Source organism: Mercenaria mercenaria, chromosome 1 (genome assembly GCF_021730395.1).
Source record: "Mercenaria mercenaria strain notata chromosome 1, MADL_Memer_1, whole genome shotgun sequence".
Lineage (NCBI taxonomy): Eukaryota > Metazoa > Mollusca > Bivalvia > Venerida > Veneridae > Mercenaria > Mercenaria mercenaria.
In genome coordinates this window covers 87655724-87727812 of record NC_069361.1, presented here as the reverse complement: position 1 = coordinate 87727812, position 72089 = coordinate 87655724, and the positions used below count along the sequence as shown (strand labels likewise).

At 34.8% G+C, this 72089-nt stretch overlaps 3 protein-coding genes across 4 annotated transcripts; 2 read left to right on the top strand and 1 right to left on the bottom strand.

Moving 5' to 3' along the window:
- The first annotated feature begins 3006 nt into the window (after nt 1–3006).
- Nucleotides 3007–11442, top strand: LOC123531482 (uncharacterized). Of its 2 annotated transcripts, XM_045312489.2 has the most exons (7): nt 3060–3137; nt 4757–4789; nt 6016–6042; nt 7327–7510; nt 8815–8934; nt 9258–9613; nt 9975–11442. In XM_045312489.2, the coding sequence occupies exons 4-7, from the start codon at nt 7342–7344 to the stop codon at nt 10995–10997; spliced, it is 1668 nt and encodes a 555-aa protein (XP_045168424.1). In that variant the 5' UTR covers nt 3060–3137; nt 4757–4789; nt 6016–6042; nt 7327–7341; the 3' UTR covers nt 10998–11442. The 2 variants fall into 2 exon arrangements, with proteins under 2 accessions (XP_045168433.1, XP_045168424.1); XM_045312498.2 differs by lacking the exons at nt 4757–4789; nt 6016–6042 and having other exon boundaries at nt 3007–3137.
- Nucleotides 11443–22736: 11294 nt separating this feature from the next.
- Nucleotides 22737–49508, top strand: LOC123531492 (cyclin-dependent kinase inhibitor 3-like). Its single transcript, XM_045312511.2, has 8 exons — nt 22737–22846; nt 32420–32514; nt 36371–36426; nt 37564–37608; nt 38695–38917; nt 40564–40595; nt 40811–40914; nt 47647–49508. The coding sequence occupies exons 1-8, from the start codon at nt 22826–22828 to the stop codon at nt 47731–47733; spliced, it is 663 nt and encodes a 220-aa protein (XP_045168446.1). The 5' UTR covers nt 22737–22825; the 3' UTR covers nt 47734–49508.
- Nucleotides 49509–56745: 7237 nt separating this feature from the next.
- LOC123531495 (uncharacterized) lies at nt 56746–61572 on the bottom strand. Its single transcript, XM_045312526.2, has 2 exons — nt 61359–61572; nt 56746–58383 (listed from the first exon to the last, which is right to left on the bottom strand). Exons 1-2 carry the CDS (start codon nt 61475–61477, stop codon nt 58209–58211), a joined length of 294 nt encoding a protein of 97 aa, XP_045168461.2. The 5' UTR covers nt 61478–61572; the 3' UTR covers nt 56746–58208.
- Nucleotides 61573–72089: the final 10517 nt, after the last annotated feature.

The window sequence follows — 72089 nt, the reverse complement described above, 5'->3', positions numbered from 1 at the left end:
ACTCTATCCAATAGAAAAAGTTGAATACCACAGATCGCCCAACACGACATAAATGAAACTGTTGCAGGCTTGTTTTTTTTTAATTTTATTATCACAACAGCGTTGTTTGTGCCGTGTGGCGGCCGTAAAAAGTCTCCCCGTACATTCTATCAGAGCTGTTGTATTTTCGATTTTTTCAGATCGTTCAGCACGACTTTCATGTTGTGTTATCGGTACTGTTTAATTTTTCAGCTTGAGCCTTTCGGCTTGGGTGGTTCCAATACTCCCGCTTTCATAGCTCTGTATGTTGTATAATCACCCCTTGGATATAGTGCCTGCTTTTTAATATTGCCCTTTTTGGCAGTTTCTGTGCTATTCAGGCTCCAGAACCTAAGATCCCATTTCTAAGTTGAGGTGTGTTTAGTTCTGCACATTGTTTTCTCGTTTAGGGAAAGCCCACTATTTTAACTGGGGACTATACGCCGCTTTTCATGGAATTACACACTAGTGTATCATTGAAGGTTCCATGCCGCCGTATGAACACATCTGCAAATATTTCTACTTGTAACATGAGTAAATGTCGAGTTCTGCTCAACTCGAGGCTAGAGGGCGTGGGCGTGGGCGGTAGCATGCATTTCTACTACCGTCCATGAACAGGCTCAATCAAACGAGCCTGCAACATTTTCATTTATGTAAATACTATTTCATAAAATAGAGAAAAGTGGAAACTTCACAGGTCGCTCAACACGACAAAAACGAAACTGTTGCAGGCTCGGTTTGATTGAGCCTGTTCATGGACAGTAGTGGAAATGCATGCTACCGTCCACGCCCTCTAGCCCCGGGTTGAGCAGAACTCAACATTTACACATGCTAAAAGTACAAAAAGTAATTTAGAGACATCCGCAGATGTATTCAAACGGCGGTGAACATGGAACCTTCAATGATACACGTGTTGAGGCGTGTAATTCCATGAAGAGCGGCGTTTGGTCCACAGATAAAATAATGGGTTTGCCCCAAACGAGAAAACAATGCTAAGCCATAATGCTTCAGCTTGTCGAGCTTGGTTGAAAGCCTTGAGCCTTTGAGAAGTCAGATACTCAAATGTCTAACGTTAATGAAAATACCGAAAACAGTCAGTCAAGTGGTTTTTTACAAACTTCCAATCATTTTTTTTAACTTTTCACTTTTCATATGAAAGGAATGTGTAGAAAGGATTCTTACATCACAGTTTTGCTTTTTAACTTAGTTTTATTTATTTTATTTTATTACTTTTTTTGTTATGTTTAATGTTATACTAAGTTATACTAAGTTACATGTCTGCTTATTTAATGATAAATAAATCACTTTAATTCTTATAAAACAATTGTGTAAATTTATACTCTTAAAATGAAATTAGGCAAGACCAAAGAGATGCAGAGCTGTCTTGTTACGAACTCTAGTTGGTGCTAAAATATGATAATGAATAAGGATACAATGCGAAAATCGTTAAGCACAGTGCACGTTTGATGATTGACCCCTTAACGGTGAGTTGCTACGCAGACGAATAAAGTGTAAGACTCTGTGATGCTTTCCTCCTCAGTCCTACAAAAACAGACGGCATGAATGGAATTTTGTCTTGCAGCTTGCTTAGTCGTGCCCTTAAAAGTAAAGCTCTTGGTGCTTTGACTTCGGACAAGTTGTTGAGATCTTTGTAGTAGACTCTATTTATATGTTTTACTTTATACAATCTGGTTATTTGTCACTAATGTTAGTGCCTTTCTCAGCCGGGATTCGTTCCATTTCATACCGCTGAAAATAGGGTAAGCGCGAAGTTGGCATGCACTAAACGTGTTTAAACCCCTAGTTTCCTTTATGTAGGTTAGTGACTGTTCGTACTTTACATGCTGAATAACATTCCTATAAAGTTTCATGACCACTTTATGTCAAATACCTTTGAGTTATTCACGACACAAACACTGTCGGACTGACGGATGGACGGATAGACGGACAGAGACAAATCTTAATACACCCCTCCCCAAGTTTTTGAGGATCAAAACTAAGTATAAATAATTATGTGCACTTAAATTAGTAACTGAACATCGTAGTTCATCCGATGTTATGATAAACCACTTTCAAACAATTAATTAGATTTAAGACAAACAACAAGCAAGTTCTGCACCAAAACAGAGGTAAGTATGTCACCTCATTGATAATGAACAATAGTCTTTTATAAGATATCATTGACGAAACAATAAAGTTTAAAGTCAAAATATATCTCACCGGTTTTATTATCAGGGAAATACAATGGGTCATACAATAAGTATTAATAAGAAACATCTTCACATATTATGCAAAACTGCAAAATTAACTAATTGTTTCAATTAATGAAAGGAGGTTATTCTGTCCATATATAAAAGGCCCAACAATGGCAACATACATGCATCAAGGACATATATTGATAATTCGGCATTTTTATAAGTATCCTGTAGCTTTGTGAAAGTCAGGTCGTTTTGCGTTTTTTTTTTTTCTGGGGGTAAGACTAGAGTATCAATTGACCAATTTTACCTATAAAAATTTACTAGTACTTAATAAATGTTTTAAACCTGAACAAGAGGGTTAATTGAGCAGGAATATAGTATTTTACTGTAACGACTGAGAATTAACCTATACTAATTACTTGAAATGAGCAGGAAATATGAATTAATGTCGTGTCAGTTTTACAGTGTGTGGCATTGATTCCCATTGCTTTAGTCCTTAGGTATACATTTTTATCATTGATACTATGTGACAGCCTTCGGAAATACATACACAATTCACAGTGTATTCACCATATCATATATTTCAGGAATATACAGTTTACTTGTTGCCTGGGTTCCTGTCATATGTCTGGATAACATTTCAGTTATATTCTTTTGGATGATTTATTTTCACATCTCCTCTTAAATTCTTTTAGTGAAGCACTATAGTGGAACAAGATCAAATGCAAATCAGCACGGGCAGGCTATACGATCTTTTTTTATTGAATTATATATTTAATTTGTTTGGTATGTTTTTTTGAGAAAACCCCTCATGATACATTTGAACTCTTCCGACCAATATAAAAAGTCATTTCAGTTAAAACGAGGTTATATCTCCTTTGCAGTGCAGTGTGAGCTTATCGGTAGGAAAAAGGGTATAAGGTAAACATTTGTTTTCATTCTTGAACTATATTACCTTAGCTTCTGTGTACTTTCTCATAGAATTATGTATTTTAATACTAACTATAACACAGACAAAACCTCAGTATAACGACATTATGTATTTGGTAATAAGGCACAATAACATTTCGGTCTTCAGTCGCTTAGTTGGAGTAAAATTATTTTGATCTGCATACATTTTACAGCGGCGTAAGACCATATTACATACGTTTTGATTGAAACGACAACCGTAAAGTGTATGCATTGATGGGGTAAATTCACTGTTCCCATATTTTGAATTAGAACTACTCAATCTAATTAAGTATGGCGGCCGAAAAATGCCGCCCCATTTTTAAAAAGAAGTTGATCTTCTTGTCCTTTGGGATCATGAATACCATTTCGTCCCCTTAATGCAAAAAGGTGCCAAGTGCCTTCTTCATTCATATGCTCATGGTACCTTTTTGCATTAAGGGGACGATTTGGTCTCAGCCGGTGCTAGTGGCCGGGGTTAGGGTTAGTTTATTACCTCTCATAATATGGTTAAAGAAAGAAGACAATTCAAGTTTGCAACGCGTTTCGTATTAAAATACTTCTTCAGGCAAACATACAATGTATACAATGTATACAAACATATGCATGACGTCATGAGGTCAGTTATCAATACATCATAACGTAAGTTTGACGTTATTTTTGCCGCACTATTTGAATTATATAGAACTATATAGTCCAGAAAAACAGCAACAGAACCTATAGTTGTAAGAACAATATTAAAGTAATAAGTACCATATATTTATGTATTATTACTATCATAATGTCCAATATATGTTTTATATGTAAAAAAATGTCACATAAACCATATATAACGTTTCTTTTTGTGGTTATTTACATATCAGTTCTTGAATTTCATTTAAAAAAACATTTAAAAGAAATTTTTCCCCTCTATCATAGCATGTGACGGATCCCTGAAGACAAATCAATAGTTAAATAGTGTGCACAAAAGTATGTCTACCTCTCATAAACATACCTATCCAAACAGAATCTGTACTCAATTTGCTTTGTTGTGTTTTAGGCATCTACACTTGATTGCAAAATCCTGATTTAACCAAGATATAATGACGAACTATTGGGAGTGTTATCAAGTTTCCCGCGATGATAAATGATGAGAGGACATTTTATAACCTCTATGTGAAATTATCGGTCGTAGCCAATTCCAACCCTTATTTAATAGAAGTATAAAATGTTTTATTGCAAGAGACTATAACTGTATTCTTGCTGCATGTCTAGTGTTTGCATATTTTCGACTACATAAGTTTCATTTTTATGGGCCATATATGTATTCGACTTTGCGATGACGGGACAAGCTTGGCACCCCAACTAGCAACTAGTCCTTAGGCTTCCCTGTAAGTGTATCAAATGGTCTATTTCCAGAATCTGTAAAATCGTTTAAAGATCTTCATATTAAACTATTCAGGAAAGCAAATATTTATCAATGTGAGAATCTTACAGTTTTAAAAACAAAGGATCTGCTTTTACACATGTCATTTAGTCACGCATAATTTTGAGATAAGCCCGCATCATATGCACTAGTTTATACACTATGTTATTGTAATTTGATACTTTAGGAGATAGAACAAGTGTTTATACTTCTATACACAGGTGGCAGTAACGTACCTAGGATACAGTATGGGTCCATGAGCCATATGCCCTTAAATTTACTACAATTATAATGTTTTCTTAGGAAAAATTGACAAAAAGCCATTTTGAAAAAAAATTTGCTCCTGTGACAATGAGCCATGAGAAAGGTGATCAAGAACAGTTTGACATGTGCATTGCTTCCAGGTCCGTATTTTTTTTTCAAAACAATATTTCCTTATCAATGGTTGGCCGCCTTTTCGGCAAAAGATTAATCTTTCAGAAAAACCTTACTTCAAAACCCAGTTCCAAACCGTTTACGCATCACGAGCGAGCAACGGCATACGAAACGATAGTGATTTCTCCACCCGAATAAATCCCACACATTTTTGGCACCGAAGTCTCCCCCGTAAAACAAATCAAGTACATCATGTCAGTTAAAAATAGCACTGCAAGCAGTCAGAATAGGCTAAATGTAAACTATCAAGACTAAAAATAAGGTTCAGTTCTACTCAATTACTTACCTGTTGTTATTTATTTGAATTTGGTAAATAATCCTCGTGAGCCATCGCTGCTTGTTTATATTCGGGTACTCTTTGGATTTTATCGCTACGTTTGAAATACGTAAACTGTCTCCGCCAATGAAAACGTTCATTACAACCACCGTCTTGTCAACGGTAAGCATGGTAGGCGAAGGTAATTTCCGAAAGCGAAAATGTTAAATAGCGAATTTGTAAGTAACAAAGTAGGATTGAACCTAGTTTTCGGTCTTGTTAGTTTGTGTTTAGTCTGTTATGAACGGTTATAACGTTATTTTAAACTCGCACTGTGAGCTTGATGTGTTTTAGGGGGGAGACTTCGATGCCAAAAATGTGTGGGATTTATTCGGGTGGAGAAATCACTATCGTTTCGTATGCCGTTGCTCGCTCGTGATGCGTAAACGGTTTGGAACTGGGTTTTGAAGTAAGGTTTTTCTGAAAGATTAATCTTTTGCCGAAAAGGCGGCCAACCATTGATAAGGAAATATTGTTTTGAAAAAAAATACGGACCTGGAAGCAATGCACATGTCAAACTATTCTTGATCACCTTTCTCATGGCTCATTGTCACAGGAGCAAAATTTTTTTCAAAATGGCTTTTTGTCAATTTTTCCTAAGAAAACATTATAATTGTAGTAAATTTAAGGGCATATGGCTCATGGACCCATGCTGTATCCTAGGTACGTTACTGCCACCTGTGCTTCTATACACAAAGGGAGTGAGGGAGAGAGACTGAAACGTGAGTTATTATTATATTATATTCATCCTCTGTTCAAATAGTTAAACATAAATTTGTATAATTTTACAGTAATGGAAGATAAATCATAAAGGTTTAAATGTTCATGTTGCATGCAATAATTATGTTAATTGATAATCGCTGTAGTAAGTTTGCTTTTTATATTTTAATTTCCGGAAATGAAAATTAAACGAAAATGAAATTAAATCTTGATCTCGCAGATTTGATCGTATATAGAGCATAGTATATATGTGTCTTTTCATACATTGAAGTTATTAAACTCTTACCACGTTTGCTTTTCCTACTGAAATACCAAACTTTCTTCGTTCTTTACCTATTATAGACCAAGTCAATTCGACCAACGTCCCCTATACTTAAAACGATATTTTTAAAAATATATGTTTATAAAATGTTGGATCGACATTAATACATATTGGATCAACATATTGGATCAAAATTTCAATGTGCAACAAACATTAGAAAATCAATGCTTATTGGTTGTGTAACAGTTAGATTATGGTCAGAAATACAGTACCGGTGTTCAAATGTTGGTTATGGTTGGATTGTGGTTAGGTTAAGGTTGAATTATACCTGGATATTGGTTGTTTTTCAACGTTATACCGACGTCGGATTATGACGTCTAAAAACTTTCATTTACAACCTGAATCCAACGGTCACCCAACGTCATAGTTCAACGTTGTTACACTGTCTATGCAATGACAATGTCATGTCTTAATGCCGAGTGTTGTATGGGCGGCTGTGTTCTTTTAATGTGGATTTCCTTGTCCTTTGCCATTGTCTTTCTAGTTTTTGCTTCTGTTTTGTTTTTAAGTGTTGTTTGGTTTAAGCAATATTTATTTAACATAATTGCATTTGTTACAATGTTACATATATCAACTTATAGGATTGAGTAGGAAGCTAGCTTACAGCTTTTTTAGAAACTCTCTCCCTATAAATAATGAAACAAACAGGTAACAAAATGAATCATCTATATTACATGTTTTACTTGCAGTTTCTTCGTTGATCAAAATGGTATGAGGCATAAATTTGTCAAACTGTAAAACAAAATTTGGCTTGGAAAAGAATGCGTTTTCAGATGTATAGTTTAAATTGTTGATTTAGACTTAAATCTAAACTTTGATATACAATGTATATATAAGTGTTGTTTCTGTTATGACACTAGTCTGGGGAAACAAGATGCAACTGCAGCACCAAGTTTGTGTTAAATTCCGTGTGATGTTTGCAATTTTACAAACTAGTCAGTAATACCATCGTCTTTTGTTGCAGGCACAAGTAGACATAATGCCAAGAAGTTATGTTAACAACTCGATGAATAGAAGCCTTGGTCGGGTAGGGATGTCAGTTGGTAGTATGCCCGTATCCAGAGGAAGTGGAGGTGGTGGTGGCGGCTTCAGCGGAAGTGGTTTTGGTGGCTCTGGTAGCAGTAGTAGCAGCGGGACAAGCACAAGAGGTACGTCTGACTGCAACGTGTCTCTCACGTTTGACAGAACGTCACAAAACTTTGGTGTCAACGCATTGTTTTCTCTTTTCCTCAAAGATTTGGAAATATTTTCGCAAGACGGTTCTACATCTAGTCATAAATGAGAAAATTTAAGTGGCGTGGTAATAATACAATTCTTTGAAAAACTCGACCCATGCACAGAAAGCAACGAATCCATAACAATATCTAATGAGTGATTCACCTTTTAAACAAGAATCACAATACATACATCTCTCATATGGCCCAGCGTAATTAAATTTCACTTATTTTTAAATGTACAGTGATGTGTAACAAATGTCACGAATGAGTCATGCAGCTTCTGGTATCAAATTATAATCAACAATGTGCAACATTTTGTTATACAAATGTACCAGTATTTGTGGTACATCGCTGATATCCTCAAAACTTCCAGGGTTTCTACTTTGATTCGTTAGAAATAGAAACAATGCCACAAAAACTTTAATGCAAACTCATTGTTCTTTATTAAGACCGTTTTTCAAAGTGTGAAGTTATTTCATAATTTTCTGCTTTTGTTAAAGTTAAACTACCTGTAAACAAACGACTAGCTAAGTACATATCACGTTGGCCTTTCTGTCCAAATTGATGAGATCGCTGACTTTAAATCACATGTCCCCCACCTCTCTATATTTGAATACTAGTATTTGTTTTTGATGAGCAGTTAATCTAAGACGATCTTTTGGAAGCATAGGACACAATCAAACAATGAACAATGAAATAGCAGACTAGGTAGGCTTTGACTAGGTAGACTTTGATCGTCAGACGTTTTATTAAAAAGTAATATAACTTACTAATCAAAACGTAGTACAAAATTAGTTATATAGCTATAAAATATTGACATAAAGTAGGACAAAGCAAAGACTATTCAACAAACATAAAAAAACTTTATGACTAGATATCAAATATAAGAAGGGAAAACATAAATATAATATGACATAGTGACTAGAAACGTTGCTTAGCTACAAATTCAAACAAAATATAACCGCAGAACAAGGTGGGAGGTGGGGCGGCAAGTGGAAAATACAGAATAAAATGAGAAAAACTTCTCTGTAATTCTGTCCGATGTTTTCCGCTCAAAACGAGGCTGAAGTTTATGAAATGAAAGGGGATTCCGAAAAGACAAGTAACAACATTTGTGTTAAGATCCATATGCCCTGCTAATATGAGCACATGTAAATAATAATAGCTAAAAGGCAAATATAAACTACTTTATATCATTTCATTATTGATTTTATTGTAATCCTGATTATTTACAGCATATGTGGATAACGCTTACAACAGAAGTCACGGAAGAGTAGGGGAACCTGTAGGATCCCATGTAATATCAAAGACGACAGGAAGTGGCTCAAAGCAGCCGGCTGCGACAACGGAAAAAGGTACCGGTAGAACACTTGCAGAAAATTATGCCTTAACTATAAAACTTTGATTATATTTCATTTACGATATGCTTTTTAAACACTAAACACGTCTTTTGACATTAATTAACGTTATTTTCTTTTAAAAACGTAGCGATTATGAAATTTATTGGAATATTTTAGTGAGTTATAATAGCTTAAAATGTACACTAAATCTACAAGTGTAATATAATTTGCAAATATTTACCTCAACAACGATCCCTATACCTGCTAGAACTACCTTTGCCCTCTTATAAAATTTCATTTTATATCCTAATGAAGTGTATGATGTTTACTTCTTGCAGTATACGCGGATAATGCTTATAATAGAAGTCATGGCAGAGCTGGGGAGCCTTTAGGGTCAAAAGTTATATCAAAGAAGACTCCAAGTTGTACTGAGCCAACAGCTCAAGGTCCTGAAGGGAAGGTCTATAAAGATAACAGAACGAATCAACGCCTTGGCCGTGTCGGAAAAGAAATTGGTACCGCGGTGTACTCAGCAAAGACAAAAACTACAGTGGAAAAAGTTTACAAAGATAACAAAGAAAACAGAGAACGCGGACGTGTAGGAAAACCGCGAGGAAGTATGCCGTCAAAGAATAAGAGTACAAGAACGAAGGCGATTAAAGACACCGCCAGTAAAATAGAGACAGGAGAAGAGGCAAGTTTCAAAACCGTACTCCACTATAACTTACCTTTAGCATGCTAGTATGCAAAATACAAGAGCAAGAACTTGGAATCGTTCCGATAAACCGCGGAAAACTGATACCATTTATTTTATTTTTCATAATAAATTATCAAAAGAATATTGTAATAAATTTAAATTCTGAAGTTTACATATTTGAGTCATACAAAGGACAATGTTCTGTATTTATTTTTGGAAAGTTTAGGACTTGCATATTCGCTATATGATTTTATTATTTTCTCCTTTCAATAACATATATAATTTAATGTTTACACAAAATGAATTTTGAAAATATTCCTTTAACTTTTAAACTTACCTGACTCTTTCTTTGATTCAGATTGAAACAGACGAGAGAAACCTGTCTTTGTATGATGGTTTTTATGTTGATGATTATGATGAGGCAGTAGACCAAGCAATTTTTTCTTGGAACCGTATAGAAGAAGAGGCCGAGTGGAAAATCCATACAAGGTCAAGAGAAACTCCGAAGACGCAACTGACTGCCCTACAAAACTACTTTGGGCAAAAGATTTCATTTGGCGACATTGAGCTGGGAAAGAAGATTGGAAGCGGTGGTTTCGGTGAAGTGTATTTCGCAAAGTGGAAAGGGACTATCGTTGCCGTGAAAAAGATGCACAACGAGGGAGTTTCGAATAGAAGGCTGAAGGAGTTTGAGGAAGAGGTTATTAAGTTCAACGAACTAGACCATCCTAATATTGTCAGGTTTATCGGTGCTTCTGTTGAGAGGCCCAACCTTTGTATCGTTATGGAATATATGCATATGAGTTTGTTTGAGGCCATCCACGTGAAAGAGGTGGATTTAGAAGAAAGTGAACGCCTTGATATCATGAGACAGACGAGCAACGGACTGAAGTATCTACATTCTAAACCAATGGCTCACTGCGATCTAAAGACAACAAACGTCCTGATGAGCAGTGAAATTGGTAAAATGGAAGTCAAACTCAGTGATTTCGGTCTTAGCAGTATGAAAAGCAACACAGAGACGTCCTCTTCCTGCGCTAAACTACAGGCCTTCACACTGCGCTATTCTGCCCCAGAAATACTACGTGCTGAAAGATTACCAAGCGTGGAAGATAAAATGAGGGCAGATATTTATTCTCTGTCCCTGATTTTCTTTGAAGTTGTTTTCGAAGATGAGCCATTTTACGATTTCAACATTCCACAACTGATGAAGAATGTTGGAGAAAAGGGTGTTTCGCCGGAAATACCTGAAAAGCCCACAGTTTCAATCAATGTCAAGAATATTCTAGAAAATGCTTGGTGCAACAAACCAGAAAAGAGACCAACTGTTGTGTCCATTTGCGATTCCCTACAAACCCTTGAATCTATTTATGGGAACTGAATAATTAAAAGAAAGGGCCATTGCTTGTCCTTACTCGAACATTATTGCAATAGTCCATAAATGACTTCGTGAAGTAATCAGAGCTCAAACTTGTATATAATAATAATAATCATAATAATAATAGGAAGAAGAATGAAAATAATAATGATAATTATGTGGTGTCTTGATTTTGTGCAGAAAATTCGATACAAACATTGTTACAAGTGTAATATACATGTATCTAATCTCATTTTAATATCGTCGAATGACCATCTTCGAGGAATAGCATGTTGTCACTGTATCTTTGAGTGATACTGATTTAAACTGAATTTATGTACTGTCGTACATGTCATGAGTTTTTTGTTTTCAATATTCACTAATGTAGTGTTAAATTAATCACGTGTTATAATATCAGTGTATTCCGTATATGTTTTATTTTCGATAATTAAAAAATAATAATAATGTACATTGGTGTATTTTTTCAGAACAGTAAATAATAAAGAATTAAATGCACAAAAAGTGTGATATTCAGTCCTTATATTTGCATTAGTTCAGTAGTTTGCTACAAAAATAAGTGGTTTGCTTTCCATTAATATCATGACAGAAAATCAAAATAAATGTCAGAATTTCGATCTTTCCAACATCTAAACATAACAGCAAAAAAAATCTGCACACCTTAAATTGAAAATTGCCTTCCGATAAAAATACATTTTCTGATTTTTATTTAAACTATCCGTAAATCCAGGAAAAAATTATATATTATTTCGGTTCATTTTTTACCTTGACCATCAGAGAAATAGTGTCAGATACAATATAATTTTCTTTCCGAACTTTTGGTGTCCAATTTTGAAAGTACTTTTTCGAACGACCCTTTTGTTCACGTTTTGTGAATGACGTCAGAGCGTGTATGTAAATCTTGCGGAAAGGCCCTTGATATTATTGCACCAATGTTGTTTATGCGAAAATAAACGGTCTTTTTTTTCTTTCTATACAAAACATGAAGTAATTGTAAATATTCATTTCTGATAACTTTGAGGTCAGGAAGTCCATTCATTTCTACTTTACAATAGAGTTCAGCTTAAGCCAGAATTAAGGGGAATGAGGATGCTGCATTATTTTATTATCAATCCTTAGAATATATAAGAAGTTCTGTCGGTGGCATGGAACGCAGTCAAGCAATTAGTAGCAGATTCAGTTGGACTGAGGCTGTTCATGTGAGGTTATGAAATGTTCAGCATCCCTAACAACCCTAACAGGGGCTGAAGCGGAATACCGAGTCTGCTATTATTTTGCTTGGTTGCATTTTTTACTTCCAAAATGTGGCGACATATGTCCTAATTTATTTAGAGTTTCTTTCAAAATTTATATTTCCAACGAACAAAAGCACACAAGTCATTTTCAATACCTTTAAGTTTTAATAAATAAATTTTAATATTCTCTGAATTTATATCCAAATTAACACGAAAATTACTTAAAGGCAAAGAAAATCTCCTATATAAGTGACCCCCCCCCCCCCCCCCCCCCCCGTAAAAGCCAGACACTTTAATCCCCAATAAACAGGATCCTGTCTGGTCCAGTCAAATAACGGTCCATAAAACCCCAATAGACTTGACATGATTTAATGTAAATCTTTTTCGTTTCAAAAAATGTAGAGAAAACATTTAAATGCTCACTTCCGCGATGTCTTTCTAATGACGTTTCTCCAACAATAATGATTTTTTTAAAAATTAATTTCACCAAAAAATGATATTTCGGCCTGGTTAATAATGTTAACTTAAATTTAGTAGTATAACTTTAATTTGTATAAAGAAGTCGTGTAAAATTATTATATGCATATTATTCTGATGGTAGAAAATCGAATTGACGGATGTAAAATATATTTCAGTTCATTAAAAAAATAAGCGCCAATTTCCTATTCTTCCTTCTAGTGAAGTTATCTAGAACAGACTCGCTGTTCAGTACACGGTTCCCGGTAAACGATTAACAGCCCAAGTCCCGACAGCGTGTCAGTGGTCAGAGTCGTAGCGTGATCAGTTTAGATGTTACTCAAGGGGAGAGTGTGGGAGGAGGAGTATGCTCCCCCTGCGGGGTCCGGGGAGCCTCCCCGTGGAAATTTTAGAGCAAATGTTTGGTGACTTTTCTAACCAAAACTATACTCCTTTAGCTTAGAACAAACTATTCACAAACGGCTCGGAATATAAAGAAAGGTCTATATAAGTTGATAAACGTTACGGATCGGAGTCGGGGAGAAGAGCGGGGCTGACATTTTGGAAGGACTACGACTAGGCAGGACGAAATTTTTATTCACAAATTAATAACATGAACTTATTTGTTGTATACAAAATTTGCATTCACTATACATTTTCTATGGAACGACAAATGCGTTAATTTTCATAGAAAACAACTTTAGAGTAATAATATCAATGACGACCTTTTCTGCGATATTGCACGCGTAATCTGACGTCCTTCACCAAAAAACATGAACAGAATTGTCACGTTCCAAACATCATTTCAGAATTGGACGCCAAAACTTTGAAAAAGAACATTTAATTATAGTTTTAACTATTTTTTTTCTGGTGTCAAAGATCACAAAACACGACTGTATGAATTTTCACGGGAGTTAAAATATTTCAAACAAAAACCAGGAACTGTATTTCTATCGGAAGGCGAATTATAGTTGAACGTGGGCGGGCCTTTTTGACTGTTCTGTTATAGGAAGACGGAAATATTAATATCTTGACATTTATTTTGATTTTCTGAAACTCCTGGAAAACAAATCAGTTATTTTTGTAGCAAGCTATCGTAAAATGTAAATATATTAAGAACTAAATGCTGTATTTTTGTGCGTTCATATGGGTATGAACCACACTGGAAGGCCAAGTATCGCTTGTGCGATTCATGAATTTGCAGGAAGTCCCAATGTGCTTTATACCCGTACAAACGCACAGAAATTATTATTCTATTCTTAAGTAAAGTATACATATGTTCATACGTGTTACAACAGAATTTATACAAATTACCTTGTAGTAAATACTCAAAAATGCCTATGAACTGATCAGACTGCTGAGGGCAAACTTTGACTTATGCACAATTTAAAAACAGACAAAATGATGGAGCTATTTCAACAGATTCTTATTTAATTTTTCATCTAAATTTACGATAAATTCTCTTTTAGATATTGCAGTTATAGGAACATGTTGTAAGCATGATACTGATTTCTGGACCAAATTATTGTTTGCCATCTGTTGCATGTTTTTGATATCACAATCGACTTCCTTTCAAAACTTCAAACAATTTCCGTGAAATGAATCACACATTATTGGAAACAATAAAGTAAATAATGGTACAGATACAAAAGTCTTGTGACAGGTGTTAAGACTGAAATATAAAATCTATATCACGAAACAATAATAAAGAAATTGTCCAGACGATATTAGTAATTAAATATTTACTGGTTCTGAGTATTTATTGCACAGATGGATAGATAGATAGACAGACAATTTATTCAAACAAAAGGCAATATGCACATATGTATATCCTAGGTTTCTAAATTTGTTTCTGGTTCTTATTACATGTGTAAATGTTTACTTCTGCTCAACTCGGGGCTAGAGGGCTTGCACTTCGACTACCGTCAATCAAACCGAACCTGCAACATTTTCATTTATGTCGTGTTGGGTGACCTGTGGTTTTCCACTTTTTTATTTTAAAGAAATCGAGGTATTACCATATTTCAAACGTATTAAGGTGTAGGATGTATAATTATTTCGTGCGTTACATGCCATGAATATACTACCACTTTAGATTCCCTACAGTTTGTTAACTCAGCGCCGGGTAATAGTGATTAGAACATTCTACCTATTCCTCTGACCCGTGACATTCCGTGCAAAACATAATTGTAAATACATGTACACTACTGACTAGTGCACAAATTAAATCCACTAGGGCTAAAGCAGCTTAATATATTATGTTATTATTAAGTTTTATTTATTAATAACTCCCTTACATTTTTAAACGATATTTCAGCAAATAACTTTTTATTTACACTGCAGTAAGCTCTTTGATTTTTATTCCCCCGAAGGTAGACATATTAAAATCACACCGTCCGACCGTAACTTTGTAAATTCTTGTCCGGGCGGTAACTCTGCCACCCATGAAGAGATTTTGAAATAGCTTGGCGTAAATATTTACATTAATGACGTTTCATGCGTAAGACCCAGCTAGAGCCCTAGCTCCAAGATCAAGGTCACACTTAGAAGTCAAACCTTAATAGGGTCTGTTTCGTGTCCGGTATATAGCTCTGTCATCCATGAAGGGATTTTAAAACAAGTTGGCATAAATGTTTACCATAATGAGACAACGTGTCACGCACAAGACCCAGACCCCTAGCTCCAAGATCAAGGTCAGACTTAGAAGTCAAGTCAAAGGTTAATAGGGTCTGTTTCGTGTCCGGTTTGTAACTCTGCTATTCATCAAGGGATTTCGAAATTACTTGGCATAAATATTCCCAAAAATCGAGGAAACGTGTCCTGCACAAGATCCAGACCCCTAGCTCTAAGGTCAATGTTACATTTAGAGGTTAAAGGTTAACATGGTCGGTTTCTTGTCCGTTCCATAACTCTTCCTCGATGAAGAGATTTTAAAATTACTTGGCATAAACGTTCCCTATATTAAGAAGACGTGTCAGACGCAAGACCAAGACCCTAGCTTCAAGGCCAAGGTCACACTTAGAAGTCAAATGTTAACATTATATGTTTCTTGTCCGATCAATAAATCTGCCATTCATCAAGGGATATTAAAATTTATTGTCACAATTGTTCCATATAATGAGTTGGTGTATCATGCTCAAGACCCAGCCCCTAGCTTCAAGGTCAAGGTTACCTTTAGAGAACTTCTTTTATCTGGTCACAAAATGATTCATACCTAAACTATTCTGGCATTTTTTGCGCAGATAAGTGTAGCATTCTTGAGCACACTTCGGGGGCGTTTGTCACTAATAGTGACAGCTCTTGTTTGAGGTTCAATTTTAGTGTTTTGAGAGTTATGTATACTTGTAATTTTTCCTATAAAATGTTACGGTCAGTAGTGGCTGTTTGTCAAGTTACCGTAAATACGCACCACAAAATAACTGTACTCTTTTGTATTTCTATGATGGTAATTATACATTCTTTGCATGGAGAAAATGAGAAATAACAAGTATCTAATTAAAATTGACAGTGACATATATAAGTCCATGACAATGTGTTTAATGTCTAAATATATTATTAAATGAATGCAGTAGTATGCACGGTACTTTATGTATTAGGTGAGTTTAGACCGCTTTTTCTTTCTACAGTGTAAGATAATTATTATTCTATGTATATAAAACTAACTGAGAAGAGAATGACTGATTAAGTTTGCAGATGAAGCTCTGAAAACACATTAATTCAAGGAGAGCCTAAATTGTCCCAGTACTTTTAGAATGATTTACACCAAGTTCATGTGGGAGGAATAAGTAGGTTAATAGGTCGTGGTGGGTCTTTAACAATTCAAGTAATTTCTTGAATACCGATGGTTCAAAAATACTATACCCTACTTATTAACGGTTAATGCGCATGCGATAATGTTACGCACTGATAGACTTGTCATAGTGCACTACTGCGGGAAATATAAAGTGATAGTATTGGACTGGGAAATTCATGTCATGAATAATTTTGATTGATGCATTTTTTCTGCAATAAATTTTGGGAGATGAGTGTAAGGGCATAGGAAGAAGGCGGCTTTATACTACCCCGCTCCGTCGACGGAGTGATATATGATTTCTATGTAGAAATTAATGAATTAATAGTTTATATGACTGAAATTGAATGTTATACTATGGCAATGAGGATAACAAAGTCCAAATGTTAATTTATGAACATGTTCTTTTTGCTCTCGTTGATTCTCTTTGATTATGGGATGGATGACTTATTTTTATTTAGGAAATAATGCTTGGGAATTCATAGTTGTTACAGACACGCTTGCTTATCCTTCCAAATTTTACTAGTGATGGACAATTGCCATTAAGAAGATCGTTCTTATGGTCAGTACCAGCTATAGTATATATACATCTGAAATCATATATGCATTTAGAATTTTAAATGCATTTAGATTTAAGTATGTATTTACAATAACAAGTGCAAGTGGAGCAAGAAAAAACAATAAAATTTATAAATTTTTATCGAAATTTTGATAAAAGAGCAACAGCAATCTGCCGTCACAAACATTATTAGTCAAGGACCAAGACAACAACATACTCATATGCTGTGACATTATCTCTACACCCATACCCACTCCTGGTCAGTTTTATATTGCTTCTACAGAGTTTTCAGCTGTTTTTTTTTTAAATGTTACTCGGCCGAGTAACTGAGTATGCCACGCTACGCGCATGGTGGTCATTGTGTTCAATAAGTATGTCTTTACTCCTCTCAATATATTGAACGATCGTTTAGCGGTAGCCATTGATACTGGAATACTAACACAGAGTACAATATAGATAGAGGATATAGGTCTTGCAGTGCTGCTTTAAATAATGGTATCTGGCAAGCTGAATGGAATATCTGTCTCAATGGCGCCCGCCCACCTATGGAAAATCAGGTGGCAACAGTGTTTGATTAAATATTTCAACGAGATTATTATGTTTCCAGTTAATACACTGAACCGCTTTCAAAACGCCCCACTTATATAGAATTGTATGCATTATAAGTAAGACACACACTACAAAAAATGAAAGTCACAAGATGACACAAAATTGGTAAAAGTAAGGAACTTTGCCTTAAATGCTGATCAAATCAGCGAATATTTTTCATCAAAATGGTTTTAAATGCATTTGTCATTAACTATTAAACATTAACATTGAATTTCAGGTGTAAACCAAAAGGCTCTCTTTGCGGCTATTTCTTTATAGATTTAGCATCGTATCACTTAACTTTACTTACGCTACCGGTAGCCTTTTCGCAATAACTTTAAAACTACCTAAAAGTTCTAGGGAATTTTGAACAATGTATACGATAACGTTTGATACAAAATGAACAATGAAATAAGGCTAAAATAGCAGATTTTATCACTAATCTGATGAAACCCTAGTTTTTTCAAAGTCGCAAATAGCCAATAATTATGCTACAGTAGTTACTAGCGCGAATGTTAACGGTTTTCATTAGAAATATTCTTGCAAATTTAAAATAAATTGAATCCTGATAGTACGTGACTGAAACACTGGAGATTTTTGAATACATGTATTCAAATATGCATAAGTCGAGCTTTAAACAAACTTTAAAATTGATAATTTTAATACACACACGACATCATTTCACGAGAAAGAACATCACGTGTCATGTGGTTGAAAATTTTATATTTCATAATGTCCAAAGATAATGATAACAATTTACATGTTTATTAAATGTACTGAGAACTAACTATATTGGTAGCAATCAAATGATTTTTTTTTTAAATTAGGAATGTTGACTTTCACGTCATGAGTTGTATTTATTGGAAATAATTGCAACTTTGCAAATCATCGGGGCTTCATCAAATAAAATACAAAAGGTTCAAATTACGGAAATGTTTCTTGTTAGTTAGTTTTCCTTCAAACAATGCCTGGTACCCCTTTAACTGTCCTGAAACTTTCACGGAATTATCTTTGGACGACGGTAGTTTTAACATTATAGCAAAAAGACTACTGGTAGCGTTAGAGAATTTTTGTTAAGTGTATGTCCCGAGAACGCTTTACCTAACTTCATCATTTAGGCTCAGGTTCCCATGTAAAACGTCTGGATAAGGCGGACCATCTGACTGGCATTCGGTCATATTTAAACTTGGCGGTGAAGAAACTTTTCAAGAAAGATAAATCTTCCCCTATACTTAATATGTACTTAATTACATTGAAAGCGCGACAAAGATTGCTGTTAAGAATTCTTCTGAAAGAAAGGAAATATATCGGTTTATACCCCCTCCCCCTTCAGTTTTTATTGCATTTTTAGACTTTTTTTGTTTTTAATTTTTGAGGACCATGTGTACGCAACTGCGTTTTTGCGTATAGGTAGCTACGCGCCTGAGATTATACACATGTAATATACAACATACTAGTACCTAACATTGAACATAATAATAGCATATTGAATTTGAAATAGAACATAGTTCTCAAATGTGCGACACTGTTTCCCAACAGATCAATTTGTCTTTACCTTTCTTTCTAAACATGAAAATCCTCACAAGTGCATTCACCACAGATTAAAACGTTTCAGATCTTAAGCAATTTAAAAGCCATTTACCCATTACCTCACCTTAAGTGGCCATACATAAACTTAAACTTTGGTCATGTTGACACCCTTTATTTAAAATTCAATTCAAATTGTCTCTTGTATGTCTTTCAAAATAGAAAAAGTGGAAACTCCACAGGTCGCTCAACACGGCAAAAACGAAAATGTTGCAGACTCTGTTTGATTGAGCTCGTTTATGGACGGTAGTGGAAATTTATACAACCGTCCAGGTGAAACCCTAACATACGCAATGGCAACAGAAGGCATGTTATATAAAACACAAAAATGCTCTTATATATTTATATAAAAAAGCAATCCTTAAGAACCTTAGGCACCAGCATAAGCGTAGGAGCCGGGGAAGTTGTGTTGGAGACAGGAACAGGAGCGTCCCACAACTTTCAGAGTGAAGGCAACGTATGCTTTGCATCCCACCACACATAACTTTATGTAAAAAAACACTGATTTTCACAGAAATAACAGTAACTAAATTGGGAAAAAATATTCGAGATAGCATTTAGATGTACTGGTAAGGATGTTAAAACATGTCTATTGTCAATAGTAAGAGCGTTTTAATTTTATTTGTAATCCTATTTTTGAATGTCCGGGAAACATGGGTAGATTTGGCTGGCCGCCCCTACCCACCCGTCAACCACCGTTTTGAAATCTACATCTACATCTTACGTCCACTAAATTACACTTGAGTATTAAGCGACGGATGTTTTGGTCAAGGGTTAAGATATGGGAAATATAGAAAGTTAGAAAAGTGGGATAGTTTACAGAGGGAGATAGTAAAGTGCTTCGTTTTCACCCCTTTAAACCAAGCCTCTCCGGTTACTATGGCAGTGGCTGGCATAGTCTCAGGCGGTACATGCAGCTGGGGCGATTCTACTTAGAAATTCAATGATGATAATCCCTGCTTGAAGGATACCAAGTCAGAGGCATCGGCTGTTGCAGATTGTAGGCTGTTCCATGAAATAGTGGTGCACTGGTGTACGGTGACAAGACAGAGGATCAGTACTCGAGCTGAGGCCTTATAAGTGTCATGTAAGCTGTTGATTTTAGTTTGACTGAGTGAGCTTTGATGTTGCGCCAGAGGAATCCTAGTGTTTGCTTTTTTGTGATGTTATCTATGTGTTTGTTCCATGATAAGTCATTTGACATTGTGACACAAAGATATTTGGCTGATGAGACTGTTTCCAGTGTGGTGTTTTTTTCGAGTGTATATTAATTAAGTGTCAATTTCAGTTTGTTTCTATTCGTGATATGGATGATTTGGCATTTGGATTATTTTTCATGTCCCATAATGATTCCCATTTCTGGAGCTGGTTTAGGTCATACTGAACGTATTTGGAGTGTGTGGCTACTATGAGAGAAAACTAGATTGCAGTGTCATCTGCAAAGAGACAGACTTTTTGAATTGGAAGCATATTCAGGAAGGTCATTTATATGCATAAGAAAACGTAAGGGGCCGAGTACAGAAAATTGCGACACAACAGCGGAGACGGGGATGGTATCTGACTCTGAGACACTGATGATGACAGACTGAGATCTGTTGTCAAGAAAAGACTTTATCCAATAGAGTCTGTTTGTATGTTTACAATAGAAGTGGAGTTTATCATGATTTACCATATGTGAGGCTTTGCTGAAATCACGTAGAATCAAGTCTGCTTAACTGACTTTTGAGATTGAGCAAATCACCAATGAGCGTAGAGTTGGTTATTGCAAGATCTTTTTTCCTGAAGGCATGCTGAAGTTCATAAGAAAAAGATTAAAACGTGAAAAGTGCTTTATAATGCTAGATGAGACAATATGTTCAAGTGTTTTACAGAGAGTACAAGTAAGTGAGATAGGACGATAGTTAGCATGGTCAAGGTTTGGGCCCTTCTTGTAGACTGGGGCTAGATTTGCCGTCTTCCAAGGTTGCGGAGTGGATCCAGATTAAAGAGTTGGAGGAAGGGGGAATTTCCTTGCAAACAGTTTTGAGAATGATGGGTCGGATCTGGTCAGGACAGACCGCCTTGTCCGGATCAAGATTAGAGAGAAGTTTTTCTATCCCAAATTTTTCAATGTCTGTTATCGGTCTGTGGTGGCTCTATGTTGAATGGGTTTTGTTTCCTGCAACCGCTGAATAATTTGATTTCATAGTGATGCTTTAGTGAGAGAGGAGATTTGTTTTTGAAGACAGATTGAAACTGTTCATTAAAATGTTTATGTCTTTACATATCTTCTTGATATAGTTTGTTCTGTCTTTTTAGTGTTTTATACCTGTAGCATCTCGTTTAAGTGTTTAAGTAAGTAGTAGAGCTTTCTGTTATTTGGTCTTTGTTTAGTTCGTTCTGTGTTTGAGTCTTTGCTGATGTTCAGAATATCTTCAAGATAATTAATGGTCATATGGAAATCTTGTTTGTTTTAAGTCAATGTATTGATTTTTGGTGGTGTTTGATTGTCCTGCTTTTTGTGTTATTTCTGTAACGTTTGTCTGACGTTTCTTGTATAAGCATTTTAGTTCTAACTCGATCCATGGTAATTTGTTTTTGAGTGATGCAGTTTTAGTTAGAATAAATTTGTTTGTGGCTGTATTGATGGAATCTGAAAATATGGTCCACAACTGGTCAATAGAGCAATGGTCATCTTGTTAATGTGTGTGTTCCAGGAGAAGTTCTGCATCAGGAGCGCACCTAGGTATTTTGTGCAAGTTTATGGCCCTTGAGGGTGTAGTGGGTCTCTTCCGGTGTGCTCGAAGGACACTGCACTTAACAGGGTGAAAGGACAAACCCCCATCGATTTTTCCAGTCCACAAGATTTCACGTATCAGATATCCAGAAATTAGAAAGTGTTCAAAAAAGAGCAACTACATTTTTAACTAATAACTGTACACTAACTCACCTGGAACTATCACATATATTTTTAACCAGCTGAATTGGGAATCACTTGAACGTAGAAGACAAAATGCTCGTCTAACTTTTTTCTATAAAATTCATTATGGGCTTGTAGATATAAAATCTACACACTACTTAATTAACCCCTTACACTAGACAGTCACGCCATTACCACCATATGGCATACCAAATACCACACTCACCATCAGATTACATCAATTTAAGTACTCATTTTTTCCAAGAACAACAGTTGAGTGGAACTAACTTCCGGTGTATGTAGTCAGTGCTGACAATGCCACAGCATTTAGGGCAGCGCTCAGGCTACATTGCCATATATACCGTAGTCATACACAGAGTTTTTATCTTTTAACTGCACTAACACTCTTTTTCCTTTCCTTTTTTTTTTTGCTTGCCATTATCAGAGAAGAAAAAGAATATTATGCAAATCATTGATCCGTAGTAAGTCGCACGTATGCCAGTGGTTAAGCATGCGCTCTGTGAATATTTCACGATGGTTTAACTAATTCGAGAGGTTCAAATATTTGTGTTTTCTGTCAAATTGGCGTCCCATACATTAAAAATAATTTAGTGGCATATAACCTAAAGGGGCGGAAACTTCAAAAACCAAGGGACGTTACTCCGAAAAAACAATGTTATAATAAATTTAAATGATTAACATGTTTACTGGTTTTCAGATATGGTTCTGACACCAAATATGGTAAAGATATTTGCATTTAATTCTGGTGACAACAGTTTTATAGGTCTTATACGTTATGCGGTATTCAAGCCCAGGATCAGGTTAAATTTTAGTAAAATTCGTACTCAAATATTTACGTACTCAGAAAGTTTGCTTTTTTAAAATCTAAGGTAATATGTAAATCTAAGGATTTTTATGTACCCCTCCGAAGAATATGCGGTATATATTATATATTGTTTTGCTAGGGATTTTTCTATATCAGAATAGCAGGGCGCAGTGCCCTGCCCTCTTTAGTGGCGCCTTCTGCCCCTAATCGCCGCCTTTTGCGTTTCTTCAGTGCCCTTTTGCTCTTTCAGCACCGCCGCTTGTTGAACCTTCAGCAGTTAATTACATCTTATCAAACTGCCAATCATCTATCAAAATATCAGACGTCCCAAGTAACTTTCAATTGATACGCAGATATGACACTCGCCGACTACACACAGGTGCTGTGTATTTGCCCGAGGCATGTATGCAATAACGATAATCAAAAGCGATTAAAAGACGATTTCTGACTGAATAGTAACAAATGACAATTACAGAGGTCTGCAATCAAAGCAAACAGTTTTTAACTGCAAAAACAGAATAAAAAGGGAGAAAAAAAACATGTCTTGGAACAAAGTCTTAGAACTGCTTATTAAATGCCGATAAATGGCCAGTAATTATCGGCAATTCGTGTGACACCTCATGTCAGTTTTGTTGTTCACAGTTTGAAGATAATACTCGATCTTTGTTTAGTATCATAATATCTATGACTTTTTTTGTGCCCCCCACCCCCCATGAGGGGTGGGGGCATATAGATTTGGTCTTGTGCGTCCGAAGTTCATGACGTGCCTAGCTCGAAAAGTATTTGTTATAAATTGATGAACCTTGCATGAGTCTTTATCATGGTATGAACTTGCCCACCTCCTATTTTTCTTTTGGGTCCATCCCCTATTTTCAGAGTTATGGCCCCTGAAATAGTCAAAAATGCACATTTTCACCTTGTGATGTGCCTAGCTCAAAAAGTATTTAATATAAATTGATGAAACCTTGCATGAGTCTTTATCATGATATGAACTTGTGCACCTCCTATTTTTCGTCTGGCCCCGCCCCCTATTTTCAGAGTTATGGCCCCTGAAATAGTCAAAAATGCGCATTTTCGCCTTGTGACACGCCTAGCTCAAAAAGTATTTGATATAGATTCATGAAACCTTGCATGAGTCTTAATCATGATATGAACTTGCGCATCTCCTATTTTTCATTTGGGTCTGCCCCCTGTTTTCAGAGTTATTGCCCCTGAAATAGTCAGAAATGCACATTTTCACCTTGCGACGCACCTAGCTAAAAAAATATTTAATATAAATGGTTGAAAACTTGCATGTGTCTTTATCATGATATAAACTTGCACACCTCTTATTTTTGGCTGGCTCCACCACGTATTTTTAAAGTTATGGCCTCTGAAATAGTAAAAAAAATGCACATTTTCACCTGATTATGTGCCTAGCTCAAAAAGTATTTGATGTAAATTCATGAAACCTTGCTTGAGTCTTTATCATGATGTGACCTTGCACACTTGGCATTCTTCTTGAGAATCTTAGCACTTATTAGTTATTACAGAGTTATGGCCCTTGAAATAGCCAAAATAGTGGATTTTTTGTTTGTGATGCTCATTGGATTTTTTGTTTGAGATGCTCATAGTTCAAAAAGTATATGGCCTAGAATAATGAATTCTTTTCATAAAATGTTTGTTGAGGCTTTACCCCATTAAGACTGCAAACATTTGAATTATTGCCCCATATTTGTGACAGATGTACCAGTGGGGGTCACACCCAGTGTGTCCTTCAGACACATTCTAGTTCCACCTGTCATTTCCAATGCCAAATATGCTCCATTTTTCTCAATCTGGAGCAAAAAATTCCCAATCCAAAGAAAAAAATCCCAACTGAAATCAGTTATTTTTTGTTATTTATATCACCCCCCGCAGGTGGAGGGATATAGTTTTAGCGTTGTCCTTCCGTCTGTCTGTCCAGAGCCATATCTAGGAAGTGGTTGGGAATATTTAAATAAAACTTCATATACATGTTCAACACTATAGGTTATGTGGCCCGTCAAGTTTCAGTCAGATAGCCCAAGTAACACTAGAGTTATAGTCCTGTTCAATAAGGGTTGTTATCTCCCCTGATTTATTACTCCCCTTGCGAACTCTTCAGTGCCAAAAGATAAGATCAGCATACAATCAAAATATTGGGGAGCAACATGTTTAACCGAATTTGCATATGTAACAAATTGCTGATAACAATCTGTTGACAGAAATTGAATATTTATCATGTTTATATAATAATTGATAAAAGTGTAAACAGTATGTCATCTGGTCTAATCTTGCATTATCAATTATGTGAGAAATTCTGTTACTTAGACTGTAATATTAAATAAATGAAATCATGAGTGTCCTGATACCCTAGTTTTATGCAAGATCTGAAACAAAATTCTAAGCCTTACTGATTTTATTCAAAACAAAATTTCATTAAATACATGTATAGCTGATATTGAGAATGACCATTTTTTAAGAAGCTGAAATAAATGCCAAACATTGTTAAAAAGTGAAGCGAGTGCAGATTTCCTGTTAAATATTTCAAAAGTATTACTTACATTGTTTCAGTTTAAAATTGAAATATATTTCACAGATTGGAACATCATATGTAATATTTCTACGAGTGGGCAGCCACAAGAGAGCATGTAAATTCTGGTGTCCACATGTGAATTGAATTTCACCTAAAAGTATGAATAAGTCACTTTTACAAAATGTGAAGTTATTAGAAATAATTAAAGGTACGAAAATTTTCATGTGTATATATATAAATTATGTGTAAATATTTTATTGATTCACTGAATAAATGCTTTAGATGTTTAATTTAAGAAATAGTGTATGTTTGTTATTTGAACAATGAAAAATATGCCCCTTCGCTCACCCTGCTGGTTGCAGTTGCATTTCATTGATGAAATTGTTCAACAGGATTACAGATTGTTAATATGCAGGAAGACCTTTGTTCCCTAAAGTGAACCTGGTTAAGGCAGTCAGTTACCAGTGTTCAATTTCATGATAGTTTAAACCTCATTTAAACAGCCACATTTATCACTTTGACCGAAAGGCGTACTGTCCTTAAGTTACTTTTCTGATATTTTAAACCAGTCACTACCTTTGAACTTAGAACATCTAGTAAGTTTAGAAAAGGATTTAGTCCTGCTGGCCAAAACATTTTTAGACTGTAGCATTTTAACTGGTAGGTAGCAGGAGGGGAAACAAAATTTTATTTCATAGTGAAACATTAATTCAGCGATTGTTTTCCTTCTTTATATGCCGCAGTTCTTCCCAATTCAGTCGGTACCGGACCTTTTTCCAAAGTGCGGAAATTCGCTGAATTTATAGATAGTCCTTTTCAGGCCATTTTTTGACAGCTTATATACTGATCATGAGCTAACCCTCCACTCATTATGCCATCTCAATGATATTGAAATTACTCCCATTTGACAATTGTTTTTTTTTGTTTTTTTTTTTAAGTTAAAAACTATTTCAAGAATTCTCTCAGATTCACGAAAAAAGTCAGCTAGTTGTGAAAAAATATAAGGAAAATAATATGTCATATTGTGTTCGGCGAAATATTTTAACTATTTAAGAGACGTAATAGCTCTTCTTGATTAGTATGTTGGTAAGTTCCATTTTAGGACGAAGAAGCTGCTAAAATAAACTAAAAATACCCACTACTTTATGACATTTAATTATTCACATAGAAATTGTTCAAAAGTTAGACAGTTAAGTATTTAGTAACAAGTCACTGAAACATTGTTTACAGTAAGACATAATGAAATTTAACATTTACATATTAGTGGTTGTTGACAAGTATTCAGTCTTTTTCAACTTTAATACAAAAATTTTCCCCGTTATACATGCTCTTAAAACAACTCTTAAATGAATGCTACTTTGTAGAATGAAATTAATTTTGGCATCATTTCATTCCAAACGCAAATTAGATCCTTTCAACAGAATGTCCCTTCAAAGTCTATACAAAGAACCAGTCACTACCTTTGAACTTAGAACATCTAGTAAGTTTAGAAAAGGATTTAGTCCTGCTGGCCAAAACATTTTTAGACTGTAGCATTTTAACTGGTAGGTAGCAGGAGGGGAAACAAAATTTTATTTCATAGTGAAACATTAATTCAGCGATTGTTTTCCTTCTTTATATGCCGCAGTTCTTCCCAATTCAGTCGGTACCGGACCTTTTTCCAAAGTGCGAAAATTTGCTGAATTTATAGATAGTCCTTTTCAGGCCATTTTTTGACAGCTTATATACTGATCATGAGCTAACCCTCCACTCATTATGCCATCTCAATGATATTGAAATTACTCCCATTTGACAATTGTTTTTTTTTGTTTTTTTTTTAAGTTAAAAACTATTTCAAGAATTCTCTCAGATTCACGAAAAAAGTCAGCTAGTTGTGAAAAAATATAAGGAAAATAATGTCATATTGTGTTCGGCAAAATATTTTAACTATTTAAGAGACGTAATAGCTCTTCTTGATTAGTATGTTGGTAAGTTCCATTTTAGGACGAAGAAGCTGCTAAAATAAACTAAAAATACCCACTACTTTATGACATTTAATTATTCACATAGAAATTGTTCAAAAGTTAGACAGTTAAGTATTTAGTAACAAGTCACTGAAACATTGTTTACAGTAAGACATAATGAAATTTAACATTTACATATTAGTGGTTGTTGACAAGTATTCAGTCTTTTTCAACTTTAATACAAAAATTTTCCCCGTTATACATGCTCTGAAAACAACTCTTAAATGAATGCTACTTTGTAGAATAAAATTAATTTTGGCATCATTTCATTCCAAACGCAAATTAGATCCTTTCAACAGAATGTCCCTTCAAAGTCTATACAAAGAAGTCTTGGGCTCAGGTATTTTCTCTGCAAGAGGAGTACAAATTTAAAAAGTTCTAATTGTCGTTGTTTGTAGCGTTGATCGTCCTCGATATGTATTTCAAAAAGTGGCCTTGTACGTAATTTTACAAGTCCTTTAGCATGTTTTATTAATTATGGCCTATTTCCTGGCACATGTGCACCCCTATCTCTTCAATAAACCCTCAATTCACACACTGAATATTTGTCAAAGTCAATCGATTCATCAGTTCCTTTGTTCATCGCCATTTTCTGATATTATTTGCTCACCGGAAGTTACTAAGCTTTTATCAATAACGACAACTCACGCAAGGGAAGTAACAACCTTATTGAACAGGACTATAGCCCTTAGAAGTTTCTAGTGTTAACTGTATAGGGTACTATAAATATTGCAATTTCTAATTCATAACTTGGGATATATTTGACCTAGAACTATGAAACTTAAACTGAATTTAGATCACCATAATATGGTATTGCACACACAATTTTGTCAGGATCTCTTAAGTAACTTCAGAGTTATTGCCCTTTAATTGTTTAAAATCCACATATTTGTACATAATATAAAACTAACCAATTGGTAGAATTTCAATGAACATTTATTGTAAACATGTGAAGTTGCGTACCCACACCCGGTCATCCCCCCACTGCTTTGGTCACCCACCTCCGATACCCCACCCCACCCCCACCCCCAAATTTTTTTTTTCATTTCTTATTTTAAATTTTTTCAAATTTTCAAATGTTCCATGAATATTTATCAACTTGCAATGGTGTACCCTTCCCCCACGTGGCTTCTCAGTCCCCCCCCCCCCCCCCACACACACCACTCCCTTCATGGAGCATCCCATCCCCGCCCCCTCACAACAATTTTTTTTCTTCATTAGCTCGACTATTCATAGAATAGTAGAGCTATTGCACTCGCCCATGCGTCGGCGTCGGCGTCCGCATCCGCGTCCGCGTCCCGATTTTGGTTAAGTTTTGTATGTAAGCTGGTATCTCAGTAACCACTTGTGGGAATGGATTGAAACTTCACACACTTATTCACTGTGACAAACTGACTTACACTGCACAGGTTCCATAACTCTATTTTGCTTTTTTACAAAATTATGCCCCTTTTTTGACTTAGAAATTTTTGGTTAAGGTTTTGTATGTAAGCTGGTATCTCAGTAACCACTTGTGGGAATGGATTGAAACTTCACACACTTATTCACTGTGATGAACTGACCTACATTGCACAGGTTCCATAACTCTATTTTGCTTTTTTACAAAATTATGCCCCTTTTTCGACTTAGAAATTTTTGGTTAAGCTTTTGTATGTAAGCTGGTATCTCAGTACTTACTAATGGGAATGGATTGAAACTTCACATACTTGTTCACTGTCATGATCTGACATGCACTAAGCAAGTCCCATAACTCTGCTCTTTTTTTTCTCAAAATTATGCCCCTTTTTCGACTTAGCAGTTTTTGGTTAAATTTTTGTATGTAATCTGATATCTCAGTATCCACCAATTGGAATGGATTGAAACTTCACACACTTGTTCACTGTCATGATATGACATGCAGTACAGAGGTTCAATACCTCTACTTTGCATTTTACAAAATTATGCCCTTTTTTCAACTTTTGTATTCATTCAATTGACAAGGCTGTTGAATAGTCGAGCGTTGCTGTCCTCCGACAGCTCTTGTTTTTTATTTTCCATCAGTATTTATTATCAACATGTGAAGTTTTTTATCCTCACCTGGTCACCCCCCATCCCACCACCACCCCCATCCCCCCTTCAAAGAAAAAAACAACATTTTTTTTTCATTCCTTTTTATTTATTTAAATTTTTTAAACCTTCCATGAATATTTATCAGCAAGTGAAGTGGTAACCACACCCACCCCTCAGCCCCGCCACCACCCACGTTCCAGATTTCTTACTTGATTGTGCTCTCTTTAAAGGACATCATTCTGTTCTTTTAAGTTCAAATGTACATGTTAAACAGCCACACTTGGTGCCAAACTACTCTAATACAATATTTCGTTCTAGTTAGACTTCAAGCTCACATTTCAAATAACTCCATATAATTCTTAAAGCTAAGCTTATTACAGTAAACATATTCCATTCAAAATAATTTCATTAGTCAGGATCATGTAACATACATTTATTATGTACATTAAAAACATTGGTTTTCTGTTAAATTGATCCTGACTAATGAAAATATTTGCTTCTTAGTAACATTTTTAACTTTTTGCCTGATATATTACTTTGCCATTCCTCACCACAAACCAATATTCATCGAATTTGCTTAACTATAATTCAGTTCTTGCATAGCAAGTTTTGTTTGCCGAGGATATCAAACAAAATTTTGGAAAAACCAACTTGATTTTATTTTTAGCTCACCTGAGTTATTGTGATCGCTTGATGTCCGGAGTCCGTCGTCTATCGTCTGTCAACATTTAGCTTGTGTATGCCATAGAGGCTGTATTTTTCAACTGATCTTCATGAAATTTGGTCAGAATGATGACCTTGATGAAATCTAGGCCAGGTTTGAAAATGGGTCATCTGCAGTCAAAAACTAGGTCACTAGGTCAAATCAAAGAAAAACCTTGTGTATGCAATTTAGGCTGTATTTTTCAATTGATCTTCATGAATTTTGGTCAGAATAATTACCTTGATAAAATTTAGATCAAATTTGAAAATGGGTCATCTGGGATCAAAAACTAGGTCACTAGGTCAAATCAAAGAAAAACCTTGTGTATGTGATAGAGGCTGTATTTTTCTATTGATCTTCATGAAATTTTGTCAGATTGATTGCCTTGATGAAATCTAGGCCAAGTTCGAAAATGGGTCATCTGGGTTCAAAAACTAGGTCACTAGGTCAAATCATAGAAAAACCTTGTGTATGCGATAGAGGCTGTATTTTTCAATTGATCTTCATGAATTTTGGTCAGAATGATTGCCTTGATGAAATCTAGGTCAAGTTTGAATATGGATCATCTGTGATCAAGAACTAGGTCACTAGGTCAAATCAAAGAAAAACCTTGTGTATGCAATAGGGGCTGCATTTTACACTGGATCTTCATGAAATTTGATCAGAATATTTGTCAGGATGAAATCTAGGTGGAATTTATGGGTCATCTAGGTTAAAAAACTAGGTCACCCTGTCAAATTAAAGAAAAACCTTGTGTACGCAATAGGGGCTGCATTTTACACTGGATATTCATAAAGTTTAGTCAGAATGATTGCCTTGATGAAATCTAGGTCAAATAAGAATTTGGGTCATCTATGGTCAAAAACTAGGCCACTAGGTCAAATCAAAGAAAATCCTTGTGTAAGCAATAGAGACTGTATTTATGTCTCCCACCACACAGTGGTGTGGGAGGCATATTGATTTACTCCAGTCTGTGTGTGTGTGTGTGTCTGTCACAAATCTTGTCCGCACTCTTAAGTCAAACATTTCTCATCCGATCTTCACCAAACTTGAACAGAATGTGTTTGACCATAAGACCTCGGCCAAGTTCGATAACTAGCCAAATCTGCCCAGGCACATTTGAATTATGGCCCTTGAATTACTGATTGGATCCAATCGTCTAGGCCATGATTGGATCCACTCGTCTAGTCCATCCAGAGAAACAAGGCAGTTGTGGGAGACATGCGCTTTTCTCAAAAGCATCTCTAGTTTTCAATTGATCTTCATGAAATTTGATCAGATGATAGCCTTGATGAAATTTAAGGTCAAGTTTGAATATGGGTCATCTGGGGTCAAAAACTAGGTCGCTATGACAAATCAAAGAAAAACGTTTTGTATGTGATAGAGGCTGTATTTTTCAATTGATCTTCATGAAATTTGGTCAGAATGATTGCCTTGATCAAATCTAGGTCAAGTTTGAATGTAGGTCATCTTGGCTCAAAAACTAGATCACTAGGTCAAATTAAAGAAAATACTTGTTTACACTTTAAGAGACCACTTTTTTGGTCCAGTCTTAATCATAATGAAAATTGGTCAGAATATTTGTTTCCATGAAATCACTAGGTCAGACATGTTTACACTGTTATGGTGTGTTTCTCAGGTGAGCGACCTAGGGTCATCTTGGCCCTCTTGTTAGTAATATGACCGTCTGCAACCTTGGCAAAAATTAAATACAAGATTTTGCTAAAAAATTGTATGATTTGTATGCAAAAACCTCTCAAAATGTGTAAGTCCATCAATATTTATTGATTAAAGTACCCAAAACCATCAGCATTTTCACTATGCTACCCTTGAGAAAGGCTTTTTTGAAAGCCAAAAATTGCTTGGGTTTATAATTAAACTTTTGACATTGTTTGAACATATATTTTCTCATACTCTGTGACTATTTTCATGTTCTTGTACCCTTCTAGGATACATAGTTTTGGAGAGGAATACAAGTTTTGTTGATGTTTTTCTTTATTTTCTCACTCATATAATTACCGGTATATATAAATATATATATTTATATATGTATACAGATATTTATATATAATATGACACTGATATTAACAAAGTAACAGTTTTTTTTAAAGTTCAGTTTTCAAGAAGTGTTACTAGTAATCAGAGTTATGACTGGAATTTTTTACTGACAAACATTTTTTTTTCATATGTTAAACAGGCAGCTGAAGACAGAGAAAGTAAAGAAAAATCTGGATTTGACTCGTCAGATGAGGAGGAAGGGGAGCTTGATCTGTCTCCTTTCCAGCTATCATGGTATAATATAATATTTTGTTCTCATAACATAGACATCCACCAGTAATTACCTGCATATGTGTAGAATGTGATTGTTGTAACAGAAGCTTCATGTACAGTCGAGTCCAGTTAATACGAACTCGCTTGATATGAATTTTCGGCTATAATGAACAAAATCCGGATTCCCCGGCTGAGCCCTTCTATTTCTTTGTAAAATTATTTTGGTAATAGCGAACTCGCTTCATACGAATTTTCGGGAGATACGAAAACATTTTGGAAGTCCCAATGAGCTAAAATGTTATAAGTTTCCATTTTTTGATACGAACTAATTTTAGAAGTCGGCGGCCATTTTTTTTTTTTTTTTTTTTTTTTGCTACGTTTGATCTTTTAACAGTTTGAACCTCTACAGTGCTGCTATTTAGTCGAAGTGATTATCACCTGTATTCGATAAATACATAATAAAGAGATTAACACTATGTATGCAATTATTTTATTCATTACAATCGAGTCCAAGTAATAATGTCTTTAGCAATTCAGCGATAATTACTTTCATTTGTACACCTCTCCATGAAAATATAATTTCATTGTACGTTTTAGGGCTATGTAGTGTACTTTTAGTATCAAAAATACAACCAAAAATTACCAGTTTTTTTTTCAAGTTAATGTTTGAAATACCATGTTTAAAGTACCTGTTGCAAAAATGCATTGACATATACACGTTACCGTATTTCTGTGTATCTACATGTGCTAGATTTGTATGTGCTATAAACACTTGATGATTCTATACATTTGTACATTAAAATTTATTTTTCATACATTTTTACGTGTTTAAGTATGCATTTTGTTGAGTTATTTCATTGTAAACTGAACACACTCACTTAATCAGTTACTTAACTACTAATGAGCATCTATTCACTACTGTATTTTTATTTATCGGAAGCTATTCAACGGCGTTACTGGTGATACTGTCCAACTTCTTCGGGCAAATTTCCCGGGAGTCATACATTCGTTAATATGAATTTCATTTGATACGAGCACATTTCCCAGGTCCTGAAGAGTTCGTATAAAGCGAGTTTGACTGTATTTGGTTTGAATGGATTTTGCCAGGTACACGGTAAGCCTAGTGAAATCCAGGAGTGCTGAATACATCACAGAGCAAGGTGTTGTTATAATACTGAAGCCCTATGTGCTTCCGGCTATTATAAGCTCACCTGAGCACGAATATGATGAGCTATTGTGATCATGCTGTGTCCATCGAACGTATGTACTACGTTCGTCCGTCGTCAACAATTTCTTTAAACAGTTCATCTTTTCCAAAACCACCGAATGGATTTTGATGAAACTTGGCTTTGATGTTTCTTGATTTGTCCTCTACAAAAACTGTTTAGACGTTTCCGCTTGATTTTACATAGGGGCTGCCAGAGCTAAAAATAGAAAAATCTTTAAACGACATCTCCTAAACCCCTGGAATTATTTCAATGGTCCTCTTCTTTGTTTTACTTAATCAAAAAATGGCTAGTAATTGGTGTGAAACAAAGAACTATTCAAGCTATATGGGTGGTTTTCAAAATAATGAAGCTTTTTCTTTTCTCTCACCTTACTTTAATTCAGTTTAGTTTTAGAATGTATATTGGGACAAATTATATCCAACTCAATGTAGTCAATAAATGTGTGCAATTTCAGCTTAATGACTCAAACAGTTTTAAAGTTATTTTAAATTATATAGCTAATTTTGTCCCCTGTGCACCCAAAAAAGTGTGACATTTTACATGAAGTATAGTTTTCAACTGTGGCTTACTTTTTAAAACCATGCTTTATTGTTACAGCTTTGGCTTTTTTGTGTAACTTAAACTCTGCACATTTAAATAAAATACTTCTTTTCATTACCTACATCTTATTGTTACCAATATTTCACATCTTGTGATGGAACCCCTTCACAAAAAATAGTGAAAAAAATACTAAATTTAAATGTTGAACACTACAATTTCATAACCCTATTACTTTTCTAAAGTCTTAATGTTTTTCTAAGATCTTTATCCTTTCAGCTGTGAAGACACAGTATGATTTTTTTCTTTAATAAATCAACTTTCTCAGAAACTTGATGGATGTCTATACACCTAAAAATGTCCCCTGTGCACCTTTTCAGTTGTTAAGAGTCAGATTTCTTTTATTCTTTAAACAAAATGGGATTTTACTTTATTTTCCTTGAAAGGGAGTTACAACAGATACAAAAGCAGCGTTCAACTTCACATATTACTGACTGTTAAACATTCACAGAGCCAAAAGTGATGTCCCCTGTGCACCCTTTTTTGACATATATCAATTATCATAGCATTACAGTAATTTGTGGTGGCAGTTCTATATTCTTAGCAGTGTGAATGCAAAATTTAGGCATTACTTTATAATTTAGCATTATATAAGAAACCCTGGACAATTTAAAATTCATTGTTTGCATTTTCTTCTGAAGTTGCCAATTTTCAAGTTTAAAACTGGAAACATCAATTTTATTGCTTCTTAAGCTCTTAAGTTTACCTAAATATGTAATGTTCACTAGTAAATATTGCGTAGTTAAAAGAATTTTACTTACCATGAACATATTCTATGAATAAATATTTTGATACAATTTGTCCCCTGTGCACCCTTTTTAGTAACATTATAAAGTATGTATGAATTTTACTATTCCATTTTATCATGCATGGCATTTTGTCATTTTTCTACTATGAATAAGCATTGCATGTAACCTAAATGATTTCAATGTGTTAGTTATGTATAAAGTCACTTATTTTTTCATTTAAAGCACTACATTCTGTTGAATTTTCATGTGTTTGTAGTGAAATTTTTCAATTTTGTAGTTATTATGTGGAATAAACTATTTTTTAATAGTATTTGTCTAAAGCTGATTACCATTAGTCTTTTTATGAATAGAAAACTAATAATGGATGAATATTACACTGATCTTCAGTATGTGTCCCCTGTGCATCTGTAAAATAACTCAATTTTGAGCTGACAATTCTAGAAATTAGAATTACTGGACATTCTTGAAATTTGGCATGTGGTTTATAAACATGCAAAGTGAGAGAAAAAAACAGGTTTTATAATTATATGTTAGTTATTTTGCATTCAGCAACAACTTTTCTACGTAAAGTTTTATTTTCATGTCAGATTTGTGCAGAAAGGGTGATTTTAAAAACCAATGTCCACAAACATATGATTAAATAAGTTTCAAACCATACACATACACCCATTACTTATCATTTATGTTGAAAAAATTACTGTTATACATATTTCCCTGTCATAAAACACTGCAACATTTATCACCCATCTTATGGGAAAATCACTGAACTTTCGAAGTAAAGGCTGAAATATTTTCTTATTGGCATGTCTCAACACTTTCTGAGAGTTATTTCCTTCAAATTTGAAGTATTTGCTATCATAAAAAATAGGTGACCACCCTAAGAAATAAGTTTGAATTTTCAACCCCTATGTCACACTTTTGCTTCATTATTTTGAAAACCACCCATATAGTTTACAGAGTCAGTCTGAATATTTATCTAAAAGTATATGATAGATTCTGGTAATTTCACAGTGTAAGAGCATAAGATATATATTTTGCTGGTTCTGTTCTATAAACTGGATATATAACTCTGTTAAGAGAAAAGTTGTTTTTTGTTTACGTGTATTACGTGTAAAATCAAAATATCTTTTTACTTACGAACACCAGCTCTCATAGCAACGCCACTTGTGAAAATATTGCATTTGGTGTTCACTTGCTGAAAGATAATTCGGTCTTACACTGAAACAAGCAAATAGTCTCTATGTAAATTACTAATACATCCTATTGAAGTTACAGTAAATAAATTAATTATGATTTGAACAGGTTAGAGCTCGGTACAGGTGATGGAGAGGACAAGCTTGGAATTAGTGGACTACCAGGTATTCTCTTTAATATTTAAAAATATGCTTGTTCTGCCTGAGACTAGAGATATAAAAGTAGTTAGGGAGCTTTGATGTACATGTACTTCGAGGGAGACTAAATGGCAGCCAGCTGCAGGGAGCTTTGATGTACATGTACTTCGAGGGAGACTAAATGGCAGCCAGTTGCAGGAAGCTTTGATGTACTTTGATCTGTTGATGCAGCTTTAAATTGATTGAAATGAGCGAGACATTTATTGACATCAAATGGTTTCGGAAATATATGGTTACAACAATACTTGCAAAGACATCATATTTGCCTTCAGACAATTGTCAAAAGGCTGAAAGACCAATACTTCCAAAAATGGTCTAATAGTGTTGCAGGATCAAGCAAACTACCTATACAAACAATAATAGCGAAACTTGGAACACAAACAGTATCTTGATGTTTTGTTTATTCGAAAGTTTAGAAGATTGCTATCAAATTTCAGATGTGGACCTCATTTTCTAGCTCTTGAAACTGGTCGTCATAGCAATATACTTCGGTCGGAACGCTTGTGTAAACTTTGTAACATGCATACGTTAGAAGATGAAAAACATTTCTTGCTAATTTGTCCTGTATTACATGACCTTAGAAAGTGCTACATTCTAAAAATGTATTGGAGTTCGCGGAGTAAATATAGGGTTACTTTGTTACTTGTCAGTAAAAACGTTCAAACTGTCAAATCACTTGCAAGCTATATACCATGCTTCATTCGTTAGAAAAGAAATTCTTTTTTATAATGTTATTCTGTAATTACTAGTCATTTGTTTGAATTCATGTTTGAATTACTTTGGCTACATTTACACTACTTGCACTGGTACACAACTTAGATGTAATTTATGTACGTTATGTTGTGTTATGGGCTGGAGGCCTTAAAACTTTAAATAAATTGTATTGTATTGTATTGAAATGGTTTCCTATTGTATCATATATTTGAAACAAAAAGTTTTTTATGCTGTTTGTTAGATTGATCAATGTTTTTTTTCCATTTAGCAGTAAAATGTGTAAAGCCCTTATTAGCAGAGCTTAGTTGCAGTATTGTATATACTGATATGTATTTGAAAATATTTTTCAAAGAAATGAAAGCTTGTTATCATTCATTTGTTATGTTTTAGGTTGTAAGTTTAAAGACACATGGAGAAGTTTAGAGAATGATATTAGTAAGTATATTGTATTAACCAGTCGGGCAAAAATTGACTTCAGAGGTAGAATTTAATTTTTGCACTCTCAAATCTTTGCTAGTACTACAAAATAAATTTTCCCTTGCTTGCTTTGTTTGATTATCAGCAGTTTGGACTTGTTTCCAAAATGTCTTAGAATACAATTGAATGTGGCCTCAGAAGTTTAGCAGTTGTAATTTGTAACTTAGACATGTTGGGTTGAGTCAGTTGATATCTTTTCCTGGCATACTTCGGGCCAATAATATTTTGATTATTATAGTATTTTATTTTTGGCAAAATCCTGTATATTTTTTACAGAAATGCCTGTATTTCTACTTACATTCTTTTCCAGAATAGCATTTAAGACTTACTGTAACTAATAAATCCTCCTTTATATAAACCATTTTAATTTGGGAAAAACTCATGTTAGTACAAAATTTGGGATCATATTGGGGAAAATTACAGAAGTAATATGCTACAGGAAGCAGTGTTATTTTGCCTATAGGTTTTAACATTTACCCTGCTAAATTACTAAAATGGACTGGTCCATCATTCAATTTGGGCAGTACCATTTATGATTCAAAGGGGTGTTCACTGAAAATTTTATGACTGAATAGCGAATAGTGCAGACCATGATCAGACTGCAAGGATTTGTAGGCTGATCTTGGTCTGCACTAGTCGCAAAGGCAGAATCATTTGCCCCCAGCAGGCTAAAGGTTAAGGGAAGAGGGCCCTGGTCCCTCAAAGGAAACCAAACTTCAGGCAATAAATCATAAAGGGAATAATCATATAGAAAGTGGTATTGATAGCAATATCAAAACTTGAACACAATATTATTTCAGATGCACGACCACCATGTTTCCTTTGTTGTGGTTAATGTTGGTAAAATCTATGCAGTAAATTATTTCTCTAATGGTGCTGTATAAACGTAGTAAGTCAGCTAGCATTGCCAGTCACACTTTGACTGCTACATTGTAACTATAAATGCTTTTTTCTTTCTTGATCAAAAACGCTTATTGATCAAAAGCATTTTATCAATATCAGTGTTAGACATAACATATTAATCTACCACTGATTTCATCACAGAGTGCCTAATATCAGAAGGGGTAGGTGAGGTTTTCTCCTTGTGTACAAAGGGGGAGTTGAACAAGTATCGTGTTCCATGGTTACTGAATGAAATGACAGGTGCCGATATTGTTGTACATCATTACCCATTCCCAGACGGTCAGACACCAAATATGGCAAGCCTGCTGAAAATGGTGGACGAGATTCAAGTGTCGGTACGCAATGGAAGAAAACCTTTAGTACAGTAAGCAGTTTATTGTTTACTTTAACTGAGGGAAATGAAATTCTGTTCACATTTTGGGCTCTCTGTGGCTGATTGGTTATGGTCGCCTACTCAGATTCACTTGTTTGTCTTTGATGTGGATTCAAAACTTCAATTTGGATGCAGAATGTTTCATGTGAGGAAGCCTGGCATCCAGCTTGCTGGTTCTACCAAGATGCCTTCTTATGCCTGAAACAATGCTTAAGGAGGCACCTGTTGTCATTTTCCACCATGAAAAGTTGGAAAAGTTTTTAAGAAGTACATGCATAGGAGTGGTTTTGAAAGACCAGAGCAGGGCAAGGGTAAAAACTATACACTTTGTTTAAAACTTCACTCTGTAAAATCATGCATATTTAAAGGATGATATACTGTGTTTTATTTCTTTGAGAATCTGTTGGCATTTCTGTATGAAATACACAACTTGGAAACTGTTCCAGGAAGGTATGAGAATTTTGTCTAATTTATAACTGTAACAAGGTGTATAGATAGGTTGTCATCGATATATCCTTTTTGTCTCGCTCATTTTTAGTGGAAACAAGACTAAGCGATCAAAATTCTGGCAGAGGCGACGGCATCAACAATTCGGAATTACTCAAAAACCGTTTAATATATTACTTTTAAACCTTTAGGATGATTAAGAAACTAATTTTACACCCCCTTGGTGAGTCCTGGCCCTCTAGTGACTTGAAGAAATTAGCATTTTTTGACGCCTTTGAAAATTCACAAAAATGACAATTTCCCAAAAACTGTTACATATATATTGCTTTGAAACCTTGTAGGCCGGTTCAAAAACACATTTTACGGCCTTATGGTGAGTCCTTGTCCCCTAGTCACCTTGACCTTAAAGAAATTTAGCGTTATTTAGATTTTTTGATGCCTTTGAAAATTCACCAAAATGACAATTTTTGAAAAAACGTTACATATATTGCTTTGGAACTTTGTAGGATGGTTCAAAAACTCATTTTACAATCCCATGATGAGTCTTGGCCCCCTAGTGACCTTGACCCTGAAGAAATAAGTATTTTTTAGAATTTTTTTGATGCCTTTGAAAATTCACAAGAATTACAATGTCTCAAAAACCGTTACATATATTGCTTTGAAACCTTTTAGGATGGTTCAAAAATTCATTTTACATCCCAAATGTGGGTCCTAGGCCCCCTAATGACCTTGACCTTGAAGAAATTAGCTTTTTTAAGATTTTTTTTGACACCTTTGAAAATTCACAAAAATGACAATTTTTCAAAAACCGTTACACAATGTCATACTGCTTTGAAACCTTGTAGGATGGTTGAAAAAATCATTTTACATCCCTACAGTGAGTCCTGGCCCCCTAGTGACATTGAACTTGAAGAAATCAGCCTTTGAAAATTCACATAAAATGACAATTTTTTTGAAAAATTATTAAAGATACATGTATAGCTTTGAAACTTTGGAAGATGGCTTTAAAACTCATTTTGCACCTATTTCGTGAGTCCAAGCTCCTGTGTGCGGGACACTTTCAGGCGGTGACTTGTCAGTGTTTGTGAAACGTAGCAGTAAATAGACATTTTCATTTGATTATATTTGATGTTTTTCTTATCATTCACAAATGCTTGAATGTCATTAAATGTTGGACATTTACATTTCAGCTGCTTTGGTGGACTAGGAAGATCATGTTTAGGTTGGTAACAAAAACTACTCACATGGTGTTTCAGAACTGTTCACTTTAGTTGAAATTAACATTTAAATTTTCTCAAAGTTTGTTTAAATTACAAAGCTGCTTGTGATGTTACACCTAACTGAAAAAATGTTGAAAACGGATTATGGTAATTGTTTTGCGCTAATTTAAGCCTAAAGTTTTGATAGTTAAATGGAGATGGAAATTGTCATTTTTAGTTGCAGTATGTGCAATGTTGGTGATAGATGAAAGCTTGGAAGCACAGACAGCTATAGATAAAGTAAGAGCTTTACGAGGGCCAGGAGCTATACAGTCTGTCAAGGTAAGCCAGAAATACTATATAGGACAGTATTATTTAGCTTTTTATTGAGATAATTCAGATGACATAGGGGTTGTTTTACCCTACCTAGGCACCAACCTGTGCAGATGTATTGTTTTGATGGGTCACCTGGAGTCCTCCTCCACCATTAAAGCTAAACTATTGCTATATTACCTTAACTGTGGAGATGACTACCCAGGAAACAAAATCTTTGAGAGCTGGGTTATAACTATACTGTTGAAATATATGTTAGTAGATCTGTGCAGTCTAGGACAGAGATAGATGTGAAACCAAAATGACCAAAGAGACTGGATGTTTTCAGACTGTCAACTTCTTTATTGTACCTCCCGACAACAAAGTTGTAAGGGGGGGTTTACTGGTTTCAGGTTGTCTGTCTGTCCATTCGTCCGTCTGTAGACACAATCTTGTGTGCACCAACTCTCCTCATCCCCTTGACACAATTTAATGAAACTTCACAAAACTGACCAGTAACAATAGTAGTTGTGCATGGTGCATGTTAGGTTCTTTCAGAAATTTTTTTTGCAGAGTTACGGGACTTTGTTTTTTGTTACTATACTATATACATAGAGTCTGCATATGCAATCTTGTACGCGCCTAATCTCCTGAACCCATGCATACAAATTAATGAAACCTCACACAAGTGATTAGTAGTAACCCTAGTTGTGCATGGTGCATGTTAGGTTCTTTCGGAAAAATATTCTGCACAGTTATGGGACTTTGTTTTTAACCAGAGTTATTAGATTGGGGTATGTCGGTCGGGCGGTGGCGTCAAACTGGTGTTTCCGGTCAATAACTTTTGTTTCGGTAAAGATATTTGAATAAAACTTGGTATGTATGTAGCTTATAGCAAGATAAAGGCTGGGATTGATTTTGGGGTTTCTGGGGTCAAGGTCAAGGTCACTGTTACTTAAAATAGAAAAAGGGTTTCCGGTCAATAACTTAACTTAGGAATGAGCTATCATGATGAAACTTGGTGTATAGAAAACTTATATAAAGTTGTAGCTTGGGATTGATTTTGGGGTTTCTGGGATCAAGGTCAAGGTCATTGTTACTAAAAATAGGGTTAGGGTTAGGTTTAGGGTTTAGGGTTAGGGTTAGGGTTGTGCTTAAAAGTGGTGCACTGTGATTCAGTATACTTATTTATTCTTATGAAAAGTGTTGAAAACCTGGTTTCGTGGCATTGCCCCGTTTCTTGTTTTTTGGTTAATATACTATACATACAGTTTGCATATGCAATCTTTGTGTGCGCCTAATCTTCCAAACCCTTGCACACAATTGAATGAAACTTCACACAAGTGATCAATACCAACCTTACTTGTGCATGGTGCATGTTAGGTTCTTTCACAAAAATATTCTGCAGAGTTATGGGACTTCGTTTTTTTTGTTACTACACTATATTCATACAGTCCACATAATTATGCAATCTTGTTTGCGTCTGCTGTGTCAGTGCGTGGTGGAGGGGGTGGGGGGAATTTCATCACCTTCAATGATAGCTCTAGTTTATGCTCCCACCTATGAGAAGGCATATAGTAATTGCAGTAACAGTTTGTCCGTCAAGATTTTGTGTCTGGTCTGCAACTTTGTCATTTATGGATGGAAATTAAAAAGCTGCACAAATGATCAGCATGACATGACGATATAATGCAAGAACTATAACTCTTCCTTTCTTACATTCAGAGTTATTTCCCCTTTATTGAATTTTCTTGTTTAGGACATAACGCTTCAACTTCTAGGGAATTTATGCAAATTGCATAAAATACGCACTGATGCAGAACATTTAAGGGAAAGTGCTATGTACAAGGACCATAACTCTACAATAACTGTTTTTGATTATCTCTTTATTGTCTGTTCATTTTCCTATATTTTTGTAGAAATCTGGTTGACAGACTGTTTTACAATTAGCCTTCATACTGTAAAATCTTCTGTCACAGGGAGCTTGAAAAACAGGGAATAGCAGTAAATGACGTCTGAGATAACCCTGTCTGAAAGCACATGTTCATTTGATAACCAAAAATTTACTGTTGAACTTTAAGGCTAAAAAGTATTAAAGTATGCAGGAGGTTCTTGCAGGTTATATGCATGTCTGCCACACAAATTAATATGCATTTACTCGATGGAGTATTGAAATACAAAGGTTTATATTAAATATATGTTTTTCAGTAATTTTTTGAAATGTAAATTGAAATACGAGAGTTGTTCTGAAAGTTGTGATACTATCTTCATAACTTTGTTATATCTGATAACCTTTAGCCTGCTGGTGGCAAGTGATTCTGCCTTTGCAGGCTGTTGGCTAGTCAGTTAGTAAATATTCAGTAAACACCCCTTCAAATGATAAATGGTATTGCCCAAATTGAATGATAGACCAGTCCATTATAGAAATTTAGAAGTTTAAGGGATAATAATCATGTCCAAGATTGCCTGCCTGTAACACTCACAAGTGGGGCTAGCAGTATACAGAGATAGAATCATAGAAACGTCAATAGAAAGGTCTTTAATTTAAAATGATATCATATACAGGTATATAATTATCTTCTATGTCGTATAAACTTAAAGCAGTACAATCATGGATAGACAAATGCACTGCAAATGTCAAAAAATGGGTTTGATAATCTTCCATTTACAAGGCTTTTAAAATGTATAATAATACATTGTTTGTAGATAAAGATGATTGCTAGTATATGTACAATTTCAGATTAATGTGTTAGATAAAATATCAGATTGCTTAGATACCGGAAACAAACAATTTTTTTACGCCTTATAAACTAAAGTTTTGGATCACCTAAAGCTTAAGCTACATTTTTATTGGCTGAATAATTACTGTTGTATACGAGGGTTGTCCCAGAAAATCGTGAACTTTGTTTATTATTTCGAAAATAAGCCACACATCAAATAATTATTTCAACTGGTGTTATTTCAATGTATACTCTCTAGGTCTATAAAGTTAAAAATTAAGTATCTGTCATGTTATTCGAGTATTTTTTAAATAATGGACATCAGTCAGTGCTAGTCGGCGCACACTCAGTTTTCCTCTTACAAAAAGAAGCGGCTTCCTTTTCAAATTCATGTAAACTTCCCGATATACATCTCACACGATTAAAATTTATATCCTCGTTAATGGCAACATGTGGCGCATAATTATGTTGCATTTCAAGTCTTTGGCATCACTTTCATTATAATAGTGATGTAACTCTGAAAGTCACGGTCGCACTCACTTTCAGAAACGACTACATCAGATAAGTTTGTGGCACAGAAAATTTTAAAAGCATTTTGTCGCCCTCTCTTTGAATCACTCGCCCAACTTTCCTTAAAACGTTTTTACCACGTAAAGACAAGTGTCCTGCTTATATTTGCCTGACTTCCAGAATTTTCCACTTCCCGTTTTGTTTGTGAAGGAGTCACACCGCAACCTACACAATATTTTATTAATACTTCCTGCACCGCAAACTTTTCTGACGTCGCAATTTCTGAAAGTGCGTGCGACCGTTACTTTCAAAATTACGTCACTATTTTAACGTTAGTAAAGTCAAAGACTTGAAACGCAACATAATTACGCGCCAAACGTTGCCGTTAATGACGATATAGATTTTAATCCTGTGAGATGTGTATCGGGTAAGTTAAATGAATTATAAAGGAAGCCACTTATTTTTGTAGTGGGAAAATTGAGCGTGTGCCAACAAGCACTGACTGCCGTCCATTATTTAGAAAATACTTAATAAATATGACAGATATTTAATTTTAAACTCTATAGTCCTGTAGAGTATACAATGAAATAACATCAGTTAAAAGAATTATTTGATGCATCGCTTATTTTCGAAATAATAAAAAAAGTCTACGATTTTCTGGGACAACCCTCGTACTTGCGAGAAATATATTTAATGTTTTAAAAGTCTTACCTTCAGATAAACGTCAAAATTTCAAATATCGAAAGTGATTATTGTGTTGTTTAGATATGTAATTTAATGTATATGATACAATGTACCGCTAACTTCATCTATTTTGTACCAAATTTTAATAACCAGACTAACGCTTTTGAGAGTTTTACCAAATTCAACAGTATAGTTACTTATTGATAGTATCTGAAACACACAGAATGGCTTTTATTCCTCTTGCTAATGCTAACACTAACAAGAGAAATTCTTTTTTGCTCACCTGAGCCAAAGGCTCAAGGTGAGCTTTTGTGACTGCTCAATGTCTGTCGTGTGTCGGCAGTCTGTCGTATGTCAACAATTTCTAAAAAAATCTTCTTCTTTTAAACAACTGGGCAGATTAACACCAAACTTCACAGGAATGATCCTTAGGTAGCCCCCTTTCAAAATTGCCCAAAGAATTGAAATCCATGCAGAACTTTGGTTGCCATGGCAACCAAAAGGAAAATCTTTAAAAATCTTCTCGTTAAAACTGTCAGCCGGATTTCAAAAATATTTTTCTAGAAATGATCTCTAGGTGACCCTCTCCCAAAATTGCCTTAGCCGTTTTGTTTCTTGCACATGATTCCATTCAGTTATGATAAAGTGATTAGACTAGTATCATAACTTTCAGAACACCTGTGAAAAATGCCAGTTAATTTCACAATGAAAAGTATCAAATATGTTGTCCACTGGCATAGGTCTACAGAATGGTTTAAATGTGTTTAAAAGAAAATTTTATTGTTTTCTGTACAAGATCAAAATATCTTGAACACTAGATGCAATTATTTTGAAACATTTCTGTCTAGAGCATCAATTGCTTGGGTATACGGGCTAATACAGGCAGTGAACACCAGCAGTTTTCCTGATATTTTCTAGGTTTGGATTGTTTGAAAATAGTATGATGAACAGTATTTATGTGTGCGTGCATATGTGCATGCATGCAAAATAAATAAGCTAATCCAAAGTTTGAAACCAGCCCGCCCATTAGCTGAATAGGGAGAGCAAAGATCTGCAGATCGATGAGGTCATGATTTGGATCCTCGGGTGAGGCAAATGTTCTCTGTGACAATAATGTTAATAGACATTGTGCCTGAGATCATTTGTCCTCAACCTCAGATTCATGTGGGGAGTTGGCAGATACTTGCGGAGTAGAGGTTTGTACTGGTACAGAATCCAGGAACACTGGTTAGATGAACTGCAAGCCAAACTGAACTGAAATACTGTTGAAAAACAGCATTAACCTTTATCATGCTGGACACGATTGATTCTGCCTTTGCGACTAGTGTAGATCACGATCAGCCTACAAATCCATGCAGTCTGATCAAGATCTGTACTGTTCTCCATTCAGTCAGTATTTTTAGCTCACCTGAGTACAAAGTGCTCATGGTGAACTATTGTGATCACACTGTGTCCGTCGTGCATCCGGCCGGCCGTCAAGTCGTCCGTCCATCATCAACAGTTGTGTTTAAATGACATCTCCTCTAACACTATTGAATGGATTTTGATGAAACTTGGCCTGGATGTTCCTTGGGTGGTCCTCTACCAAAGTTGTTCAAATGGTTCCGCTTGGTTATACGTAGGGGCCACCAGAGCTATAAATAGAAAAATCTTCAAACGATATCTCCTCCTAAACCACTGGTCTGATTTTGATGTAATTTCACACAAATGGTCCTTATGGCACCCTCTACCAAGATTGTTCAAATTTTACCGATTCATCAATAAACATGGCCGGCAGGGGGGCATGGTCACTTTTCCCGATATGTATATAGTGGAAACTTTAAAAATCTTCTTGTGTGAAACTACTGGCCCGATTTTAAAATAATTTAACACAAATGGTGCTTGTCTGACCCTCTACCAAGATTGTTCAAATTATTTCGATTCGTCAAAAAACATGGCCGCCGGGGGTCGTGGTCACTTTTCCTATATGTATATGGTGGAAATTTAAAAAATCTTCTTGTGTGAAACTGCTGCCCTGATTTTAAAATAATTTATCACAAATGGTCCTTGTGATACCCTCTACCAGGATTGTTCAAATTATTTTGATTCGTCAAAAAACATGGCCGTCAGAGGGTGTGGTTACTTTTCCCTGTATGTATATAGTGGAAACTTTAAAAATCTTCTTGTATGAAAGTGCTTGGCCGATTTTAAAATAATTTTACACAAATGGTCCTTGTGTGACCCTCTACCAAGATTATTCAAATTATTCCGATTCGTCAAAAACATGGCTTCCAGGAGGCGTGGTCACTTTTCCCTATATGTATATGGTGGAAATTTAAAAGATCTTTTGTGAAACTGCTGCCCTGATTTTAAAATAATTTTACACAAATGGTCCTTCTGTGACCCTCTGATTATTTTGATTTGTCAAAAAAGATGGCGGCCGGAGAGCATGGTTCTTTTCCCTATCTGTATATAGTGGAAACTTTAAAAATTGTGTGACATGTATATAATATAGGCTTACATAGAAGAAACCTAACTCTGTACTTGTACCATTACATTATACAAATGCACTTGAAGCCTTGTACAGGTGAGCGCTTTGGGGTCAATGACCCTCTTGTTTTGGTAAGCACCCCTTTTAACAGTTAATGGTACTGTTCAAATTGAAGGATGGACAAGTTCATTATAGAAATTTAGCAGGGTTAAACCCAAAACAAACAAAAATAAACCCTGGATGACTCCAGCATTTTGCTCCTTCAGTTTTGACCTTTAGTGATAGATGTTTTCCTGTAGTATGGAACTACTCTGACAGTGGAAGGATATGAATGATAAATATTGAAATAATTGAAATTCTTTTAACTTTTATTTTCAGCAATACAACTATGTGTGTGATTTCCGACAGCTGTATGAAGAATATAAGAAAGAGAATGAAACAGAAACTAGGTCAATCTCAAGGTGACATAGTCACAGTTCAGTAGCTTAATACTATGCATTTAAATTATTATAAAATTGCATATTTAATATGACACTACATTCTTTCAAAGAACTGCAGCAAATCTAGTTCAAGAATATTGATTCTTTCATGTGCATGTGTTCATTTTCCAGTGGCATGTAGTTAGGTGATGTTTACTGGATTTATCATTAAATACTGCTTTCCAATAAAAGATGGATATTAGTAGTCTTAAGATAGTCTGAATTCAGGAAATTTACATTGCATTCCATGACAGAAAAAAACTATTGAAAAGTAATAATTTTCAAGTTCGACAACCTTTTGAATGAAAAATTTCTTGCTGGCTTTCATAACCGTCGTAATTTGAAACAAAGTGCTAGGTGGAAATTCAAACTGTTAAGTTGATAATTTGAGATTGGCTAATTTTCAAATTAATTTATTTACTCCCTGAGGCCAATATCATAATATACATGCTGCGGCGAGATAAGAATTACCACCTGACGTCGAAGAACATTATCTGACTTTCTCATTTTCTCATAATCACTCTCGCAGGCAGTCAGTTGAAATCATGCACGGAAATATTATTAACATGGGCGTAAATTAAACTATACTTATCAAATCTTTCAAGTTTGAACAAATATTTATAATATTTATCCACTTTCGTCCATAAGTTACACCAAATAGAATTATAATTTCACTTCGAAACATTCATCATTTTTACACACCTATTGCGATTAATAAATATTTGAACATCTCCGATTTCATTACTTTTTCACATGTAAACACATTAGATTCCAATAAATAGAAATACATTATTAACACAGAGTATTTACATCAGCATTACTCAAAATTAACACCCATTTTTGAGTGAATATCGATGGTTTATTTTGATGTATAATTTATTTCTAAACATGTACACAAACGTTGTGTGACACGCACTGAGACAGTTAAGTTGTAATATTTACACCTATCTTTGAAGAATTATTTAATTTACAAAAAGCGTTTATTTACACACATTTTTATTTATGAAACATGTTTTGCTGTCACACTGTTATTTTTATCCATTAGAATTTAATGCGATGTAAGTGTACGAATATTTCAGCTTTCTAAAAGTTAACATTTTCTGACCATTCATTTCTCTGATAATGAAATTTCATCGTCGGAATCGTGATCCGACGGACTGATACGTCAAAATCAACATGATAATGAATATTTTCTTCAATGTAAGAAAAATCTCAGGCAGCAGACATTATTTTAATCTTTTGAAATACAGTATGAACGAAACACAGCGGAGTTCGTCTTTTTTATTTCCTTTACCGAATATTTGCAAACATTTATTTTAACAAGGAAACTAATTATTAGCATAATTAATAATTATAACATCTAAGAAATAATAGCCGGTATGCAAATCAATTTTGCTTTTATCAGGATTATCAAAAATTAACAAGTATATGACGCAGTCAGCATGATCTCGGGTCCGCGACTATATTCGTCAATCGCCGTCCTGGGGAGTCCTGATAACGCGCGTATAGTCGGATATCCACGCTACAGGGGTAGAAAATATAGCGCCTTTAGTCGCATTTCGGCCCCAAGGAGTTAATTATCTGACTACCATTGACTCAGTAGGGATGAAATCTCATATTTGAACATATATTTCAATACTGTGCATGTACTGGTACATTGCATTATTTATTTGTTACCCATTCTGTTGGCTATATATGCATTGTCCTTTAGCATATGCTGCATTTTCTTGCTTAAATGAATAAATAAAATACGTTTTAGTATTTAATTTGTTGTCGTTCTAAACCAGAGTGGCCAAACATACAATCATCCATTCATCTGTATCTCAGAAGAAAGTTCCAGCAGAACATCTTACAGTGGAGTAAAGAGCTGTGTCCTAAAGAAACAGACTGGGAAGCAACTTGGTTCAATCTCGTCAAAATAAGAAATCTACATAGATAATTTTAATCTATACTAATTATACCGTCAAGGAGCCCCATAAAAGAAGTTTTTAGGAGACTATACTTGAATCACTGCCAATCCACCCCAAGAATTATCTTGAATAATTATGTCTCTATTTTTAAAGCTTTGCTATGTCTGTCCTCCACATAGACATTCTTTCAGGTCTACAATTTATTTCTCAGAAGCCACTTGTGGGGATTCTCATGCAAAGCTTCACTACCATGAGGAAATGCCCATATTGTTGGCAAGTCCCATCCTTCCATCAACATTTTCCACAGTATAATAGCTCTAGCTTTCAAACTTCATGCGATGACTAAGTACCACTAGAGGAAGGTCTTTGTTGACTTTGGGGTTAGTGGCTCAGAGGTCATGGTCATAGAGACCTGACTTAATTTCTGGTATTTTTAGCTCACCTGAGCCAAAGGCTCATGGTGAGCTATTGTGACCGCTCAATGTCTGGCGTCAGTCGTCCGTCCGTCAACATTTCCTAAATAAATCTTCTTGAAAACCACTGGGCAGAATTACACCAAACTTCACAGGAATGATCCTTGGGTGGCCCCCTTTCAAAATTGTTCAAAGAATTGAATTCCATGCAGAACTCTGGTTGCCATGGCAACCGAAAGGAAAAACTTAAAAAATCTTCTTGTCCAAAACCACAGGGCCTAGGGCTTTGATATATGGTGTGTAGCATCATCTAGTGGTCCTCTACCAAAATTGTTCAAATTATCCCCCTAGGGTCAAATATGGCCCCGCCCCGGGGGTCACATGGTTTATATAGACTTATATAGGGAAAACTTTGAAAATCTTCTTGTACAAAACCACATGGCCTAGGGCTTTGATAATTGGTATGTAGCATCATCTAGTGGTCCTCTACCAAGATTATTCAAATTATCCCCCTAGGGTCAAATATGGCCCCGCCCCGGGGGTCACATGGTTTATATAGAGTTATATAGGGAAAACTTTGAAAATCTTCTTGTACAAAACCACATGGCCTAAGGCTTTGATATTTGGTATGTAGCATCATCTAGTGGTCCTCAACCAAGATTGTTCAAATTATCCCCCTAGGGTCAAATATGGCCCCGCCCCAGGGGTTGCAAATTTTACATAGACTTTTATTGGAAAAAAAGTTTAAAAATCTTTTTGTCTAAAACCACAACTCTTAGACCTTTGATATTTGGTTTGTAGCATTGTCTTATGGTCCTCAACCAAAATTGTTTAAATTTTACCCTGGGGTGAAAAGAGGCCTTGCCCTGGGGTTCCCAAGTTTTATATAGACATATAGGAAAAAGCTTTAAAAATCTTGTCAGAAACCATACGACATAGGCTTTTGATATTTGGTATGATGCATTGTCTAGTAGTCCTCTACCGAAATTATTCAAATTACACCCCTGGGGTTAAAAGAGGCCCCGCCCTGGGGTAACTTAGTTATTATGTGAGTTATATAGGAAAAATGCTTAAAAAATCATCTGATCCATTTCCAAGACTATTTAATTATAATTACCTGATGACCCCCAAGTAATATGATGTCACTTGATCGTGACCTTGACCTACTGACCTACTTTCTTGGTTTTTAAGATACAGCCTTGAAATATTGATGACTTTCACAGTTTTGCACACAAATTGTAAAACTGAATTTCATTGACAATGAATGTGACCTACTGACTTTCTTAGTATTTTATCATCAGTTTGACATTTGAAACATGTAGCTCATATTACTCAGGTGAGCGATCCAGGGTCATCATGACCCACTTGTTTTCATTTCTGGGCTATAAGTCACACAATTTAGCTACAGCTTTCAGATTTTACATGACGACTTAGCATCACTTCAGGTAGATCCCCGAAAGCCCGCCCGCTTAGCTCAGTAGGTAGAGCGTCGGTCTACGGATCGCGGGGTCGTGAGTTCGATCCTCGGGCAGGGCGTATGTTCTCCATGACTATTTGATTAACGACATTGTGTCTGAAATCATTAGTCCTCCACCTCTGATTCATGTGGGGAAGTTGGCAGTTACTTGCGGAGAACAGGTTTGTACTGGTACAGAATCCAGGAACACTGGTTAGGTTAACTGCCCGCCGTTACATGACTGAAATACTGTTGAAAAACGGCGTTAAACCCAAAACAAACAAACAAATCAGGTAGATCCCCATTTTTATTGTGGTCAATAGGTGAAAGGTCAAGGTGACAGTAAGAAAGAGGCTGAATGGTTTTCAAACCTTAAACAATGACTAAGTACAACTAGACAAATATCCCAGTCCGCTTTGGGGTCAGTGGCTCAAAGGTCAAGGTAACAGGGGACCATATTTTGTTCATTTCCAGGCTCTAAGTAAGAAAGCATAATAGCTTAGTAAGAGCTTTTTTAACTTCAAGTAATAAATACTGTTTGAAGAAGATCCCTATTTATTTTGAGGTATGAAGTCCAATATCTTCATTACTTGATATTCAGTTGAAACATATTGCTTGTAGCCACAATGTTCATGAAGCTCTATCTGCAATATTTCCAAAATTATGTCCTTTTCTTGGAAATTTTGGTTAAAGTTTTTTTTAATAAAGTCCATTATCTTCTTTATGTAAGATGTTCAATTGAAACTTGTTCATAGTGACAATGTACTTTAGTGTGAAAATTAGAGAAACTCCACTTTGTTGGCAAGTGCATAGGAATAGTGGAGTATAGTGTCTCAAGTTCTTGGAAGAATGCCTATCTGAAACAATGTTTTTGGCAATAACTTTAAATACTCGTATGAGAATTTCAACATAAATTGATACAATTATTTATGGCAATGAGAGCATGTAGCACAAGAACTACAACCCTTGTCTTGAATTATCTCCCTTTTATTAGCTCACTGGCTTTGGGATCACCCTTCGTCCGTCAGTCCGTGCGTCAACAATTTCTTGTCTGCACGATAGTGGTTTCATTTATGATTTTATTTTAACCAAACTTGCACACAATTTGTATCACCATAAGATCTCGGTTCTTTTCTTGAACTAGCCAGATCCCTTTATTGGTTCTAGAGCTGTGGCCCCTGAAAGGGCCAAAATTAGCTATTTTGACCTTGTCTGCATAATAGCAGCTTCATTTATGATTTTATTTTAACCAAACTTGCACACAACTTGTATCACCATAAGATCTTGGTTCCTTTCTTGAACTGGCCAAATTCCTTTATGGGTTCCAGAGTGATGGCCCCTGAAAGGGCCAGAATTAGCTATTTTGACCTTGTCTGCACAATAGCAGCTTCATTTGTGATTTGATTTTGTTCAAACTTGCACAGAAGTTGTATCACCACAAGATCTTGGTCCCTTTCTTGAACTGGCCAGATTCCATCATGGGCTCCAGAGTGTGGCCCCTTAAAGGTCCAAAATTTGCTATTTTGGCTTTTGCAGCCGTATAGAGACTTCATTTATGGTTTGACTTGATACAAACTTCCAAAATATCTTCAACAACAATAAATCTTGGATTCCATGACGAATCTGTCAGATCCAATCCTAGGTTCCAGAGTTATTTTATATCTGATTACCTCCCTTGATTGTAATCAAAATGGATTTACATCAGTAAGTACTTATAAGACTTATTTGAAATTTCATTATTGTCATAAGTTGGACTGAGACAATCAGGGTAGATAACTATGGACTGATTTTATGTCAAATTACCTCCTTTTATTTCAAATAAAAATGAGTATATCTCCGTCACTAATGAAGATACTGATCTGAAATTTCATTTATGTCAACAGATGGACTTGGACAATCAGTGAAGATTCCATGGTAAGAAATAGTCATATAAGATAACTCTTGATTGAACATTTATTGAAATGAATACTTTCCTAATATATTGTTGTATAGGCGTGTACTCTGTATCTTCTACATGCATATACCAATGCATGATTACCTCCCCTGATTTTAATAAAAATGGATTTTTCTCGATAAATATTTATAGAACTCATTTGAAATTTCATTATTGTCTTTAGTTGGACTGAGGCAATCAGAGTAGATAGCTATGGACTGATTTTATGTCAAATTACCTCCCTTTGTTTCAAATTAAAATGGGTGTATCTCGGTATCCAATTAAGATACTGATTTGAAATGTCATTTGTGCCATCAGATGGACTCGGACAATCAGGGTGGATAACTTTTGAATGAATTTATGACAAATTACCTCCCTTTATTTTATGTAAATGAATATATCTCAGCAGCATCTAATGAGATTGGTTTTAAATGTTATTTAAGTCTTCCAGGGTAAGGAAGAGTAATGTTAGTACAAAAATGCAGCATTTGAGCCTAGGGCCCTCAAACTTGGTATGAAAATTGACCCTGACCAGGTCAAAAGGGACTGTTACAAGAAAATGTTTATCCTGATGATATTTAATGTGTATGCCTATGTGCTCTATGTCAAAACTTGATCATATCATTTTGAGCAATGGTACTCAGCTGAGCGATACAGGGCCATCATGGCCCTCTTGTACTTTTATGTCCCCCTTCGATGAAGGAGGGGTATACTGTTTTGCAGATGTCGGTCTGAATGTAGACCAATCCGTTTCCAGATGATAACTCAAGAACGCTTGGGCCTAGGATCATAAAAGTTAATAGGGAGGTTGGTCATGACCAGCAGATGACCCCTAATTGATTTTGAGGTCAGTATGTCAAAGGTCAAGGTCACAGTGACCCTGAACAGTTAAATGGTTTCCGGATGATAACTCAAGGTTGCTTGGGCCTAGGATCATGAAAGTTGATAGGGAGGTTGGTCATTACCAGCAGATGACCTCTATTAATCTTGAGGTCAGTATGTCAAAGATCAAGGTCACAGTGACCCTGAACAGTTAAATGGTTTCCTGATGATAACTCAAGGTTGCTTGAGCCTCGGATCATGAAAGTTGATAGGGAGGTTGGTCATCACCAGCAGATGACCCCTGTTGATTTTGAGATCAGTAGGTCAAAGGTCAAGGTGACAGTGCCCAGAAACAGTAAAATGGTTTCCGGGCGATAACTCAAGAATGCTTGGGCCTAGGATCAGGAAAATTGATAGGGAGATTGGTCTAGACCAGCAGATGACCCCCATTGATTTTTGAGGTCATTAGGTCAAAGTTCAAGGTCACATTGGCCAGGAACAGTTAAACAGCTTCTGGATGATCACTTGAGAATGCTTAGACCAAGGGTCATAATAGATGATAGAGAGGTTTATCTTGACCAGCAGATGACCCTTACAGATTTTAAGATCAGTAGGTCAGAGGTCATGGTTACAGTGACCCGTAACATTTAAACCTTTTCCAGACAATAACTCGAGTATGCTTGGGCCTAGGATCATGAAACTTGATAGGGAGGTTGGTCATGACCAGTAGACGACCCCTGTAGATTTTGAGGTCAGTAGGCCAAAGGTGAAGATCACATTGACCCGGAACAGTTAAACCCTTTCCGGAAGATACCTTGAGAACGCTTGGGCCTAGGATCACAAAATTTAATAGGGAGGTTGATCCTGACCAGCAGATTACCCCTGTTGATTTTTAGGTCAATAGGTTAAAGGTCAAGGTCAGGTTGAACCAGAACAGTAGAACTTTTGTTTACAGTGAGCATATAATTTTTGTTCCTTGTGCAATTACTGAATGCATCAAGGGGGGCATTTCGTGTTTGACGAGCTCTTGTTTCACATCGAAACTGTCAAAACATACAGGAGTATGGATCACCTTCAGGAAAAGCTCAAGTTGATTTTGGTTGGACAATGATGAAAGAGTTGAGCTTTGCTTATTTGAATCACTCTTGAATCCGCTTCCTTGAATAAAGAACGAGAGCTATCTGTAAGACAGCCAATGCTTGACTATTCGAATTGTTGCCCCAAAAGCAGGAATATTGCCATAAATGATAAACATTTTATTAACTTGATCCTAGGCCCAAGCGTTATTGAGTTATTATCCGAAACAGTTAACTGTTCAGGGTCACTGTGACCTTTGACATAAAGACCTCAAAATAGGGGTCATCTGCTGGTGATAACCAACCTTCCTATCAACTTTCATGATTCTAGGCCCAAGCGTTCTTGAGTTATCATCCGGAAACGGATTGGTCTACATTCCGACCAACCGACCAACATCTGCAAAACAATATACCCCTCTTTCTTCGAAGGGGGGCATAAATATAGTTTCAATCCAGTATCTGCATTAGTTTTGGAGATAGTAACTTGCATGTAAAACTTCAGCCAGGATTTTCTAAGTCCAAAAGGAAGCATAATATGCCCAAAATACATGTCAGAGTTATGGGACTTGACCCAGTGATGTTGGTAGTTGATCTAGAAAAAGAAAAAATAAGTTTCAAATCTATATGCCTTTTAGTAATAGCTGTATGTACTTGCACGCAAAACTTCAACCAGGAATTTCTAAGTCCAAAAGGGGGCATAATTTGGCCAAAATGAAGGTCAGAGTTATGGGACTTGATGCTTTCAACTAGTATTATAACCCCGATGACACATGAAGTTTCAATTCAATATCTGCATTAGTTTTGGAGATAGTAACTTGAATGTAAAACTTTAACCAGAATTTTCTAAGTCTAAAAGGGGGCATAATTTTCTCAAAATACATGTCGGAGTTTTGGGACTTGACCTAGTGATGTTGGTAATTGACCTAGAAAAAGAAAAAATAAGTTTGAAAGCTATATGCCTTTAAATGATAGCCATATGTACTTGCATGCAAAACTTTAACCAAGGTGTGATGCCGACACAAACGCCAGGGTGAGTAGAATAGCTAGACTGTTCTTTGAATAGTCAAGCTAAAAACTTAACCAAAAACAGCGAAGAATAGTCGAGCTAAAAACTTAACCAAAAACAGCTTAGTCGAAACTGGGGCATAATTTTGTGAAAAAACAAGATAGAGTTATGGAACCTGTGCAATGTAAGTCAGTTTATTACAGTGAATAAGCATGTGAAGTTTCAATGCATTCCCACATGTGGTTACTGAGATACAAAAACTTAACCAAATTTGGACGCCGACGCATGGGTGAGTCCAATAGCTCTACCTATTCTTTGAATAGTCGAGCTAAAATGGCATGGCAACTTGATACTAGATTTCAAGCAATTATAAAATAACAAATTCTGTTTTAGACAATTTTTTTTTTACCATGGACTTAAATGTATAAATGAGCAGAAAGATGAAAAATGACAATATCTAAAATAAAGAGGTACAATGATATATTATCTTAAACAGATATAAAATACAATATTTGGAGTAAAAATACCACTGGGGTACATGTTAACAGCTACAACAACTGACAGACTATTCAATCAGATACATATATTCTGTATATTTAAACATGCGATATAATTATGTACTTCATTTGAATTAATTTTGTCCAGTCTTCACAACCAGTTAACATACATGTAACCATAAACTTCACTATGTTACCATTAATGCAATTGTGAGCTTTTTATGAATTAGGCAAGCTTACTTTTAATATCCGATACAAAAATAAATGTTCTTTTTTCTTCAAAAATAATAATTTTTATTTGTCTACAAAATCATTTTACAAGACCTTTTATATGCAGTTTCAAACACATACTGTTAACATTTATTTCTGTAAATAAATACCTATTGTACATTAAAATCAATTTACAAGACCTAACTTCATTGTATCAAACACATTTTTAACATTTTGTGTAACTAAATATATGCAGAAAAGTCAGTTTACAAGAGCTTTCATAACTGTTTCAAGCTTCTTTTAAAAAAAATTGCGTAAATAAATACATACAGTAGTCAGTGTATAAGACCTTTCTTGATTGTTTCATACATATTCTTTTATAATTTTTGCGTATATTAATACAGTAGTCAGTGTACAAGAACTTTCTTGACTGTTTCAAACATGTTCTTTTATCACTTTTGCATAAATTAACACTCTGTACACAGTAGTCAGTTTACAAGAACTTTCTTGACTGTTTCAAATATATTCTAGTAACATTTTTGTTTTTAAATAAGGCCTAAAATACATATATATGATTATATAAATACTGTAGCTGTTGGAGAAGACTGTCTCAATCCTTATCCGTTAAAAAAAAATTGTCAATTTGAACTGATCCAAGATTTCATATTCTATTAGAACACACATTACTGTATAAATTAAACATAAAATAACAAAACCAATAAGTTTCTATAAAAGAGTAGGAGATTATATTACACAATGCACCATACTGCATTATTAATATAAAATAATCGTGGTTAACAACCATTCTAAATTTTTATACTGGGACTTGAAAAGATTCTTTCGAAACAATATTACATGGGAAAGGAAGACTTGAAAGTTGGGAGTGCTATCAACAGCTGTTCATCAACTAATTTATAAATTGCACTTTTGCTCTGGCTAATCTCAGTTTTTCACACATTGCCATCAGCTTTAATATAGTGAGTTTATTACATATTCATCAATATTATCTATATCACTTATCTATGTAACAAAATATCCAGCCCAAGTAGAAGTAAAATCTGGATCCAAGGTAGATCTATAAAGAAAATCAGATCTATCTGAGGTACTTGAAAGGTGCGATGGGTCAAACAACAGTACATTAGAGACTCTCCACTTTGTGAGCAAATGCAAAGATGTGTTTTGCAATTTCTTTCTGGAGTTCTTCTTTTGAAGCTTTAGGGTGGTCTTTAATATATTTTGCTATTCCTGCGATAGTCTGAGTCCTTAGAGCATCCACCTCCCTTTCTCCACTCATACGCTGGTATATCTCATACCTGAAGTCAAATGAAGAGAACTCAGTTGCAGCAGTAATGAATATTACAGGAAAACTTACTAGGTAAGGCTTTTCCTTTATTAATATTGGCTATATGTATCTGTAAATATAGAAAAACTTTTGTGGCTAATTGAAATATTTTTCCCATGAGTCAAAAACTCTTGTTACTTGAGCAGTCAGGGGTGTAACTGTTTTAAGTTATGTAACCTATTTCAGTTACTTATTCAAGAATTTTATAACCTGTATTAGTTATAAAATATAGATAACCCAGGTAAGTTAATCAAAGAAAGCCTTTCTGCTGTTCTCACAAAGTGACCTTTAAATTGTAATTAGTAGCAAACTGTGGTTAATCAAATTCTCTTTTAGTCTGATCATGACCTGATGAACATAATGGGATGTTTAGAGTTTTATAGCATTAAAACCATTTGCGTAAGACTTTATCAGCCTTGCGTAAAAAAATTTACTGCATAGCTGGAAAGACAAAAGGCCAAGGATTCAGGAAATGATTGCATTAGTCACATTCACAATGAGGAATTGACACAGGAAGGCTTTGTAATATTTTCTGATAACTGAAACAAGTTATGAAAGTAAACCCAATAACTCAAATGGGTTATTAACTGTGATAACTTGAAACAGTTACACCCCTGACTGTTGAGCGAACCTGATGAAAGTTGCACCCAATAGTGATCCACAATTTTTTGTAAAGTTTCAAGTTGCTTTGGTTATATGATAAATTATATTAATTTATTACACTTATAAATAAATTCATTAACTGCCGGCTAAAAAAACCCTAGCATAGAGGCTATGCATCCGGTCACCGTATGGCTAGACACTTCCATTCATTAGATAGACCATCCCTAGCCTTACTCATTTGGCTTATCGGGGTGACTTATTTTATGATCTGATATTTTACAGTTGTCATCCCTTTAAGCCTTACCCGTATCTGCATTTTACTATTAGGAAAACGAAGACATTAAAAAATCCAAAAAAAAGTCACAATATACTGGTCAGACTTACTTGCTTTAATAAATGAAACATTAATATTCATGAAGAAACTTCAAATAGGTTGATTTTAATTCAAAATTTTAAATAAGAGACTTAAATCTTCGAAAATATGATGTGACAGGTGCAAGGAGATATCTACCCTGACACCGGTTTCAGTAAATAGTAGTCAAAATAATTTGATGTTCAGATTGTTTTATATTTGTGACTGGCAATCTAAACGTCAAAACTTTGAAGGACCAAAATAATGGAGGATGAATCACAGTACACAGTCATGTAAAGTTACTGGTTCTTTAAAATACACTCGACGCCGTTTAAAATACACTACCGTACCATCAATATTAATTCCCAACTATTTGATATACGCAGGCATTGAGTGTAAAAAATAGTTAAACCTAGGTTTATAGAGCACCATTCAATGCGTGTGTACGTTCAATGTGGGAGAATTAATACCGATCGTGCTCTGTTACATAAAGCATCCAGACGATTCAGATTTTGTTTACGCTAGTAAAAAGTCATTGCATGCGCTTCTGTAATTTCATATACATTTTTATAAGCTTAAAAATTATCAGACATGCGTATATGCATTATTTCAAAGCGTAATTTACACTAATACTCATCTTATCTGGAGCTCTGGTTCCTCGGTTATTTAGGTTTTGAAAGAAAAGGTAAACAATCGGGTGAACGCTGGTATCTGTAAACCATTTAGTTCCAAGTTTTAAGTGAACACTGGTTAAGTCTTATTTGTTATTTCATTTTCAACAAAATTTAAGATGTAAATAACCCTAAATCTCTAGAAGGAGGTCCGTACCCCTAGAAAACCCCGAACAGGCTTGTCTAGAGGTACAGATCCGTACCTTTAAAATCAGATTCTAGAGGTACGGATCCGTACCCCTAGACACTTCTTAACTTTACATGTATGACTGTGTACTGTGATTCATTTTCCATTATTTTGGTCCTTCAAAGTTTTGACGTTTAGATTGCCAGTCACAAATACAAAACAATCTGAACGTCGAATTTTTTTTGACTAGGTGATTTCCTAACAGAAATATGCAGAATAAGTTCGGATGTGACGGAGACAGCGACAGTCAAAACTAATCACGCTGTCCCGAAATGTCCTACTATTTGGACTAGACTTAATCGAACTAATCCGACGTATACAGATTGTTTTATATTGGGACGGTCAAGCTGCAAAAGTCAGAAATTCAAAAGCAGTCACTCAGCGACAGTAAGCTTGTCTAGACTAGACCATCCCATAATCCAAACAAGTAAGGTTTGCTAGGCTAGCGTCACTTTTTAGTAAGTATAAATTTGGTATATAGGAGAGATCGTGTTTGTATACAAATCCGGTGTATTTTCTATTTTTAGAACTGATAAGACAGTGATCGGGTGGGCAGAAGCCGATCGTCCATGTTTTTTTGTAAACAGTGATGTTTTTCTAACGGTCTAAACTTCCTAAAAACACAAATTACATAAATATTTTTTTGATCAAAGGAAAGGTTATAAAACAAGCAATTTATTGATTATTTTTAATTGTTATTTCGAAATAAAATGGATTAATTATAAACGCTTAACTTACACTGTTTTTCTAAAGGTTGTGAACATCACTACGCCGCTTTTTAAAATTATATGTCATTTAAAATGGTTATTCACTGAAAAAAGATATTTGGATACAAAAATATGAAAATTGTTAGTATTTCAAATCTTTTTGAATTTAGAAAATCCATAAATGAGCAAAAAAGTTATTAAAAATTAAAAATTCTGATTCAATACGCAAACGGTGTGAAAACATTTGTTTTGCCAACCACCCGATAAACATATGTTAACGCGTGACGTCACGGAGATCTCTCCTATTACCACATCTTTATGCTGAAAAAAATACTATGATATACATACAGAAGACCCTTCTGTATATTTTGCTTGAAGGTTAGAGTACAAATTAGTCATATGACATAGTCACATCTATCGGCCTACCCAAGTCTGAATGTTGATAATTTTTCAAACATTGCAGAATCGCCATTTTGAATCCATTGCAACATTGCCACCGTTTGAAGAATATCAGCATTTCCTAGAGAGAATGAATTCAGATCCATTTTATTCTCGAAAAAAGTTCAAACAGGGATTACAAAATAATAATAATAAAATAATTTTCACTTCCGCAAACAAATCTGGTTTACCGAAACGCTTGGATGATAAACCTATACCATACCATTGAACCGGTAGGGATAGAGTGCGAAATGGACTCCATTTCGCGAAATGGACTTTACGTCTACGAAATGGACTTTTATTATTTAAAATACGGCTTAAATTTCAAATATATATGTATTTTCTTAAATGAATCTGATAGAGGATAGTTTCACCTACATGATGATTATTTTTGATGGTAAATTGGCCGGGGGAATAAAAGAAATTTTACGATTTATCAAGACCGCGGCCTACGAAATGTACATTTTCATACAGAATCTTATACAAAATGGACTTTTATTTTTTAAAATGCGGCTTAAATTTCAAATATATCTGTATTTTCTTAAATGAATCTGATAGAGGATAGTTTCACCTACATGATGATTATTTTTTATGGTAAATAGGCCGGGGGAATAAAAGAAATTGTACGATTTATCAAGATCGCGGCCTACGAAATGAACATTTTCATACAGAATCTTATACATAATGGACTTTTATTTTTTAAAATACGGCTTAATTTTCAAAAATATCTGTATTTTCTTAAATGAATCTGATAGAGGATAGTTTCACCTACATGATGATTATTTTTGATGGTAAACTGGCCGGGTGAATAAAAGAAATTGTACGATTTATCAAGACCGCGGCTTACGAAATGGGCATTTTCAAACAAATCTTATACAAAATGGACTTTTATTTTTTAATTGCGGCATTACAGTAATTTCAAAGATTTATGAAGTTTCTTCAATTTATTTTATTAAATAATAGATAAACCTTCACATTGGATTGGTCATTTTAGATGATATATTTTTGTTATTTATAACAGAATTATTACAATGTAAATTAAGAGCGCGTCATAGGAAATGGAAATTGTGTGCCAAACTTGTACGAAATGGACTTTTTATTTCATTTCTATTACTTTAATGTTGAAGATATCGTCATTTTCTTTGACAGATGTGATAGATTAGAGTTTAACTTACATGTTACACTCTTTGATAACCTGCCGTATTTTATACGGAACATAGTTACATAAGAAATATTAGACAGGTTAGAACGTTTAAATAATGAGTTATTTTTTACGAAATAGATATGTCCCTTAAAAGATACAAATAGATACTTTTAAAAATTATTTAAATTTGGTTTCCATGTCATAAAGTGTTTATTTAATTGTAATTAAGTTGCCGCAGCTTTTAATATTATTTTCGCGTTAATTGCCCGATGATTGGATTATCACACCTAACTAATCAGTGTATGCACGTGTATAATATCAGCCCCTCTTGATTGACCACGTGTGTATCTTTACCATTGTCACCTTACTAATTATCATATATTAGAGCGGCAAGTATATTTGTTCGCTCCGACATCAAAAACAGTCAAAGGTAAGTTTAATAACAATTATATAAAATTGAGAAATGCCAATTAAATAAAATCGTATAAATACACCCGTTATTGAATACGCGGTCTACTCTTACATTTTTTTTGTCAAAATGTCTAAGAAATACGCTTGTTCAGTGTGTCTGGAAAATTGTAAAACGGATTGTATTTACTGTGAGGTAAGAATTTTCGTTTTAATGTTTTGAATTGTTGTTTGATTGTGGTAATATATTACATTCAAATAAGAAAATTAGCATAATTGGATTTATACATTAATTGTCGTTTATTGACTTATTAGTTTAATTATGTACTCCCTGTGCTCCATATTGTATTTTTTTTTGTATTTGCTATAGACATTGTGTTAACACGCTTTATGCAATAAATCGAAATTGAATTTAATTTACATGTATGTAGTAAAATTGATGTACAATGTCTTTTCAACTACCGATAGCTGCGAAAATATCACGAAATGGAATTTGCAAAAATTATTAACATAAGATGAACAATCATAAAAATGCCAGCCGTAAAAACTTTATAAATAAATTCCATCAATGAATCATATATCACGTATATTTCACCTTCAGTTCTTGTTCTTGTGACCTTAAACACGAGAAATGAAATTTTCATGCATTCCAATTCGACACCGTTTTTGTCTCATGTATAAAGAAAATAATTGAAGTAAAAATTATTAACAGAAGATGACAATCATAAAAATGCCAGCCGTAAAAACTTTATAAATAAATTCTAGTGACAAACGCTTTTCCGATTTTCATTAGTAAGAATTAGTAAAAATAATTCGCAAGTTATACGTGCCTTAACTAACAAATGAATATCAATGATGTTATATTTCGTTATTTCGTTGCACATATTAAGAGATCAAAATTAACTAAATTCAACTATTTTATTTCAACCCTGGTACCCTGAAAATAAAAGTCCATTTTGTAGAATTTTTGCACGAAAATGTCCATTTCGGAGGACGCGGTCTTAATAAATTGCAATATTTTGGTTATAAATTAAAAAAAATGATTTTTCAAAGGTGATCAATATTTAGCTTTACCTATTATCAATCATATCTATGGAAGAAAATACATATAACTTTTTCATTAAAGTCACAATTAAGAAAATAAAAGTCCATTTCGTAGACGTAAAGTCCATTTTGCGAAATGGAGTCCATTTCGCACTCTATCCCTACCCCCATTGAACAGACAAGTACAGGTAGTACACATCTACGGAGATACCCCCAACAATCAATTTCTGATGATAACTGGGAGGTCGGGGCAGTTGTTTAAAAGCATGTTGCTATGTTACATGATACATGATATTCATGTAAGAACAGTAAGATATACAGCTTGTTAAAATTAAAAACAGGATGATGACATTAGTACATATGTACGAGTCTAGGTCAGATGTGAATTAAGCACTGAAGGTTCACACTGTCCTTTATGTTATATGGTAAGGCGTTCTAGTATCTGATTGTGCGGGGAAAAAAGGAGTTCATATGATATTGTGTTCTTCAAAATGGAATGATAAAGTTTAAATTTCTAGAGGTTGTCAGGTGGTTATGACCTACAGAGACGAGGTTGTGTGATATTTTATACAACATAGTTAAAGATGCATGTATTCGTCTTTGTTCTAATGTCTACCATTTAAGAGTTTCAGTCCGCACCTGGACTGGCCCTGCATGTAAATGTGCTCTTTGTCACTGATTTCTACTTTATGTTGCTGTCCCGCTTAAACTCTGTTCCTTTATATCTTTTTTAGTTACTTTTTATGTGTTTTTTTCCCCATTTGCTTTAAGCTATGTCGGTGTATTTTAGTTGCTTTAGTTTAGCATGGAATTCTTACTCTCCTGATGTTTTACGTATGTTTTATGTGCTTTGATAGTTAATACATTACTTTTTATGTGCTGATTTATTTAATTAATTCCTATATGTTTGTTTCTAAGCTGCTTTACCCTTGTTTTATTTATACTGTTTGTCGGAAAATAGCTCTTGAGCTAATGGTATTATGTTATTTGGTATCCGACTGTAAATAAAGTTTCTTATATCTTGTATCACAAAATACACCAATAAAAGTAAGGATCATGTATCTTCCAACAGTAATATTTTTTGGCTGACATTGTCTGACTATGGAACAAAACTGACAGCTAAAATGTAGGTATGAACACGTGTAGTAAAGTTTGTTTGTAAACATTTCTATAAATGCAAAAAAAAATATCCTCGAAAATGCTGCAAAAATGTCGAGTATATGACTCCACAAGGAAATGAAAACAGGAACTGACTTATATAAAACATGAATATACCACTTTAACTGGCAAAAAAATGAGGATTTATTTCTTTCCGCCATTATCTTTAAGTGTTGCTTAAATACATTTTAGTAATTTTTATACAACAAACAAAATGCGCAAATGTCCGAGACCCTCGAATAATTTTTCAATTAATGTCTTCTCCAGATGACTTTCATCTGCACATAACATGGTTATTGTAGTAGTAGCTTTGGACGCATCGGTCGAGATGGCTGACTTCCTACAGAGGTGAAGGTATCTGGTTCGGTTCCTGGGTACGCCCTTTGCGTTGTGTCCTTGGACAAGGCACTTTATCGTGATTATCTCAGTTGACTCTGTTGTAAATGGATACCAGAAAATTGCTGGAGGTATTAACAGTTCTTAAAATAGGGCCGCTCAAAAGCTTTACAGAGCTTATATTCTGTTCATTGTTTCACCAACTGACGGTAAATAAATTCCACCTTTATCTTTAGCTTGATCTTGGATGTTGTATTCGATTCGAGTGGATTTTGCCAGACCTTGATCAACCGAGGCACAGAGCCGGACGTCACCCATATACGACAAGGTCCACGAAGTGTAAATGTGCTTGGCCATTTTCTTCTGGAATGGATGCAGGTGTGGAGAGGTGGAGCACCAGTACAAACGTTTTCAATTCAGAAAATTCATACTTTAATGTTTTGTTTCCTTTGACAAAACACTATTGGGGGTACTGATCTCTCCGATGGTTGCTCTAGTTTCCTCAAATATGCTCTATTTACGATCCAACATCGAAACGGTCAAGAGCTCTCTCATCCGACAGCTCTTGTTTATAATGGTCCAGTATATCTCAAAATCCTGTTATATAATTGGACAAAATATAAAATATGTGCACTGCGATGCAACATCCGTTATATTTAATCAAGTTTACAAGTACCCCATGAAACTGCAAGCTGACGTTTTGTCTAGTTAAATTGTCGTCTGGCACGGTAAAGTCACTCAATGTACTTTGTTAAATTGGAAAAGAATATGATAGTCTTCATTAGCTATAGTTGCAGGTAGGAATATCGGTTCGAGTGCAACTACACGAGGTTCTGTCCTCGTGATATAATTCTTTCACTTCTGAACTTCAAACAATGAATATATTCAATGACAAATTCGTTTGGGAGATATTATTTCTTTAAATGTTACAATAACAGAATAATAATGTAACGTGTCTGTCCGAGTATGACAGGTATTTTCCCAAACCTCGGGACAGCGTGGATAAAAAGCCTCGTAAGCGTTCGGTTTTCATTCCGCACTGTCTCTCGGGTTTGTGAACACGTACCCTTTCATTCCTAACTAGCGGTGAAAGATAAGCTTACCCGGATAGGAGATCACCTTATCTTTCCCGTTGGGAAAAGGAAAAAGAAAAATTACACATGCGCATATTTACGGCAGAATTTGACGTCATGTTATGACATCATAGTGTACGAAATATTCTTAATATACAATGACTTTGAAAATGTCGCAGTATTATTAACGGCATGCAAAAAAATGATCTAACATGACGTACTGCTTGAGTAAGACAGATGTTTTCCCAACCCCTGTGACAGCGCCCATTCCACGCAGTCCTTCGAGTTTGGGAAACCCTGTATTTCATATGTAGACACATTAGATCCTTACAATCCAACATTTATCAGTATTTAAAGTGCATGATACATTACGACCAAGTGGTAATGAATTACCTCTGTTTCATACTTCTTAAACATACTTTCTGTTTGGTTATAAAACACAGCTACATAAGGTGCTCTGTTTCCGTGAATGTTTGTGAAATTATTTGCCCCCATTTCTTAATCGATAGATATGTTTACTAGGCAAATACCTGCGTTATTGTTTTCTATAGGCCCTATGACGAGATTTTATGAAAGAATTTTCTTCTGTCCCAGTTAATCAATGACAATGGTAAGAGTTATAATTTAGTATGCTGATTAAATACTGGCTGACCAAGATCTTGTAAAATATACATAAATTATGCATAGATCCAACTTATTAAATGACAAAAGTTGTAACATTACCGCGAGAGGTAATACTAACAATATACAAGAGCTGTAAACTAGAACTTTAGAACTTTAAATAATGCATGTACTTGTCTACGTATAATGAATTGAACAACCACATGCCCTTGTCAGTGCAATACAATTGTTTTCTATGTGCCTATTACAAGAGAAATTATCACAACATATACTAACAGAAACGGCTAAGGCCCCTCGATATTTTGTCGACAAAATTGGAGTTGGAGCAATAAAGTTTAGGTGCGGACGAAAGTTGCAATGAATAAAGGAATGCGCTTACTTACCACTTCACTCTGAAACTTATAATACACATCTTTCGACTCTAAATTAGACCAGAATACTGATAACTATTTGCGCTTACCCTTTCGTCGACGCTGTCCCTTTTTGGTTAAGTTTAATTGGGCTGGCATCTCAGTAACCACTATAGAATGTACTGAAACTTCACACGCTTGTTCCCTGTGATAATCTGACATGCAATGCACATGTTCTATTTTCTGCTTTTCACAGGTATGCCTTTTTCAGTTCTTCAAAGTTTTGGTTAAGTTGTGGTATGAAAGCTGGTAGCGGGATAATATTGAAACTTCACATACTTCTTCTTTGTGATGATCGAACACGCACTGCACAGGTTAAATAACTCTGCTTTTTCGACCTAACATTTTTGGTTAAGATTTTGCCGTTGTGAACACTGGTATTTCAATAACCGCTCGTGGGAATACACTGAAACTTTACACCGTTGTTCACTGTAATGATCTGTTGTTTACTGTAATGATTTCACTCACACTGCACAGGTTACTCTCTTGTTTTGCTTTTTTTTTCAAAAAAGTAGTAATTTCCCGCTTTTTCAAAAATATGCACAATTTTTGGTAAAGCAGTTTGTATGCAAGTTTGTAAATTATATATCTCATTTATCAGCATAAGAGGGGAAGTTCTACGACAGTCACTCTTGCTTACATTTAAGTAAAGTTATCATCCCTTTTACATATATTTATGTCATTTTTTTCATCAAACAAATTTTTCATTTTGAGCAGTCGAGCTTTCTTGTCCCCTCACATCTCTTCACATTATAATCATAGCAGTAATAAAAGTACATGCATGTTAATAATAAAAACACAATTTAGTCCTTTTCTTGTTTATTTATTACTGAAACAATATTAATGACTAGTTCATTTATGTACCTGTGTTATGCCTGAACTCGCATTCAATCCAATCTTTACAACAAACTTTAAATTACCATACTCAAACAAATATTCATATAAGACGTGTCTACGAGTAGCAATTCGATAACATTTATCAAGTTATAAAGCACACTGTTTATAGTACAATTTGTATATAAAACTATTTTACTGAATTTCCCCAAAACATTCATCTAAAACTAAATAAACATTTTCAGTTACACCATTATACTGTATACAATGGTCCTAGATATTCATTTATTGAATAGATTTCTATACAAGAATCGTTTTAATACATGAAACTTACAAATACAATTGACAGAATTAAAATTATCAAGTTATGATAGTCGACTACACTTCTTACAGAGAATTTTTAGTGACATATTTTACAGATTTTGTCTAAAAATCACCAACTCTTACAGTATGTAATTTTTACTATTTTAAGTGTCTCTCAATGCTGCTACGTCCCCGAGGTCAGGAAACTGGGTTGGCGGGATTAGAAATATAACATTTTAAAGACGTTCCACTTTGTGAGCGAATGCAAAGATGTGTTTTGCAATTTCTTTCTGAAGATCTTCTCTCTTAGCTTTTGGATTATCTTTCACATATTTAGCAATAGCGGCAATAGTCTGTGCTCTGAGTGCATCCACCTCTCTTTCTCCGCTCATCCGTTGATATATTTCGTACCTGAAGTCAAGTATAACAGACTTAAAGATATTACTGTACTAAGTATGCAATGTAAGAATACATCACGGAGTTACCCTTTTCTAGAATTTAATGAAATAAACGATTGCATTGTATAACTGGTTTGATCAGCTGCTCACTGAAAAAAAAAACAAAACAAAACAAAAAAACTATCAATGGGAAACGATGCAGATGCGGATGCTGGGGAAAGTAAATTTATTTATTTATTTTGTCGGGTTTAACGTCGCACCGACACAATTTTAGGTCATATGGCGACTTTCCAGCTTTAATGGTGGAGGAAGACCCCAGGTGCCCCTCCGTGCACTATTTCATCACGAGCGGGCACCTGGGTAGAACCACCGACCTTCCGTAAGCCAGCTGGAGGGCTTCCTGGGGAAAGTAAAGGAAATAAAAGCGTGTAATAGATACAGACTCTGTGCAAGGATGAGACTTAAAGTAGATAAACAAGGAAGGATTCTGTGCAATAAATTAGAGAATACATGAACACGATATAAATAGAGGTTGTTTCAGTTCTTCGAAATGAAGTCGGGTGTACGGTTGAGTTTTGCTCAACCCGGGGCTTCAGGGCGTGGACGGAAGCACGCATTTCCACTACCGTCTATAGATGTACTAGCTTAATCAAACCGAGCCTGCAACAATTTTGTTTTTGTCGTGCTGGACGACCTGTAAGGTTCCTCGTTCCTATTTTGATACACATTGAAGGATGGTGATGTTTATTTTGTAAATCACATGGAAGTCAGATAACTGTGTTCTTTAATTAGAAGTTTAAACATTTTGCTGTACATATCATTTGAGAAATAAAACTTGTTTCATAGATGTATTGAAGAGCATAAGACTTACTTATCGCTTCAATGTTTGTAGATGTTACGATTTTTAAGTGACTTTCACCCTATGTACTATGTAGTAATCACATATACTTTTTAATCATATATAATTTGAAATCATATATACTTTGACGAACTTCCTGCTTATCACTATTTGATTAATATTTGATTAATAAATCAATGCAGCTAGCGTTCGCTCAGCTTGTTCAATATCATCACAGGTATAGAATATATACATATGAGTTATAGACGCGCACGCTTCACAGATAACTGATCAACGGTGTTTAGAAGCTGTTACTAAATAGCTGGAATTGGTTACCATCATTTAATCTTGTAGTGATAATATAAAAATCACATCTTACTTATCGAATTCATTTGATCAGAAGACGGGCATGTTTAATAAGTACGTATACATTCTAGTAAAACCTTAAGTTTGGCCTATGTCAGTAAGTGGATATTTAACTATATTCCTGTCAGAGCACTCCTATCTCTTTAAGTCCAGTTAAGCAGACGCAAACACTTTATAGAACTTTATTCACTAAATTAAAAGCAAATGGCGATTGATTAAAATTTCAATAAATCGTCATTCGTTTTTTTAAACTTAAATAAAAATTTCTGAAACTGTAAAAAGTTCACAGTACCATCCTTGTGGCTCATTTGAATAAAGTATAGGGTTAATTAGAATATGAATGGCATTGTCTTATATTTAATGAGAATACATAGAAAACCCTTGTAACAAAAAATGTGGATCACACAGCTAGTAAATATTCAGTTTTAAAGTAAAGTAAAGTTTTCTCTACATACACCTATTTAAAAGAATTGTACAAGTCTGTACAGGTTAATATATTTTCAAAATATGATAAAAACAAACCTTTTTCAAGAATGTAGCGAATACACATTTTTATCAATGATTATGTCACAAATAACAAAATAAATCATACCCAAGTCTGAACATGGCAACTTTTTCACTCATAGCCGGATTGCCATGGATCCATTGCAAACTTGCAATCGTTTGAAGTATATCAGCATTTCCTAATGACCAATCACTTAAATCCATTTTAAAGTTTGAAAAGCAGTAGAAACAAATTCGTGGATATTTCGAAATTAATAGCAACAAATCTCACTTCCGTAAACAATGTGATCAATAGTTTCACAACGCTTGTTTTAAGAGTAAACAAGCGTCTGCCTTATAAAAAGCAATACCATACCCTTATAACGGAGCCTATAAAATCTATACTTATATATGGTCAGAGACCACCAATAAAAAAGTTTACTGGGAATGAGATTTATGTATACCTGGGAATAAGGTAACGTCTGTGCATTCTGATTGGTCAGTCATGTAAACAAACCAAGAAGTGATTATTTTTTTTAAAAATTGATATTTTTTACTGCATTTACAGTATTTTATTATACATTTTGACAAAATTTGCTACATTTTATGTGTATTGAAAAATAGTTTTATCAAACGAATTTCTCCCGCCAGACCAACGATGTAAACAGGGGGTCATCTCATGAACATGAAAATTACTTAAGTAAAGTATCACCATTCACGTGTTTTTCGTCCGGTATTCTGGTAGAACTAAGATAGTTCTTGAAAAACATGTAATTAGATATACATGTTTCGATTTATGGAAGGCCGTACACGTCATAACGTTATAATGTAAGTCTATGCGAAAACAATTGGTGGTCTCTAACCATATACATTGATCAAAACCTATACTGAACGTGTTAAGATGGTAAATATACAATTAAGCCATTTCGACACTGACTCACAACTAAAGACCATTATTTAATTTAGTATATTCTTAAATATACAAAATATACCTATAGGGCCTATAAGTTAAAAAAGAATTAGCTATGAATGGCTTTTCGACATCTCAAAAGGGAGTTTTAAAATGGAATAAGGAATTAACACGTCTTTCTTTTCCGAGCAGTAAAATTACTACTGCACGACTACTAAATCACCAAAAAGTGGTGTTAATGAAAGAAGCTATTGGTGTTAACGTGATGCAGCTATTACCGGTTTCAAAATGTAAACAAGTGAGTAAACTTTACATTTTCTTTTATATTTTTGTTAATAGACTTTATTTCGAAAATGGAAGAATGCAGTGCCGTCTGAGAACACTTTAGTACAA

Bases quoted from the DNA above. Each gene is read 5' to 3' on its own strand.
- LOC123531482 (XM_045312498.2), top strand. From the start codon at position 7,342: ATGCCAAGAAGTTATGTTAACAACTCGATGAATAGAAGCCTTGGTCGG. The intron at 7,511-8,814 runs GTACGTCTGACT...GATTATTTACAG, and splicing joins CAGCGGGACAAGCACAAGAG to CATATGTGGATAACGCTTAC. The intron at 9,614-9,974 runs GCAAGTTTCAAA...TCTTTGATTCAG, and splicing joins AAATAGAGACAGGAGAAGAG to ATTGAAACAGACGAGAGAAA.
- LOC123531492 (XM_045312511.2), top strand. From the start codon at position 22,826: ATGGTTCTGACACCAAATATG. The intron at 36,427-37,563 runs GTATTCTCTTTA...GTTATGTTTTAG, and splicing joins TGGAATTAGTGGACTACCAG to GTTGTAAGTTTAAAGACACA. The intron at 40,915-47,646 runs GTAAGCCAGAAA...TTTTATTTTCAG, and splicing joins GAGCTATACAGTCTGTCAAG to CAATACAACTATGTGTGTGA.
- LOC123531495 (XM_045312526.2), bottom strand. From the start codon at position 61,477: ATGGATCTGAATTCATTCTCTCTAGGAAATGCTGATATTCTTCAAACG. The intron at 58,384-61,358 runs GTAGGCCGATAG...ATTTGACTTCAG, and splicing joins TTATCAACATTCAGACTTGG to GTATGAGATATACCAGCGTA.